The sequence below is a fragment of the Mesoplodon bidens genome (assembly GCF_964165515.1).
Source record: "Mesoplodon bidens genome assembly, chromosome: 2".
In the NCBI taxonomy this organism is placed as follows: Eukaryota; Metazoa; Chordata; class Mammalia; order Artiodactyla; family Ziphiidae; genus Mesoplodon; species Mesoplodon bidens.
Window position 1 is genome coordinate 107587345 of NC_138177.1, and position 72089 is coordinate 107659433.

Sequence of the window (72089 nt, forward strand, 5' to 3'; positions counted from 1 at the left end):
ACAAAAAGCCCCCAAAGTTAGCAGAAGGAAAGAAATCATAAAAATCAGATCAGAAATAAATGAAAAAGAAATGAAGGAAACGATAGCAAAGATCAATAAAACTAAAAGCTGGTTCTTTGAGAAGATAAACAAAATAGACAAACCATTAGCCAGACTCATCAAGAAAAAAAGGGAGAAGACTCAAATCAATAGAATTAGAAATGAAAAAGGAGAAGTAACAACTGACACTGCAGAAATACAAAAGATCACGAGAGATTACTACAAGCAACTCTATGCCAATAAAATGGACAACCTGGAAGAAATGGACAAATTCTTAGAAATGCACAACATGCCAAGACTGAATCAGGAAGAAATAGAAAATATGAATAGACCAATCACAAGCACTGAAATTGAAACTGTGATTAAAAATCTTCCAACAAACAAAAGCCCAGGACCAGATGGCTTCACAGGTGAATTCTATCAAGCATTTAGAGAAGAGCTAACACCCATCCTTCTGAAACTCTTCCAAAATATAGCAGAGGGAGGAACACTCCCAAACTCATTCTACGAGGCCACCATCACCTTGATACCAAAACCAGACAAGGATGTCACAAAGAAAGAAAACTACAGGCCAATATCACTGATGAACATAGATGCAAAAATCCTGAACAAAATACTAGCAAACAGAATCCAACAGCACATTAAAAGGATCATACACCATGAGCAAGTGGGGTTTATTCCAGGAATGCAAGGATTCTTCAATTTACGCAAATCAATCAATGTGATACACCATATTAAAAAGTTGAAGGAGAAAAACCATATGATCATCTCAATAGATGCAGAGAAAGCTTTCCACAAAATTCAACACCCATTTATGATAAAAACCCTCCAGAAAGTAGGCATAGAGGGAACTTTCCTCAACATAATAAAGGCCATATATGACAAACCCACAGCCAACATTGTCCTCAATGGTGAAAAACTGAAACCATTTCCACTAAGATCAGGAACAAGACAAGGCTGCCCACTCTCACCACTCTTATTCAACTTAGTTTTGGAAGTTTTAGCCACAGCAATCAGAGAAGAAAAGGAAATAAAAGGAATCCAAATTGGAAAAGAAGAAGTAAAGCTGTCACTGTTTGCAGATGACATGTTACTATACATCGAGAATCCTAAAGATGCTACCAGAAAACTACGAGAGCTAATCAATGAATTTGGTTAAGTAGCAGGATACAAAATTAATGCACACAAATCCCTGGCATTCCTGTACACTAATGATGAAAAATCTGAAAATGAAATCAAGAAAACACTCCCATTTACCATTGCAACAAAAAGAATAAAATATCTAGGAATAAACCTACCTAAGGAGACAAAAGACCTGTATGCAGAAAATTATAAGACACGGATGAAAGAAATTAAAGATGATACAAATAGATGGAGAGATATACCATGCTCCTGGATTGGAAGAATCAATATTGTGAAAATGACTCTACTACCCAAAGCAATCTACAGATTCAATGCAGTCCCTATCAAACTACCACTGGCATTTTTCACAGAACTAGAACAAAAAATTTCAGAAGTTGTTTGGAGAAACAAAAGGCCCCGAATAGCCAAATCAATCTTGAGAACGAAAAATGGAGCTGGAGGAATCAGGCTCCCTGACTTCAGACTATACTACAAAGCTACAGTAATCAAGACAGTGTGGTACTGGCACAATAACAGAAAGATAGATCAATGGAACAGGATAGAAAGCCCAGAGATAAACCCACGCACATATGGTCAACTTATCTTTGATAAAGGAGGCAGGAATGTACAGTGGAGAAAGGACAGCCTCTTCAATAAGTGGTGCTGGGAAAACTGGACAGGGACATGTGAAAGTATGAGATTAGATCATTCCCTAACACCATACACAAAAATAAGCTCAAAATGGATGGAAGACCTAAATGTAAGGCCAGAAACTATCAAACTCTTAGAGGAAAACATAGGCAGAACACTCTATGACATAAAACACAGCAAGATCCTTTTTGACCCACCTCCTAGAGAAATGGAAATAAAAACAAAGATAAACAAATGGGACCTAATGAAACTTCAAAGCTTTTGCACAGCAAAGGAAACCATAAACAAGACCAAAAGACAACCCTCAGAATGGGAGAAAATATTTGCAAATGAAGCAACTGACAAAGGATTAATCTCCAAAATTTATAAACAGCTCATGCAGCTCAATAGCAAAAAAACCCCCAAAACAACCCAATCCAAAATGGGCAGAAGACTTAAATAGGCATTTCTCCAAAGAAGATATACAGACTGCCAACAAACACATGAAAAAATGCTCAACATCATTAATCATTAGAGAAATGCAAATCAAAACTACAATGAGATATCATCTCACACCAGTCAGAATGGCCATCATCAAAAAATCTAGAAACAATAAATGCTGGAGAGGGTGTGGAGAAAAGGGAACACTCTTGCACTGCTGGTGGGAATGTGAATTGGTACAGCCACTATGGAGAACAGTATGGAGAGTCCTTAAAAAACTAAAAATAGAACTACCATATGATCCAGCAATCCCACTACTAGGCATATACCCTGAGAAAACCATAATTCAAAAAGAGACATGTACCAAAATGTTCATTGCAGCTCTATTCACAATAGCCCGGAGCTGGAAACAACCTAAGTGTTCATCATCGGATGAATGGATAAAGAAGATGTGGCACATATATACAATGGAATATTACTCAGCCATAAAAAGAAACGAAACTGAGCTATTTGTAATGAGGTGGATAGACCTAGAGTCTGTCATACAGAGTGAAGTAAGTCAGAAAGAGAAAGACAAATACCATATGCTAACACATATATATGGAATTAAAAAAAATGTCATGAAGAACCTAGGGGTAAAACGGGAATGAAGACACAGACCTACTTGAGAATGGACTTGAGGATATGGGGAGGGGGAAGGGTAAGCTGTGACAAAGCGAAAGAGAGGCATGGACATATATACACTACCAAACGTAAGGTAGATAGATAGTGGGAAGCAGCCGCATAGCACAGGGAGATCAGCTCGGTGCTTTGTGACCGCCTGGAGGGGTGGGATGGGGAGGGTGGGAGGGAGGGAGAAGCATGAGGGAAGGGATGTGGGAACAGATGTATATGTATGACTGATTCACTTTGTTATAAAGCAGAAACTAATAAAAAAAATAAAAATAAAAAAAATAAATAAATTCTTCCTGGAGCTGAAGAGTGGGCCAGAGGAGAGGCAGGTGAGAGGGAAAAGGAGCCTCTTAAACAAAAGGTTAAAGAATTGCAGCCAAAGATGGAGGACCAAGAAAGAGACTTCAGGGGATTTTGAGTCAAAATGACAGAGATGAGAGAAAGAGACAACCTTCTGAGAAAGATGAACGAAAGGATTCAGATGCTGGAGGTAACCTGGTCTGGTCAGGGCAGTGACTGTGGAACAAAGCCCTGGAACCTCAGGACGGGGTGGGTGAAAATTAAAGCAAAGTCATAGAGAGAAGAACCATTGTCTTTTATTGCTTTTGATTCACTAGAAGCCCTGAGATTTTAATGGCTTCTATCCAAGAACTTGAATTCAGTTCACAGTTTTTGAAGAGCCCAGGAGGACCTTGGACCTCTAAGCATTTATAGAACATAAATAACTTTCCCAGGGCTTGTACTGCTGTTCTGAGAGATTCATGAATGGTCTCAAGGAATCAATATTAATTGAGGTTCTCAGTTTAACAAGTAGATATTCTGAGTATATTTAATATAAGCAGGAGAAGTTACTGAAGCAGTACATGGTAATTTGTCTTAATAGTTGATTCTTCATGTTTCCCTCACTACCTAAAATCCATCTTATTGGCCACAGATTTACTGCTATTCATAGTAGAAGGATCCTGATTTCTCTGAGTAAGAGAGTTCTAATAGACTATATTACTCAATTCCAAACTGAAGCACTTTTCTGGATATATGTCTGACCTCTGAAGCAACGTCAGTACAGACACTCAAATGTCCTCCTTGACTGAACACTTGCAAAATTTCCTTATGTGCTTGGAACAGACTTTAAGTTATTTTGAGATGGTTATTTTTCCTGTGTGCTCTTTCCCATTCATAGCAGCTCAAGTTCCTCTGTGGAGCTTCTCTTACCAGATCTTTCATTATCTTTATTATTCTTTTAGTTGTATTACTGTTAATCATACACTTTAGATAGAATATGAGGAAGCTACAGCTGTGAGGAACTATAGACATTATAAAAAGCAAACCCTACATTTCACCTGGAAGGCTCAGGGGATAAAGACACTTACTATTAGTCTTTTTTTTTTTTCTTTTTTGCAGTATGCGGGTCTCTCACTGTTGTGGCCTCTCCCATTGCGGAGCACAGGCTCCGGACGCGCAGGCTCAGCAGCCATGGCTCATGGGCCCAGCCACTCCACGGCATGTGGGATCTTCCTGGACCGGGGCACGAACCCGTGTCCCCTGCATCGGCAGGCGGACTCTCAACCACTGCGCCACCAGGGAAGCCCTACTAGTAGCCTTAAAGAGAGTATTTCAGCACTTTTCTCTGAGATCTAGTAATTCAAGTTTATTTAAAGAGTTTTATTGAGATGTAATTCACAAGCCATAAATTTCATACATTTAAGTGTACAACTGATACAAATTTATGAATGTAAATGTACAGTGATTTCACATGGAGAAGGTGGTTTAGTGAATCTTCCTGGAAGAGGTGTGATGTAAATTTTGAAAATTTTGTACATATTATCCATGGTGGGATGTTGCCTGAAGAGCCAGAAGCAGAAAAAACAACATATGAAAAATATGAAATTGCCCAAGGTTACGTATTTGTAAAACTGCACATTATTCTGACTGGTGGAACCTCCATGGCTGGTGGAAGCAACACTGGAAGAGGAGGCTGGAGGGGTAGCAAAGTAGGCAGGATCTTGGAAACTTTATTGTAGGCAGTTGGACACAACCAAGGAGTGTTATTCTGAATAGTTCTTTTCTCAGAATATATCAATGGAAGTTCAGGTTTGACCTGCCTGACATGTCTTTGCCACTTTGTGTCTCCAGAGAATAGGGTTGATAAAGGAGGAACTAGAAGAATGCTGCATGAAGACAGATGGGCTCCTTCGTGATGCAGCAAAGACCTTAGCAGGTACAGGGGAGGGGTCAGCTCACAGTGGGGTGGGTAAGTTCCTGCAATGCCCTCTGAGAACTCTGACAGGAGGAACTTCCAGAAGCAGGGACTTCTCCTTCTATGAACACACTCTGCTTCATCTGAAAATAACAAGGCCAGTTGTGGTTTTAGGTCCAGCCAGCCAGTCAGTGTCTTTCCTAGCACATTCCCAAACCTGCCCTTGATATGTGATCACAGGTGAATACAGCCTCAGCCATCTCCTTTTTCACAACAGTTTGATCACTGAGAAAGTAGAGGTTTAGTGGATGCAGGAGGTTGTACCTCTCAGGGCTGACTGTGTTTTCTTCCCTTTCTAAAATCTTCTTGGACAAGCAGAATGGACTGAAAGAGAGCCATCAGAGAGGGAAAAGGAGCTTCTAAAGCAAAAGTATAAAGAGATGTGGCAGAAGGTGGAGGACCAAGAAAAAGACTTTGAAGGATTCATAGGCAAAATGACAGAGAAAATAAGAAAAAGAGAAAAGACCTCAGCAGGTACATGGACGGGCTCAGCACACAAGGCACTGGGTAGTTTCCTGCAATGCCCTTTGAGAAGTCTGATGGGAGAAACTTCCAGAAGCAGGGAGCTTCCTCTCATCTGTGAACACATTCTATTTCATTGGGAAAGAACACTGCAAGGTGTGGTTGTAGGTCCAGCCTGCTAGTCAGGGATCTTCCCAGGAGATTCTCCACCCTGCCCTTGGTGTGTGGACACTGGTGAATTCAGACATTTCCATCTGTTTTTTCACAACAGTATGGTCACAAAGAAGTTAGAGGATGGGGAGCGGTGAAGGGTTACAGCCCTCAGATCTGACTATTGTTTCCTTCCTTCTCTAACATCTTCCTCAAACAGAAGAGCGTGCCAAGAGGGAGGCAGCTGAGAGGGCAAATGAGCTTCTCGAGCAAAAGGTTAAAGAGCTGCAGGAAAAGCTGGAGGACCAAGAAAGAGTCTCTGAAGAATTAAGAGTCAAAATGACAGAGGAGATAAGAGAAAGAGAAAAGACTTCACCAGGTACAGGTGAGGGCTCAGCTCACAGTGGGGTATGTAGGTTCCTGCAGTGCCCTCTGAGACTCTGACAGGAGGAAGTTCCTGAAAGAGGGACCTTCTCCTCCTTCTGTGAACACACTCTGCTACATCTGAAAATAACAAGGAGAGTTGTGGTTGTACCTCCAGGTAGCTAGTCATACCCTTTCTTGGCACATTCTCACACCTGTCCCTGTGTGTGGTCACAGGTGAATTTAGACATGTCCATCTGTTTTTCCCAGATGCTTAGGTGACTCAGAAAGCAAGGGTTGTTGGTTGGGGAGTTGTAGCTCTCAGGGTTGACTGTTGTTTTCTTTTCTCTCTAAAATATCCTGGGAGCAGAAGATCTGGCCAAAAGAGATGTCGCTAAATGGGAAAAGGAGCTTCTTGAGCAAAAAGTTAAAGAATTGCAGCAAAAGTTGGAGGACCATGAAAGAGCCTTCGAGAGATTTAGAGTCAAAATCACAGATGAGATGAGAGAAAGAGACAACCGTTTGAGAAAGGTGAATGAAAGGATTCAGATGCTGGAGGTAACCTGGTCTGGGTCAGGGCAGTGACTGTGGCACAAAACCTGGAACCACAGGAAGGGATGGGTGAAAATTAGATCAAAGTCATAGAGAGAAGCACTATTGTCCTTTACTGCTTTTGATTCACTAGGAGCCCTGAGTTTTTAGTGGCTTATATCCAGGCACTTTAGTTTGGTAAACAGTGAGCTTATGAACAGTCCATAAGAACCTTGGTATCTCCAAGCATTTACAGAATATAAATAATTTTCCCAGGACTTGTGCTGCTGTTTTTTTTTTTTAACATCTTTATTGGAGTATAATTGCTTTACAATGGTGTGTTAGTTTCTGCTTTATAACAAAGTGAATCAGTTATATATATACATATGTTCCCATATCTCTTCCCTCTTGCATCTAGCTCCCTCCCACCCTCCCTATCCCACCCCTCTAGGTGGTCACAAAGCACCGAGCTGATCTCCCTGTGCTATGCGGCTGCTTCCCACTAGCTATCTATTTTACGTTTGGTAGTGTATATATGTCCATGCCACTCTCTCACTTTGTCACAACTTACCCTTCCCCCTCCCCATATCCTCAAGTCCTTTCTCTAGTAGGTCTGTGTCTTTATTCCCATCTTGGCCCTAGGTTCTTCAGGACCTTTTCTTTTTTTTTCCTTCTTAGACTCCATATATATATGTGTTAGCATACAGTATTTGTTTTTCTCTTTCTGACTTACTTCATTCTGTATGACAGACTGTAGGTCCATCCACCTCACCACAAATAACTCAGTTTCGTTTCTTTTTATGGTTGAGTAATATTCCATTGTATATATGTGCCACATCTTCTTTATCCATTCATCTGTTGTTGGACACTTAGGTTGCTTCTATGTCCTGCCTATTGTAAATAGAGCTGCAATGAATATTTTGGTACATGACTCTTTTTGAATTATGGTTTTCTCAGGGTATATGCCCAGTAGGGGGATTGCTGGGTCGTATGGTAGTTCTATTTTTAGTTTTTTAAGGAACCTCCATACTGTTCTCCATAGTGGCTGTATCAATTTACATTCCCACCAACAGTGCAAGAGTGTTCCCTTTTCTCCACACCCTCTCCAGCATTTATTGTTTGTAGATTTTTTGATGATGGCCATTCTGACTGGTGTGAGATGATATCTCACTGTAGTTTTGATTTGCATTTCTCTAATGATTAGTGATGTTGAGCATTCTATCATGTGTTTGTTGGCAATCTGTATATCTTCTTTGGGGCATGTCTACTTAGGTCTTCTTCCCATTTTTGGATTGGGTTGTTTGTTTTTTTGATATTGAGCTGCATGAGCTGCTTGCAAATATTTTCTCCCATGCTGAGGGTTGTCTTTTGGTCTTCTTTATGGTTTCCTTTGCTGTGCAAAAGCTTTTAAGTTTCATTAGGTCCCATTTGTTTATTTTTGTTTTTATTTCCATTTCTCTAGGAGGTGGGTCTAAAAGGATCTTGCTGTGATATGTGTCATAGAGTGTTCTGCCTATGTTTTCCTCTAAGAGTTTGATAGTGTCTGGCCTTACATTTAGGTCTTTAACCCATTTTGAGTTTATTTTTGTGTATGGTGTTAGGGAGTGTTCCAGTTTCATACTTTTACATGTACCTGTCTAGTTTTCCCAGCACCACTTATTGAAGAGGCTGTCTTTTCTCCACTGTATATTCTTGCCTCCTTTATCAAAGATAAGGGAACCATATGTGCATGGGTTTATCTCTGGGCTTTCTATCCTCTTCCATTGATCTATATTTCTGTTTTTGTGCCAGTACCATACTCTCTTGATTACTGTAGCTTTGTAGTATAGTCTGAAGTCTGGGAGCCTGATTCCTCCAGCTCCGTTTTTCTTTATCAAGATTACTTTGGCTATTCGGGGTCTTTTGCGTTTCCATACAAATTTTGAAATTTTTTGTTCTAGTTCTGTGAAAAATGCCATTGGTAGTTTGATAGGGATTGCATTGAAACTGTAGATTGCTTTGTGTAGTAGAGTCATTTTCACTGTGTTGATTCTTGCAATCCAAGAACATGGTATATCTCTCTATCTATTTGTATCATCTTTAATTTCTTTCATCAGTGTCTTATAATGTTCTGCATACAGGTCTTTTGTCTCCTTAGGTAGGTTTATTCCTAGATATTTTATTCTTTTTGTTGCAATGGTAAATGGGAGTGTTTCCTTAATTTCATTTTCAGATTTTTCATCATTAGTGTATAGGAATGCTAGAGATTTCTGTGCATTAATTTTGTATCCTGCTACTTAACCAAATTCATTGATTAGCTCTCGTAGTTTTCTGGTAGCATCTTTAGGATACTCTATGTATAGTATCATGTCATCTGCAACCAGTGAGAGCTTTACTTCTTCTTTTCCAATTTGGATTCCTTTTATTTCTTTTTCTTCTCTGATTGCTGTGGCTAATACCTCCAAAAGTATGTTGAATAATAGTGGTGAGAGTGGACAACCTTGACTTGTTCCTGATCTTAGTGGACGATTTTTCACCATTGAGGACAATGCTGGCTGTGGGTTTGTCATATATGGCCTTTATTATGTTGAGGAAAGTTCCCTCTATGCCTACTTTCTGGAGGGTTTTTATCATAAATGGGTGTTGAATTTTGTTGAAAGCTTTCTCTGCATCGATTGAGATGATCATACAGCTTTTCTCCTTCAATTTGTTAATATGGTGTTTCACACTGATTGATTTGCGTATAGTGAAGAATCCTTGCATTCCTGGGATAAACCCCACTTGATCATGTTGTATGATCCTTTTAATGTGCTGTTGGATTCTGTTTGCTAGTATTTTGTTGGGGATTTTTGCATCTATGTTCATCAGTGATATTGGCCTGTAGTTTTCTTTCGTTGTGACATCTTTGTCTAGTTTTGGTATCAGGGTGATGGTGGCCTTGTAGAATGAGTTTAGGAGTGTTCCTCCCTCTGCTATATTTTGGAAGAGTTTGAGAAGGATAGGTGTTAGCTCTTCTCTAAATGTTTGATAGAATTCACCTGTGAAGCCATCTGGTCCTGGGCTTTTGTTTGTTGGATGATTTTTAATCACAGTTTCAATTTCATCACTTGTGATTGGTCTGTTCATGTTTTCTATTTCTTCCTGGTTCAGGCTTGGAAGGTTGTGCATTTCTAAGAATTTGTCCATTTCTTCCAGGCTGTCCATTTTATTGGCATAGAGTTCCTTGTAGTTATCTCTCATATCCTTTGTATTTCTGCAGTGTCAGTTGTTACTTCTCCTTTTTCATTTCTAATTCTATTGATTTGAGTCTTCTCCCTTTTTTTCTTGATGAGTCTGGCTAATGGTTTATGTGCTGCTGTTTTGAGGGATCCTTGAATGATCTCATGGAGCAAACATTCAATGGGGTTCCCAGGGTTATCAGGTGGATATTCTAATGGAGTGTATCTAATAGAAGCAGGAGAAGTTACTGAAGCACTACATGTAATTTGTCTTAATAGTTAATTCTTCATGTTACCCTCTCTCCCTCAAGGCCACTTTATTGGCCACAGATTTATTGCCATTCATGGTAGAAAGATCCTGATTCCTCTGAGTAAGAGAGTTCTAATAGATGATATTACTCTATTTTATCTCCTTCTTTTCCAAACTCAGGCACTTCTTCTGGAAATCTCTCTGACCTCTGAAGCAAAGTCAGTATAGTACAGGCACTCAGATGTCCTCCTTGACTGAACACTTGCAAAGTTCCCATATGTCCTTGGAACACACTTAAGTTATTTCGAGCTTGTTGTTTTTCTGTGCGCTCTGTCTCATTCATAGCAATCCAAGTTCCTCTTGGAAGATTCTCTTACCAGGTCTTTCTTTATACTTACTTTGCTTTTAGTTGTATTACTGTTAATCATACCCTGTAGATAGAAACTCAGGATGCTAGAGCTGAGGAAGCACAAAGATTATATAATGTAAACCCAATATTTCACAAGGAAAGCTGAGGGACTTAAGCCACTTACTAGTAGCCATAATAGAGTATTTCGGGCTTCCCTGGTGTGCAGTGGTTGAGAGTCCACTTTCCGATGCAGGGGACACGGGTTCATGCCCCGGTCCGGGAAGATCCCTCATGCCACGGAGCAGCTAGGCCCATGAGCCACAACTACTGAGCCTGTGAGTCTGGAGCTTGTGCTCCGCAAGAAGAGAGGCTGTGACACTGAGAGGCCTGCGCACCACAATGAAGAGTGCCCCCTGCTTGCCGCAACTAGAGAAAGCCCTCGCACAGAAACGAAGACCCAACACAGCCAAAAATAAATAAATTAATTAAAAGACAAAAAATTTTTAAAATTAATAATTCACAAACCATAAATTTCATACATTTAAAATGTATAATTGATACAAATTTACCAAAGTATATACAATGATTTCACTTGGGGAAGGTGCTTTAAGGAACCTTCCTGGAGGAAGAGTGTCGTGTAAAATTTTGCTTTTTTTAACAAGGTCCTACTGTATAGTGCGGGGAACTATATTCAATATCCTGGGATAAACCATAATGGAATAGAACATTTGAAATTTTGACTCTTGTCTTAACTATCTCTCTGATCCAGAGTTTCTTTTTTTTACCTTTTTATTTTATATTGGAGTTTAGCCAATTAACAATGTTGTGGTAGTTTCAGGTGCACAGCAAAGCGACTCAGCCTTACATATACATGTATCCATTCTCCCCCAGACTCCCCTCCCATCCAGGCTGCCACAAAAGACTGAGCAGAGTTCCCTGTGCTATACAGTAGGTCCTTGTTTGTTATCCTTTTTAAATATAGAGTGTGTACATGTCAATCCTAAACTCCTTAACTATCCTTTCCCTCTACCCTTCCCCACCTGGTAACCATAAGTTCATTTTCTAAGTCTGTGAGTCCATTTCTGTTTTGTAAATACATTCATTTGTATAATTTATTTTTAGATTCCCTATATAAGCAGTATCATACGATATTTCTCTTTCTCTGTCTGACTTACTTCACTCAGTATGACAATCTCTAGGTCAATCCATGTTGCTGCAAATGGCATTATTTCATTCTTTTTTATGGCTGAGTAATATTCCATTGTATATATGTACCACATCTTCTTTATCCATTCCTCTGTCAATGGACATTTAGGTTGCTTCCATGTCTTGGCTATTGTAAACAATGCTGCAATGAATATTGGGATGCATGTATCCTTTAAGACCATGTTTTTCTCTGGATATATGCCCAGGAGTGGGATTTCAGGGTCATATGGTAGCTCTATTTTTTGATTTTAAGGAACCTCCATGCTGTTCTCCAGTGTCTGTACCAATTTACATTCCCACCAACAGTGTAGGGGGTTGCCTTCTTACCACACCCTCTCCAGCATTTATTGTTTGTGGATTTTTTGATGATAGCCATTTTGACTGGTGTGAGGTGATATCTCATTGTATTTTTGATCTGCATTTCTCTAATCATTAGTGATGTTGAATATCTCTTCATGTGCCTCTTGGCCATCTGTATGTCTTCCTTGGAAAAATGTCTATTTAGGTCTTCTGCCCATTTATTTATTGGGTTGTTTGTTTTGATGATATTAAGCCACATGAGCTGTTTGTAGATTTTGGAGACTAATCCATTGCTGGTCACATCATTTGCAAATATTTTCTCCCAATCTGTGGGTTGTCTTTTCATTTTGTTTATGGTTTCCTTTGCTTTTGAGTTTAATTAGGTCCCATTTGTTTATTTTTGCTTTTATTTCCATTACTCTGGGAGCCAGATCGGAAAAGATATTGCTGCAATTTGTGTCACAGAGTGTTCTGCCTATGTTTTCCTCTAGGAGTTTTATAGTGTCTGGTCTCACATTTAGGTCTTTAATCCATTTTGAGCTTATTTTTGTGTATGGTGTTAAAGAATGATCTAATTTCATTTTTTTACATGTAGCTATCCAGTTTTCCCAGCACCATTTATTGACGAGACTGTCTTTCTACCATTGTACAGTCTTGCCTCCTTTGTCTTAGATTAATTGACCATAGGTGTGTGGGATTATTCCTGGGCTTTCTATTCTGTTCCTTTGATCTATAGTTTTATTTTTGTGCCAGTACCATACTGGTTTGATGACTATAGCTTTGTAGTATAGTCTGAAGTCAGGGAGCCTGGTTCCTCCAGCTCTTTTTTTCTTTCTCAAGATTGCTTTGGCTATTTGGAGTCCTTTTTGTCTCCATAAAAATTTTAAGATTTTTTGTTCTAGTTCTGTGAAAAATGCCATTGGTAATTTGATAGGAATTTCATTGAATCTGTAGATTGCCTTGGGTAGTATAATTATTTTGACAATATTTATTCTTTCAATCCAAGAACATGGTATATCTTTCCATCTGTTTGTGTCTGATTTCTTTCATAAGTGTCTTATAGTTTTTGGAGTACAGGTCTTTTGTCTCCTTAGGTAAGTTTATTCCTAGGTATTTTATTCTTTTTGATGCAATGGTAAATGGGATTGTTTCTTGAGTTTCTCTTTCTGATCTTTCATTGTTAATGTATAGAAATGCAAGAGATTTCTGTGTATTAATTTTGCAGCCTGCAACTTTACCAAATTCATTGATGAATGCTAGTAGTTTTCTGGAAGTGTCTTTAGGATTTCCTATGTATAGTATCATGTCATCTGCAAACAGTGACAGTTTTACTTCTTCTTTTCCAATTTGGATTCCTTTTTCTTCTCTGATTGCCATAGATAGGACTTCCAAATCTATGTTGAATAAAAGTGGTGAGAGTGGGCATCCTTGTCTTTTTCCTAATCTTAGAGGGAATGCTTTCAGCTCTTCAATGTTGTGTATGATTCTAGCTGTAGGTTTGTCGTATATGGCTGTTATTATGTTGAGGTAGATTCCCTCTATGCCCACTTTCTGGAGAGTTTTTAATCATAAATGGGTGTTGGATTTTGTCAAAAGTTTTTTCTGCGTCTATTGAGATAATCATATGATTTTTATTCTTCAATTAGTTAATGTGGTGCAGAGTGTGATGTAAATTTTGAAAATTTGTACATATTATCCAAGGTGGGATGTTACCAGAAGAGTCACAAGCAGTAAAATACAGCATATGAAAAAAATATGAAAGCAACCAAGGTTACCGATTTGTAAAACTGCACATTCTTCTGACTGGTGGAACTTAGCATGGGTGGTAGAAGCAAAACTGGCAAGGAGGCTAGAGAGGTAGGTAGTGAGGCAGGCAGGATCTGGTAAATTTACTTGAAGAGTGGGAAGCAACCAGGGAATGTTATTCAGAACAGTTCATTTCTCAGAACATTTCAGTGGAAGTTCAGGTCAGACCTACCTGACATGTCTTTGCCTCTTTCTTGTCTCCAGTGCCTACTGAGGATACCAGAAATACTAGAGGAACACTACATGAAGAAAGGTGAGCTCCTTTATGATGCAGAAATGAACGTAGCATGTACAGGGGAGACCTCAGCTCACAGTGGGGTGGGTAGATTCCTGCAATGCCCTCTGAGACTCTGACAGGAGGAACTTCCAGAAACAGGCACCTTCTCTTTCTGTGAACACACTCTGCTACATCTGCAAAAACAAGGCTAATTGTGGTTGTAGGTCCAGCCAGTCAGTCAGGGCCTTTCCTAGAAGGTTCCCAAACCTGCCCTTGTGTGTGGTCACAGGTGTATTTAGACATGTCCATCTCCTTTTTCACAACAGCGTGGTCACTGACAGAGTGGAAGTTTGGGGTATGGTGGGCTCTACCTCTCAGGGCTAACTGTTGTTTTCTTCCCTATCTAAAATCTTCCAGAAGAAGAAAAGCAGGCCAAAAGAGAGGCAGCTGAGAGGGAAAAGGAGCCTCTTGGACAAAAGGTTGAAGAATTGCAGCAAAAGTTGGAGGACCAAGAAAGAGTCTTCGAGATACTAAGAGTTAAAATGACAGAGGAGTTGAATGAAAGGAAAAAGGCCTCAGCAGGTACACAGGAGTGCTCAGCTCACAGTGGGGTGGGTAGGTTCCTGCAATGCCCTCTGAGAACTCTGACAGGAGGAGCTTCCAGAAGCTCCACTCCTCCTGTGAACTCACTCTGCTTCATCTGAAAATAAGAAGAAAAGTTGTGGTTGTAACTCCATCTAGCCAGTCAGGGCCTTTCCTAGCGCATTCCCAAACCTGCCCTTGATATGTGGTCACAGGTAAATTTAGACGTGTCCACATGCTTCTTCACGACAGTTTGGTCATGGAGAACGTGGAGGGTTGGGAATTGGGAGAGTTGTAGCTCTCAGATCTGACTGTTGGTTCCTTCCCTTTCAAACATTGCCCTTGAGCAGAAGAGCAGGCCAAAGGGGAGGCAGCTGAAAGGGAAAAGGAGTCTCTTGAACAAAAGGTTAAAGAGCTTCAGAAAAATCTGGAAGACCGAGAAAGAGCCTTCAAGGGATTAAGAGCCAAAATGACAGAGGAGATAAGAGAAAGTGAAAAGACCTCAGCAGGTACTGGGAGGGCCCAGCTCAAGTAGGGTAGGAAGTTTCCTGCAATGCCATCTGAGAATTATGACAGGAGGAACTTCCAGAAGCAGAGACCTTCTTCTCCTTCCCTGAACACGCTCTGCTACATGTGAAAACAAGCCCAGTTATGGTTGTACATCTATCCGGCTAGTCAGTGCCTTTCCTAGCACACTCTCACACCTGCCCTTGATATGTGATCACAGGTGAATTCAGACATGTCCATTTGCGTTTTTCAAGACAGTTTGGTCACTGAGAAAGTGGAGGGGTGGGGGATGAGGGTTGTAGCTCTCAGGGCTGACTACTGTTTTCTTCCCTGTGTATAATCTTCCTGGAGCAGAAGAACAAGCCAAAAGAGAGGCCACTGAGAGGGGAAAGGAGCTTTTTGAGCAAAAGTTTAATGAATTGCAGCAAAAGTTTGAGGACCAAGGAAGAGCCTTTGAGGCATTTAGAGTCAAAATGACAGAGGAGATGAGAGAAAGAGACAATCTTCTGAGAAGGATGAATGAATGGATTCAGATGCTGGAGGTAACCTGGTCTGGGTCTGGGCAGTGACTGTGGAACAAAGCCCTGGAACCTCAGGAAGGGATGAGTGAAAATTAAAGCAGTCATAAAGCAAAGCGTCACGGTCTCTTACTGCTTTAGATTCACTAGAAACCCTGAGATTTTAATGGCTTGTATCCAGGCACTTGAGTTCTTTTCACCGTGAGTTTCTGAAGAGTCCCTGAGTATCTTGGTACCTCCAAGCATTTACAGAATATAAATAATTTTCCCAGGGCTTGTGCTGCTGTTTTGAGGTATTCCTGCATGATCTCATGGGGCCAGTATTAAATGGGGTTCCCAGGGTTTTCAAGTGGATTTCTGACCAATTGTATCTAATATCAATAAAAGCAGGAATTGGTTCACTTTACCAAGCTTCCTGCCAATTTTCAGGAATCCTACTACCCGCAAAGACCCTAAGACAGATCCTTGCCAACCTAAAACTGTCAAATATGCACAGACTTAGAAATGTTGGCAACTGACAGCTCCTAATCTGGCTGCAGTTGTCTGCAAGTGAGGATAACCTGCAGAACAGCCTGCAGTAAAGGGGCAGTTCTCTCTTCTTCCATCTGGAACTTAGCTTAGGAGTTCTGGGTATTTTTAATATGTGGGTGAGAATTCGTATGATTCACAGGGAGGGCTCCCACCCCAATAGCATAAATTTGGCTGGAATATCTTATAACAATTGTCCTTATGCCTGGTTAGCACTCTAGGAAAACCCTAGTGATGAGTGAGTATGAGTAAGGTTGTGCTATGCTTCATCTCATCTTCCAAGCCTTAACCAGGAGATATTCTTGATGAAAATAATATCTTCTCATGATCTATTAAGAAGGAGCTCTTTAAAAGAAATCACAGATGATTTTATAAATTGTTAATGGAAAACCTTGTTTTTGAAATATTGAAACTTTGAAAAGTTTTCAGTTTACTAACACATCATACATTTTTAGGTCACAGTGAGCAATGATAATGACAAGGATTATGTGCAAAATACTGAAAATGACTGCACTTCATAGACACAGGAAGACAGTGACAAAGAAAATACTTCACGGCTTTTTGTTTTGGTCTCAGATTTGGGAGAAGATAAAACATGTGTGGTCACTAATTACCGGTTATTTTTCTTGTTTAAATTCTGGTAATATTAAAAGTTTTTATAACAGCTTTGTGATCTGGATTATTTTCATTTATGTATGCAATTTTTCTTTTTCATCAAAATTTTAATATAAAAATAGAAAAATTATCTACTATAAGACATCAATGCCTGGCACACAAACTATAGAATTAATGTTGCTGGGTAGTTAATTTAAATGGAAATGGAAACAACTGAGTAGAAGACAAAGAGAAGGTCAAATTTGTAATATCTTGAAAAAAAGCAACATTCTAATGTTAAATAATGCTTCTGAAAGTCACATATAAATAATTATACAAATGAATATGTATACTGATTTCTTTAGAGGAAAGGACTAATTTCTTATATAAAACAATTATCTTTTACTTCACCTGTAAATTTTATGTGTTTTGAGTTAAAATTTCACAAAGGCTGATTGTAAATTTTAAATGGAGCTGATCAAACAAATTAAAAAGCCATGACAATTCAGAAGGGGTGCAATGAAGTTTATAGAACTGCAATAAATAGAACAATGTATCATTGAGGCAGCAATATGAAAACAAAGAGTAAGAACATGCTACATAGTCTAAAAATAGAACCCAAAATATACCTGATCAACTGTATGTGTACAGTGTTATTTCAGATCAGTTGGAAAATATAAACTGTATATAAAGTGTTGTCAGCCAACTGGACAGTCATATAGAATAAGAGGGTGACTAGATCACTTACAAATCTTGCACAAAGAAAATTCCAGCTTGATTTTAGACTTAAATGTTTAAAAATCTTGATAAAAACAGTAAATGTCAGATAATTGTAAAATAAACTTGGAACATCAAATTTATTTTTAAGTGACATAAAACTCAGACACACATTTTATGATTTTGATGTCCTCTTTTACATCCTCATGTTTATCATTTTGCTGTTCATTGTGTTTATCACTGTTTTCACAGAAATTTTTTGATTTTTAAAACATCTGTGTACTGACTTATTTAAGGGATTTACTTTCCAATTGTGATGTTCTTTTTCCTATAGATACTTCTTTTCTATTTAGAGGAGACCTTTCAATTTCTTTTAGGATAGGTTTAGTATTTCTGTATTCTTTTAGTTTTCACTTGTCTGAGAAATTATCTTTCCTTCTGTTCTAAATGATAATCTTTCTGGGTAGAGTATCCTAGGTTGCAGGTTTTTCCCCTTCAGGACTTTGAATATATCTTTCAACTCCCTTCTGGCCTGCAAGGTTTCTGTAGAGAAATCAGCTAATAGACTTACTGGAGTTCCCTTGCAATTAACTCTTTGTTTTTCCCTTGCTGCCTTTAGAATCCTCTCTTTAACTTTTTGCCATCTTAATTATAATATGTCTTTGTGTAGGTCTGTTTGGGTTCATCTTGTCTGGGACCCTCTGTGGTTCCTGTACCTGGATATCTGTTTCCTTCTTTAGATTTGGGAAGTTTTCAGCTATAATTTCTTCACATACATTTTTGATGCCCTTCTCTCTTCTCCTCTGAGATCTCTATTATGTGTAGTTTGGGACCCTTTATATTATCTTATAATTGCTTTCATTTTTCCTCATTTGTCTTTCTGTCTGCTGTTCTGATCTGGTTAATTTCCATTATTCTGTCTTCCAGATCACTTATTCATTCTTCCGCATTACGCAGTTTGCTATTTATTTTCTTTAGCTCAGGTTTTGTCTCTGCAAATGAGTCTTCTAATTTCAGTTGGCTCCTCTTTATAGTTCCTAGTTCCTTTTTACAGTAATCTGCATTTCTATGTAAAGCCTTTCTTCATTCCTTCAGTATTTTCATTACCTCCTTTTTGAACTTGTGATCTGGTAGACTGAATGAGACTCTCCTTCATTTTACTTATATTTCTCTGACTCTATGAGTTCAGGAGAAATGGTTACCTACTGTGGTCTTGAAGTGCTGTTTTTATGTGGGAGTGTCCCTGTGTAGTCTGTGTGAGTCTAATATTTTAGGTGTGAGGGCTATTTTTTTGTATGGATGCCTGCCACATATTTCCTCCGTGTGTGCTGGCTACTATCCCCTTGATAGGGGCTATGATTGTTGTTGTGATGACCAGAGCCTGCACTGGTTGTTGAGTGGGGACTCCTCTTTGCTCTGTGGTTGTCACAGCCCTGTTGGGTGCAGGGTCAGCTCCACAGTTGTTGCAATAGATGCCTCCAGATCCATTTCTGAACTGTAGTGTGAGGTAGGTGGGACTGGAGTGGTCCTGCTGGGAGAGGAGCCACTGAGTATTATACTGCAGGAACTGCCCATCGAGAAGTGTGCTTCTGTGTGGTGTTGCCTGTCACCCATTGCTCGGATTCACAAAGCACACTGTTTTGGCCACCATCCTTGCCTGCACCTCAACCGTGGATATTCAAACAATCAGCCTGGGTGTTCCTCAGGTGCTATGCTCACAAAGCCAGTAGAGCAGATCTGTTGGTGCAGAACTGCTGAGGTCAGGCATGGGACTGCTGTAGTCTTGCACCTGGACCTGCCATGAGTCAGCCCAGTTCCTGGCCCAACCTCCATGTGCACACATCCTCAGAGCCTTCAGCCAGAACCGCTACAGCCAGGGAAGTACCAACAGCAACTTGGATGTCCCAAAGGCACTTATTTTACAAAGCTGCAGGTGGTACACAAATTCATGGGTTGCACAGCCCCGGGGAGAGTGCTCAGATTTTAGCCCTGCCTCCTGTGTATGGTGAGAATGAGGTAGCTGCTGTGGCAGGAAACGCCCTCCCTTCAAGCACACATGTTAACAATGGGGTTTCAGTGGTGGACCCAGGCTCCTCACGTTGCCCCCTGGAACACACTCCAGCCCCTTTAGGCTGTCTCCGAAAAGTCAACTGTAGTCCTCTCTTGGGTTTGTCCTCTGAAGCTCAAGTTTCAGCATCCAGCTCCAGCAAGTACCCACAGATGCACATCTGGGCTGAGGAACGCAGTGAGGTGGCATGGACACTCTGTGCTGGTCTCTATCTATTCTGCCTGCCACAAACTGGCTGCTACACTCTCTTCTGAGTCTCTGAAACTCCCTTTCTGTCCCGGTTGATCTCCGTGTTGGTGAGGAGGCTTCCAAAGGTGAGGGAATCTTTCTTCTTTCACAGCTCCCTCTCAGGGGTACATGTCCTGTGTCCATTCCTTTTTTCCTTTTTATCCCACCTGGTTACATGGTGATCTTTTTTGCAATTTTGGTTTTATGAGATATTCTGCCAGCATTCAGCAGGTATTCTGTGAGAATTGTTCCACATGTAGATATGTTTATGATGTAAATATTTGTGGGAGGAGATAATCTCTTGTCCTTCTGTTCCGTTGTTTTGATTCAGCCCCGCATATATCCGTTGTTGTTTTTTTTTAATTTTATTGGAGTACAGTTGATTTACAATGCTGTGTTAGTTTCAGGTGTACAGTAAAATGATTCAGTTATACATATGCATATATTCATTTTTTTCAGATTCTTTTCGCTTATGGGTTATCATAGAATATTGAGTAGAGTTCCCTGTAAAATACAGTAGGTCTTTGTTGGTTATCTACCTTAGGTATTGTAGTGTGTGTATGTTAACCACAAGCTCCTGACTTATCCCTCTCCCCAACGTTTCCCCTTTGGTAAACATAAGTTTGTTTTTTGATATCTGTAAGTCTGTTTCTGTTTTGTAACTAAGTTCATTTGTATCATTTTTTAAAATTAGATTCCCCGTATGAGTGATATTTGTCTTTCTCTGACTGATTTACTTCACTTTGTGTGATAATCTCAAGATCCACCCATGTTGCTGAAAATGACATTATTTAGATCTTTGTTATGGCTGAGTAATATTTGATTGTATACATGTATTACATCTTCTTTATCCATTCCTCTGTAGATGGACATTTAGGTTGCTTCCATGTCTTGGCTATTGTAAATAGTGCTGTAATGAATATTGGGATGCATGTATCTATTTGAATTATGGTTTTCTGTGGATATATGCCCAGGAGTGGAATTGCTGGATCATGTGGTAGTTCTATTTTTAGTTTGTTAAAGAACCTCCATACTGTTCTCCACAATGGTTGTACAAATTTACATTCCCACCAACAGTGTAGGAGGGTTCCCTTTTCTCCACACCCTCTCCAGCATTTACTGTTTGTTTTTGATGATGGCCATTCTGACTGGTGTGAGGTGATACCTCATTGTAGTTTTGATTTGCATTTCTCTAATAATTAGTGATGTTGAGCATCTTTTTCATGTGATTTTTGGCCACTTGTATGTCTTCTTTGGAGAACTGTCTGTTTAGATCTCCTGCCCATTTTTTTTTTTTGATTTGGTTGTTTGTTTTTTTGACATAGAGCTGCATGAGCTATTTTGGAAATTAATCTCGGAATATTTTGGAAATTAATTCCTTATGAGTCACTTCATTAGCAAATATTTTCTCCCATTCTATGGGTTGTCTTTTCATTTTGTTTTTGGTTTCCTTTGCTGTGTAAAAGCTTTTAAGTTTAATTAGGTCTCATTTGTTTATTTTTGTTTTTATTTTTATTACTCTTGGAGGTGGATCCAAAAAGATATTGCTGTGATTTATGTCAAAGAGTGTTCTGCCTATGTTTTCCTCTAAGAGCTTTATAGTGTCCAGCTTTACATTTAGGTCTTTGATACATTTTGAGTTTATTTTTGTGTATGGTGTTAGAAAATGTTCTAATTTCATTCTTTTACATGTAGCTGTTCAGTTTTCCCAGCACCACTTATTGAAGAGACTGTCTTTCTCTATTGTATGTTCTGTCCTCTCCTGTCATAGATTAATTAACCATGGGTGTGTGAGTTTATTTCTGGGCTTTCTATCCTGTTCCATTGGTCTATGTTTCTGTTTTTGCACCAGTACCATACTGTTTTGATTATTGTAGCTTCGTAGTATAGTCTGAAGTCAGGGAGCCCAATTCTTCCAGCTCTGTTCTTCTTTCTCAAGATTGCTCTGGCTATTCGGTGTCTTTTGTATCTCCATACAAATCAAAATTTTTTTTGTTCTAGTTCTGTGAAAAATGCAATTGGTAATTTGATAGGGATTGCACTGAATCTGTAGACTGCCTTGGGAAGTATACTCATTTTGACAATATTGATTCTTCCAATCCAAGGACATGTTATATCTTTCCATCTGCTTATGTCATCTTTAATTTCTTTTATTAGCGTCTTATAGTTTTCAGAGTACAGGTCTTTTGTCACCTTAGGTAGGTTTATTCCTGGGTATTTTATTCTGTTTGATGCATTGGTAAATGGGATTGTTTCTGTAATTTCTCTTTCTGATTTTTCATTGTTAGTGTACAGGAATGCAAGAGATTTCTGTGTATTAATTTTGTAGCCTGCAACTTTACCAAATTCATTGATGAACTCTAGTAGTCTTCTGGTAGCCTCTTTAGGATTTTCTATGTATAGTATCATGTCATTTACAAACAGTGACAATTTTACTTCTTTTTTTCCAATTTGGATTCCTTTTGTTTCTTTTTCTTCTCTGATTGCCATGGCTAGGACTTCCAAAACCATGTCAAATAAAAATAGCAAGAGTGGACATCTTTGCCTTGTTTCTGATCTTAGAGGGAATGCTTTCAGCTTTTCATCCTTGAGAATGTTAGCTATGTGTGTTTGTCATATATGGTCTTTGTTATGATGAGGTAATTTCCCTCTATGCCTGCTTTCTGGAGAGATTTTTATCATAAGTTGGTGTTGAATTTTCTCAAAAGTTTTTCTTCATTTATTGAGATGGTCATGTAGTTTTTATTCTCCAGTTTGTTAATGTGATGTATCACACTGATTGATTTGTGGATATTGAAGAATACTTGCAACCCTGGGATAAATCCCACTTGGTGAGTGATCATGATGGATCATGGTGGATGATCCTTTTAATGTACTGTTGGATTCAGTTGCTAATATTTTGTTGAGGATTCATACATCTATGTTCATCAGTGATATTGGCTTGTAGTTTTCTTTTTTTGTGATATATTTGGTTTTGGTATCAGAGTGATGGTGACCTCACAGAACAAGTTTGGGAGTGTTTCTTCCTCTGCAATTTTTTGGAAGAACTTCAGAAGAATAGGTGTTAACTCTTTTCTAAATGTTTGATAGAATTCTCCCGTGAAGCCATCTGGTCCTGGACTTTTGTTTGTTGGAAGTTTTTAAATCACAGCTTCAATTTCAGTACTTGATTAGTCTCTTCATATTTTCTATGTCTTCCACAGGTTCAGTCTTGGAAGGTTGTGCCTTTCTAAGAATTTGTCCATTTCTTCCAGGTTGTCCATTTTATTGGCATAGAGTTTTTTGTAGTAGTCGCTTATGATCCTTTGTATTTCTGTAGTGTCCATTGTAACTTCTCCTTTCTCATTTCTAATTTTTTTGGTTTGAGTACTCTCCTTTTTTTTCTTGATGAGTCTGGCTAAATGTTTATCAATTTTGTTTATCTTCTCAAAGAACCAGCTTTTAGTTTCATTGATCTTTTCTATTGTTTTCTTCATCTCTATTTCATTTATTTCTGCTCTGATCTTTATGATTTCTTTCTACTAACTTTGGGCTTTTTTTTCCTTCTTTCTCTAATTGCATTAGGTTGTTTATTTGAGATATTTTTGTTTCCTGAGGTAAGATTGTACAGTAAGTCCCCTACATATGAAACTTCAACTTGCGAACTTCCAAAGATGTCCAATCACATAAGTTAGTTCATGTGTCTGGTGTACACTGTCACTTGTGTGCATCCTCTACAAGTGGTTGTGCTTTTGTGTACTTTATTGTACAGTCCTGTATAGAGTACAGTAGTACAGTATCTTTATTTCAAGCCCAGAATGTCCAGAAGCAAGTGTAAAAGCATCAGTGATGTAGCTGGTACTGCTAAGAAGTGCCAAGCAATAACAATGGAAACAAAAGTGAAAATAATAGAGTGAGTCGAAAAGATGGTAGATATTGTTTGTTCTTATAACATGAATCATTCAATCATCAGCACAATTCTAAAGAAGAAGGAGAAGATCACAGAACATGTGAAGTCTGCTGTGCCGATGATGTCAACAATATTGAAGAAAAGTGGAAAAGTGTTGGAGGATATAGAGAAACTTCTCAGTGTGTGGATGGAGGATCAGCATCAGTGTAGAGTCCCACTCAACTTAGTGCTGATTCAAGAGAAAGCTAAAAGCCTTTATGAAGACTTGAAGAAGAAACACAGTGAAGAATGAGAGGGCACAAATTTTAATGCCAGCTACAGCTGGTTTCATTGGTTCAAGGCTAGAGCCAACCTTCACAACTTAAAAGTTAGTGGCGAGGGGCTTCCCTCGTGGCACAATGGTTGAGAGTCCGCCTGCTGATGCAGGGGATACGGGTTCGTGCCCTGGTCCGGGAGGATCCCAAATGGCACGGAGCGGCTGTGCCCGTGAGCCATGGCCACTGAGCCTGTGCATCCGGAGCCTGTGCTCCGCAGCAGGAGAGGCCACAGTGGTGAGAGGCCTGTGTACCGCCAAAAATAAATAAATAAATAAAAAGTTAATGGCGAGGTAGCAAGTGCAGATATGGTAGCTACCTGGGTATTTCCTGAAACACTTCGAGAAATTATTGATGAAGGTGTGTATTTACCCGAACAGGTTTTTAATGTGTATGAGACAGGACTGACTGAACTGGAAGATGCCAGACCAAAGTTACATCAGTAAGGAGGAAAAGTTGATGCCAGGCTATAAAGCAGCAAAGGATAGGCTAACTCTGTTGTTTGGTGGCAATGCTTCTTCTGGTGATATGAAACTGAAGCCTCTTTTAGCTTATCATTCAGAGAACCCAAGAGCCCTTAAGACCAGCCAAGGGCTCTCTTTCTGTTGTGTGGACGAGTAACCCCAAAGCCTGGGTTACACAGGCCATTTTCCAGGACTGGTTTTTCCACCACTTTATCTTGGAGGTAGAGAAATATTGCTTGGAGAAGGAAGTCCCATTCAATATTCTTTTGCCACTCGGCAATGTTCTGGGTTACCCCCCATTCATGGATGACTTTCATCCCAATGTCAAAGTAGTGCATCTGCCACTGAATACCTGTACTACATTGCTCATCCAATGTATGGACCAGGGAGTTATAGCGACTTTCAAGAAATATTTACATCACATTTTCGTCAGGCAGTAAAGGCAAGTGACTAATAGGGACAACATTGTGACAATTTTGGAAGTACTATAATTTCTACAAGACCATAAAAAACATTGACTTTTCTTAGCATGAGGTTACGGCCATCACCATGAATGGGGTTTGGAAGAAACCTTGCCTGCAATTTTTTCATGATATTTGTGGATTTGAAAATGTGGATGAGGAGTCCAAAGAGGTCTTCTGTAACTCGGTAACCCTCAGAGAGAAACCAGAGCTGGATCTGCAAGAGGATGACTTCATTGAACTCCTTACTGTGCAACACAAGGAGCTTAGTAACAAAGACCTGATGGATCTGGAGGCCCAGAGAAAGGATGAAGAGAGACAAGAGGAAGAAGAAATAACTGAAGAACTGAAGAGATTCACGATGCAGGAAATGGCAAGGGGATTTTCTTTATTTGAGGAGGCACTGTTAATTTTTGAGGAACAGGACCTGAAATAAAACAATACATGAAGGCTGCAGTAGCTGTTCAAAATGCAATCTAGGGATACCATGTCATCTATGATGAGAAGAAAAGAGCTACTACCCAGACATCAATGGATCATTTTTTCAAGAGGGTTTATAGAATTGAATCCAGCAAGGAACTAGAACGTGTGCCATCAATGTCAGGCATGAGTGAAATTGCAGCTTGCCCTCCTTGCATTCCTGAGATAAACTCCACTTGATCATGGTGTATGATCCTTTTAATGTGCTGATGGATTCTGTTTGCTAGTATTTTGTTGAGAATTTTTGCATCTATGTTCATCAGTAATATTGGCCTGTAGTCTTCTTTCTTTGTGACATCCTTGTCTGGTTTTGGGATCAGGGTGATGGTGGCCTCATAGAATGAGTTTGGGAGTGTTCCTCCCTCTGCTATATTTTGGAAGAGTTTGAGAAGGATAGGTGTTAGCTCTTCTCTAAATGTTTGATAGAATTCGCCTGTGAAGCCATCTGGTCCTGGGCTTTTGTTTGTTGGAAGATTTTTAATCACAGTTCCAATTTCAGTGCTTGTGATTGGTCTGTTCATATTTTCTATTTCTTCCTGATTCAGTCTTGGCAGGTGGTGCATTTCTAAGAATTTGTCCATTTCTTCCAGGTTGTCCATTTTATTGGCATAGAGTGACTTGTAGTAATCTCTCATGATCTTTTGTATTTCTGCAGTGTCAGTTGTTACTTCTCCTTTTTCATTTCTAATTCTATTGATTTGAGTCTTCTCCCCTTTTTTCTTGATGAGTCTGGCTAATGGTCTTATCAATTTTGTTTATCTTCTCAAAGAACCAGCTTTTAGTTTTATTGATCTTTGTTATCGTTTCCTTCATTTCTTTTTCATTTATTTTTGATCTGATTTTTATGATTTCTTTCCTTCTGCTAACTTTGGGGTTTTTCTTTTGTTCTTCTTTCTCTAATTGCTTTAGGTGCAAGGTTAGGTTGTTTATTCGAGATGTTTCCTGTTTCTTAAGGTAGGATTGTATTGCCATAAACTTCCCTCTTAGAACTGCTTTTGCTGCATCCCATAGGTTTTGGGCCATTGTGTCTCCATTGTCATTTGTTTGTAGGTTTTTTTATTTCCTCTTTGAGTTCTTCAGTGATCGATTCCTTATTAAGTAGTGTATTGTTTAGCATCCATGTGTTTGTATTTTTTACAGCTCTTTTCCTGTAATTGATATCTAGTCTCATAGTGTTGTGGTCAGAAAAGATACTTGATACAATTTCAATTTTCTTAAATTTACCAAGGCTTGATTTTTGACCCAAGATATGATCTATCCTGGAGAATGTTCCATGAGTATTTGAGAAAAATGTGTATTCTGTTGTTTTTGGATGGAATGTAATATAAATATCAATTAAGTCCATCTTGTTTAATGTATCATTTAAAGCTTGTGTTTCCTTATTTATTTTCATTTTGGATGATCTGTCCATTGGTGAAAGTGGGGTGTTAAAGTCCCCTACTATGTATGTGCTATCATCGATTTCCCCTTTTATGGCTGTTAGTATTTGCCTTATGTATTGAGGTGCTCCTATGTTGGGTGAATAAATATTTACAATTGTTATATCTTCTTCTTGGATTGATCCCTTGATCATTATGTAGTATCCTTCTTTGTCTCCTAATAGTCTTTATTTTAAAGTCTATTTTCTCTGATATGAGAATTGTTACTCCAGCTATCTTTTGGTTTCCATTTGCATGGAATATATTTTTCCATCCCCTTACTGTCAGTCTGTATGTGTCTCTAGGTCTGAAGTGGGTCTCTTGTAGACAGCATATATATGGGTCTTGTTTTTGTAACCATTCAGCCAATCTGTGTCTTTTGGTGGGAGCATTTAGTCCATTTACATTTAAGGTAATTATCGATATGTATGTTCCTATTCCCATTTTCTTCATTGTTTTGGGTTCGTTATTGTAGGTCTTTTCCTTCTCTTGTGTTTCTTGCCTAGAGACGTTCCTTTAGCATTTGTTGTAAAGCTGGTTTGGTGGTGCTGAACTCTCTCAGCTTTGGCTTGTCTGTAAAGGTTTTAATTTCTCCATCAAATCTGAATGAGATCTTTGCTGGTAGAGTAATCTTGGTTGCAGGTTTTTCTCCTTCATCACTTTAAATATTTCCTGCCAGTCCCTTCTGGCTTGCAGTTTCTGCTGAAAGATCAGCTGTTAACCTTATGGGGTTTCCCTTGTGTGTTATTTGTTGTTTTTCCCTTGCTGCTTTTAATATTTTCTTTGTATTTAATTTTTGACATTTTGATTAATATGTGCCTTGGCATATTTCTCCTTGGATTTATGCTGTATGGGACTCTCTGTGCTTCGTGGACTTGATTAACTATTTCCTTTCCCATATTAGGGAAGTTTTCAACTATATTCTCTTCAAATATTTTCTCAGCCCCTTTCTTTTTCTCTTCTTCTTCTGGAACCCCTATAATTCAAATGTTGGTGCATTTAATGTTGTCCCAGAGGTCTCTGAGACTGTCCTCAGATCTTTTCATTCTTTTCTCTTTATTCTGCTCTGAAGTAGTTATTTCCACTCTTTTATCTTCCAAGTCACTTATCCATTCTTCTGCCTCAGTTATTCTGCTATTGATCCCATATAGAATGTTTTTAGTTTCATTTATTGTGTTGTTCACCATTGCTTGTTTCATCTTTAGTTCTTCTAGGTCCTTGTTAAATGTTTCTTGCATTTTTCCTATTCTATTTCCAAGATTTTGGATCATCTTTACTATCATTATTCTGAATTCTTTTTCAGGTAGACTGCCTATTTCCTCTTCATTTGTTAGGTCTGGTGGGTTTTTAATCTTGCTCCTTCACCTGCTGTGTGTTTTTCTGTCTTCTCATTTTGCTTATCTTACTGTGTTTGGGGTCTCCTTTTTGCAGGCTGCAGGTTTGTAGTTCCTGTTGTTTTTGGTGTCTGTCCCCAGTGGCTAAGGTTGGTTCAGTGGGTTGTGTAGGCTTCCTGGTGGAGGGGACTAGTGCCTGTGTTCTGGTGGTCAAGGCTGGATCTTGTCTTTCTGGTGAGCAGGTCCACGTCTGGTGGTGTGTTTTGGGGTGTCTGTGGACTTATTATGATTTTATGCAGCCTCTCTGCTAATGAGTGGGGTTGTATTCCTGTCTTGCTAGGTGCTTGGCATAGGGTGTCCAGCACTGTAGCTTGCTGGTCGTTGAGTGAAGCTGGGTGTTGGTGTTGAGATGGAGATCTCTGGGAGATTTTCACTGTTTGATATTATGTGGAGCTGGGAGGTCTCTTCTGGACCAGTGTCCTGAAGTTGGCTCTCCCACCTTAGAGGCACAGCACTGACTCCTGGCTGCAGCACCAAGAACCTTTCTTCCACACATCTCAGAAGAAAAGGGAGAGAAAGTAGAAAGAAAGAATTAGTAGAAGTAGAAAGAAAGAAAGAAAAAGGGAAAGGAGGGAGGGAGGGAGGAAGGAAGGAAGGAAGGAAGGAGGGAAGGAAGGAAAGAAAGAAAGAAGATAAAGTAAAATAAAATAAAGTAATATAAAATAAAATAAAGTTATTCAAATAAAAAATAATTATTAAGGAAAAAATTAAAAAACGAACAAAAAACGGACGGATAGAACCTTAGAACAAATGGTGGAAGCAAAGCTATACAGACGAAATCTCACACAGAAGCATACACATACACACTCACAAAAAGAGGAAAAGGGAAAAAAATCATAAATCTTGCTCCCAAAGTCCACCTTCTCAATTTGGGATGGTTCGTTGTCTATTCATGTATTCCACAGATGCAGGGTACATCAAGTTGATTGTGGAGCTTTAATCCGCTGCTTCTGAGGCTGTTGGGAGAGATTTCCCTTTCTCTTCTTTGTTCTCACAGCTCCCGGGGCTCAGATTTGGATTTGGCTCTGCCTCTGCGTGTAGGTCGCCGGAGGGCATCTGTTCTTCACTCAGGCAGGACGGGGTTAAAGGAGCATCTGCTTCGGGGACTCTGGCTCACTGAGGCTGGGGGGAATGTGGGGCGAGACTGCGGCAGCAGAGGCCGGTGTGACGGTGCAGCAGCCTGAGGCGCGCTGTGCGTTCTCCCGGGGAAGTTGTCCCTGCATCCCGGGACCCTGGCAGTGGCGGGCTGCACAGGCTCCCCGGAAGGGCGTTGTGGATAGTGACCTGCACTCTCACACAGGCTTCTTGGTAGCGGCAGCAGCAGCCTTAGTGTCTCATGCCCATCTCTGGTGTCCGCGCTTTTAGCCGCGGCTCGTGTCTGTCTTTGGAGCTCCTTTAAGCAGCGCTCTTAATCCCCTCTCCTCGCGCACCAGGAAACAAAGAGGGAAGAAAAAGTCTCCTGCCTCTTCGGCAGGTCCAGACATTTCCCCGGACTCCCTCCCGGCTAGCCGTGGTGCACTAGCCCCCTGCAGGCTGTGTTCACGCCGCCAACCCCAGTCCTCTCCCTGTGCTCCGACCGAAGCCCGACGCTCAGCCCCCAGCCCCGCCCGCCCCAGCGAGTGAGCAGACAAGCCTCTCGGCCTGGTGAGTGCCGGACAGTACTGATCCTCTGTGCGGGAATCTCTCCACTTTGCCCTCCGCACCCCTGTTGCTGTGCTCTCCTCCGCGGCTCCTAAGCTTTCCCCCTCCACCACCCGCAGTCTCCACCAGCGAAGGAGCTTCCTAGTGTGTGGAAACATTTCCTCCTTCACAGCTTCCTCCCACTGGTGCAGGTCCCGTTCCTATTCTTTTGTCTCTGCTTTTTCTTTTTTCTTTTGCCCTACCCAGGTACGTGGGGACTTTCTTGCCTTTTGGGAGGTCTGAGGTCTTCTGCCAGCGTTCAGTAGGTGTTCTGTAGTTTTTCCACGTATAGATGTATTTCTGGTGTATCTGCTAGTGTTGGAGGGTCTCCTGCAGAGTCAGAGGGTGGCTGTGTCTCTCCGTGAGGACAAGGACACTGGCAGCAGAAGTTCTGGGGAGTACTCTTTGGTGTGAGCCCTCCCAGAGTCTTCCACTAGCCTCAACAAAGAGCCCGGGTAGGCTCCAGTGTTGGGTTGCCTCAGGCCAAACAACCTTAGGGCCCTTCTATGCACTTTTTCTTCATGGAGGAAGCACCAGTGAAATAAATAAAGATCTAATTAAAGGTAAATACATGGCCAAGTATAAAAGCTAGTATTAATATAACAACATTTTGCAACTATACTTTTTGTTTTCAATTATATTTACGAGATCAATTCATTACAAAATTAGCCTAAAAGCTAGTATTATTTTATTTGAGTCTCTTTTCAAATTAATTTTTATTGCATTATAGGTGCTTTACAATGTTCTGTTAGTATCTGCTGTACAGCAATGTGAATCAGCTATACATATACATATATCCCATCTTTTTTGGATTTCCTTCCCATTTAGGTCACCACAGAGCACTAAGTAGAGTTCCCTGTGCTATACAGTAGGTACTCATTAGTTATCTATTTTATCCATAGTAGTGTATATATGTCGATTCCAGTCTCCCAAATCATCCCACCAACCCCCTTTCCCACTTGGTATCCATATGATTTTTCTTTATGTCTTTGTTTCTATTTCTACTTTGCAAATAAGATCATCTATACCATTTTTCTAGATTCCACATATATATGTTAATATATGATACTTGTTTTTCTCTTTCTTTGTTACTCCTATAATATTTCATTTATATGTTTTTCTCTTTCTGACTTACTTCACTCTCTATGACAGACTCTAGGTCTATCCACATCTCTGCAAATAACACAGTTTTGTTCCTTTTTAAGGCTGAGTAATATTCCATCATATATATATACCACATTTTTTTAAACAACTTTATTGGAGTATAATTGCTTTACAATAGTGTGTTAGTTTCTGCTGTATAACAAAGTGAATCAGCTATACATATACATACATCCCCATATCTCCTCCCTCTTGTTTCTCCCTCCCAACCTCCCTATCCCACCCCTCTAGGTGGACACAAAGCACCGAGCTCATCTCCCTGTGCTATGCAGCTTCTTCCCACTAGCTATCTATTATAAATTTGGTAGTGAATATATGTCCTTGCCACTCTCTCACTTCATTCCAGCTTACCCTTCCCCATCCCCATGTCCTCAAGTCCATTCGCTACGTCTGTGTCTTTATTCCTGTCCTGCCCCTAGGTTCGTCAGAACCATTATTTTTTTTTAGATGCCATATATATGTGTTAGTATACATTATTTGTTTTTCTCTTTCTGAGTTACTTCATTCTGTATGACAGTCTCTAGTTCCATCCACCTCACTACAAATAATTCAATTTCATTTCTTTTTAAGGCTGAGTAATATTCCACTGTATATATGTGCCACATCTTCTTTATCCATTCATTTGTCGATGGACACTTAGGTTGCTTCCATGTCCTGGCTATTGTAAATAGAGCTGCAATGAACGTTGTGGTACATGATGCTTTTTGAATGATGGTTTCTCAGGGTATATGCCCAGTAGTGGGATTGCTGAGTCATATGTTAGTTCTATTTTTAGTTTTTTAAGGAACTGCCATACTATTCTCCATAGTGGCTGTATCAATTAACATTCCCACCAATAGTGCAAGAGGGTTCCCTTTTCTCCACACTCTCTCCAGCATTTGTTGTTTGTAGATTTTCTAATGATGCCCTTTCTAACTGGTGTGAGGTGATACATGCATGGAGGCTAAACATTATGCTACTAAATAACTAAGAGATCACTGAAGAAATCAAAGAGGGAATCAAAAAATACCTAGAAACAAATGACAATGAAAACACAGCAACCCAAAACCTATGGGATGCAGCAAAAGCAGTTCTAAGAGGAAGGTTTATAGCATTACAATGCTACCTCAAGGAACAAGAAAAATCTCAAATAAATAAATTAACCTTACGCCTAAAGCAATTAGAGGAAGAAGAACAAACAACACCCAAAGTTAACAGAAGGAAACAAATCATGAAGATTAGATCAGAAATAAATGAAAAAGAAATGAAGGAAACAATAACAAATATCAATAAAACTGAAAGCTGGCTCTTTGAGAAGACAAACCAAATTGATAAACCATTAGCCAGGTGCATCAAGAAAAAAAGGGAGAAGACTCAACCCAACAGAATTAGAAATGAAAAAGGAAAAGTAACAACTGACACTGCAGAAACACAAAGTATCATGAGAGATTACTACAAGCAACTATATGCCAATTAAATAGAGAATCTGGAAGAAATGGACAAATTCTTAGAAAAGCACAACCTTCCAAGACTGAACCAGGAAGAAATAGAAAATATAAACAGACAAATCACAAGCACTGAAATTGAAACTGTGATTAAAAATCTTCCAATAAACCAAAGCCCAGGACCAGATGGATTCACAGACAATTTCTATCAAACATTTAGAGAAGAGCTAAAGCATATCCTTCTCAAACTCTTCCAAAATATAGCAGAGGGAGGAACACTCCCAAACTCATTCTATGAGGCCACCATCACCCTGATACCAAAACCAGACAAAGATACTACAAAAAAAGAAAACTACAGGCCAATATCACTGTTGAACATAGATGCAAAAATCCTCAACAAAATACTAGCAAACAGAATCCAGTAGCACATTAAAAGGATCATACACCATGATCAAGTGGAGTTTATCCCAGGAATGCAAGGATTCTTCAATATACACAAATCAATCAACGTGATACACCATATTAACAAATTGAAGGAAAAAAACCATATAATCATCTCAATAGATGCAGAAAAAGCTATTGACAATATTCAACACCTATTTATGATAAAAACTCTTCAGAAAGTAGGTGTAGAGGAAATTACCTCAACTTAACAAACGCCATATATGACATATCTACAGCCAACATCATTCTCAATGGTGAAAAACAGAAAACATTTCCACTAAGATCAGGAACAAGACAAGGTTGCCCACTCTCACCACTCTTATTCAACATAGTTTTGGAAGTTTTAGCCACAGCAATCAGAGAAGAAAAAGAAATAAAAGGAATCCAAATTGGAAAAGAAGAAGTGAATCTGTCACTGTTCACTGATGACATGATACTATACATAGAGAATCCTGAAGATGCTACCAGAAAACTACGAGAGCTAATCAATGAATTTGGTAAAGTAGCAGGATACAAAATTAATGCACAGAAACCTCTTGCATTCCTATACACTAATGATGAAAAATCTGAAAGAGAAATTAAGGAAACACTTCCATTTACCATTGAAACAAAAAGAATAAAATACCTAGGAATAAACCTACATAAGGAGACAAAAACCTGTATGCAGAAAAGTATAAGACACTGATGAAAGAAATTAAAGAGGATACAAACAGATAAAGAGATGTACCATGTTCTTGGATTGGAAGAATCAACATTGTGAAAATGACTATATTACCCAAAGCAATCTACAGATTCAATGCAATCTTTATCAAACTACCAATGGCATTTTTCATAGAACAAGAACCAAAAAATTTCACAATTTGTATGGAAACACAAAAGACCCTGAATAGCCAAAGAAGTCTTGAGAAAGAAAAATGGAGGTGGAGGAAACAGGCTCCGTGACTTCAGACTATACTACAAAGCTACAGTAATCAAGACTGTATAGTACTGGTGCAAAAACAGGAATATAGATCAACAGAACAGGATAGAAAGCCCAGAGGTAAAGCCACACACGTATGGTCACCTTATCTTTGATAAAAGAGGCAAGAATATACAATGGAGAAAAGACAGCCTCTTCAATAAGTGGTACTAGGAAAACTGGACCGCTACATGTAAAAGAATGAAATTAGAACACTCCCTAACACCATATAAAAAAATAAACTCAAAATGGATTAAAGATCTAATGTAAGGCCAGACACTATCAAACTCTTAGAGGAAAACATAGGCAGAACACTCTACAACATAAATCACAGCAAGATCCTTTTTGACCCACCTCCTAGAAAAATGGAAATAAAAACAAAAATAAGCAAATGAAACCTAATGAAACTTAAAAGCTTTTGCGTAGCAAAGGAAACCATAAACAAGATGAAAAGACAACCCTCCGAATGGGAGAAAATATTTGCAAACAAGGCTGCTGACAAAGGATTAATCTCCAAAATGTGCAAGCAATTCATGCAGCTCAATATCAAAAAACAAACAACCCAATCCAAAAATGGGCAGAAGACCTAAATAGATATTTCTCCAAAGAAGATACACAGATTGCCAACAAACACATGAAAGTATGCTCAACCTCACTAATCATTAGAGAAATGCAAATCAAAACTACAATGAGTCAGAATGGCCACACCAGTCAGAATGGCCATCATCAAAAAATCTACAAATAATAAATGCTGGACAGGGTGTGGAGAAAAGGGAACCCTTTTGCACTGTTAGTGGGAATGTAACTTGATACAGCCATTATGGAGAACAGTATGGAGGTTTCTTAAAAAACTAAAAATAGAACTACCATATGATCCAGCAATCCCACTACTGGGCATATACCCTGAGAAAACCATCATTCAAAAAGCCTCATGGGGCTTCCCTGGTGGCGCAGTGGTTGAGAGTCCGCCTGCTGATGCAGGGGACGTGGGTTCGTGCCCTGGTCCGGGAAGACCCCACATGCCGCGGAGCGGCTTGGCCCATGAGCCATGGCCGCTGGGCCTGCACGTCCGGAGCCTGTGCTCCACAACGGGAGAGGCCACAACAGTGAGAGGCCTGCATACCGAAAAACAAACAAACAAACAAAAAGCATCATGTACCGCAATGTTCATTGCAGCACTATTTACAATAGCCTGGACATAGAAGCAACCTAAGTGTCCATTGATAGATGAATGGATAAAGATGTGGCTCATATATACAATGGAATATTACTCAGCCATAAAAATACATGAAATTAAGTTATTTGTAGTGAGGTGGATGGACCTAGAGTCTGTCATACAGAGTGAAGTAAGTCAGAAAGAGAAAAACAAATACCATATGCTAGCACCTATATATGGAATCATAAAAAAAAGTGGTTCTGAAGAACCTAGGGGTAGGACAGGTATAAAGATGTAGACATAGAGAAGGGACTTGAAGACACATTGAGGAGGAAGTGTAAGCTGAGACGAAGTGAGAGAGTGTCATTGACGTATGTACATTACCAAATGTAAAATAGATAGCTAGTGGTAAGTAGCTGCATAGCATAGGGAGATCAGCTCATGCTTTGTGACAACCTAGTTGGCTGGGATAGGGAGGGTGGGAGGGAGGCACAGGAGGCAGAGTATATAGGGATATATGTATACATATAGTTGATTCACTTTGTTTTTCAGCAGCAACAAACACAAGAGTATAAGGCAAGTATGCTCCAATAAAGATGTTAAAAAAAATACCTGCCCCCCAAAACAAAACAAACAAAAGAAACCAAATGAAATTCTGACATATAGTACAACACGAGTGAATCTTGGAGACATTATGCTAAGTGAAATAAGCCAGTCACAGAAAGACAGATACTGTATTACTCCAGTTATATAAAGTACTTTGAGTAGTAAAAATCCTAGAGAGAGAAAATAGAATAGTGTTTACCAGGGACTGGGAAAATGGGGCTTGGGGAGTTATTGTTTAATGACTATAGACTTTCAGTTTTATAAGATGACAACTATTCTGGGGATGGATGGTGGTGATGGTTGCATGCAACGTGATTGTACTTAATACCATTGGGCTATGTACTTTAAAATGGTTAAGATAGTAAATATTACATTATGCGTATTTTACCACAATTAAAGAAATTGAAAAAAAAGTGCTTCTGTACCCATTTTCAAACCAATTTTCAGAATGGGGGTTCAATTCTCTTTGTGGACCTCCTTGATCAAATACCATCCCCTTACAGAAATGGTGGTCTGTAGATGCAGAGAACAAAGATAGTTTCCATCCAGGAGCCTACAAACAATTATCATTGGAAGAGATTATTTCATATTTATACAACCCTACAGTAAGGGCGTTAAAAATCAGCAGGTAGGAGTGAATTTAGTCCCACAGCACAGGTCTTTATCAGATAAAAATAACTATAGTCAAAACTGAGATTTTTGTGTAGACATGTTTCCCTTAGAAACATCAGAATCACTGGCAGCTTTTGGTACACTTATAGACTCGGGCTTGGGAATCTGGGTTTTGCAACCACTCCAGATGTTTCTCGTGTATGTCAAATTTTGAAGATCACTTCTGAACAAGAGTTAACAACACTACTTTGTTTATGTGAAGCTAAAATCTGTGATTCTTTCACAGCTGAGACAATGCAGACTAGTTTAAAAAATTTTTTTCAATTAAAATTCACATCTTTTTGGAGTTTCCCTTAATCTTGTCCCTGAAAAGTGGAGTGCAAATCCAGTGATTATAATGTAGCTATTAGGGGTTATGTTTTCCCACCATATGACTTATTTTTCAGAGCCTGAAGAATCCAGTAAAGGAGGAGTGAACAGAAATTGTGTGATTTCAGCAGATTATTGTTTAGTTCTGATGAAAAATTTATTTCCACACCTCATGTCTTTGTAATTTACAGTTCATAGAATCCATTGAAATATATTAATGGATTAAATTGTCATTGTGTCATTCATCTAATTACTGAAAGCATATTTTGTGCTGGGCACTCTGCTAAGATGAAAGCTAATAGCATCTCATTAAAACCTGAAAACAAGCCTTGAGGTGGGATTTATTATTTTACCTATAACACTCATACAATAACTTAAAATGTGAGTTAGCCAGGTTAAGCTCCTTGCAAAGGTCACATAGGTAGTCAATTGCAGAGCTGGAAAAATTTGAAAGTAAAGATGTGTCTTAAATGTTTAATATATAAAATATAAAAATATTTTAGACACTTTGACTAAATGCTTTTCCATATTCTTATAATAAAAAAATTAGAGATATCATAGAGAAGCATTTTAACATAAGAATAATCAAGTATTTGCCTGGAGGCTCATGCAATAATGATACATTTAATATTTAATTATTTATTGAACTTTTATTTTGAAAAAATAATCTGAATTACAGAGAAAGTTTGATTTCAATGAAATATCATGTACCTTTCACTTAGACTTACTCCTGGAGGTATTTTGAGACATTTGCTTTCCCTTCTTATAAATAGATGTATAAGTTTTTTATTTACATTCTAATTCTGATTATTATTTGGTGGCGTAGCTAGCAGAGGCCATGACCTTCAGCACGAAACACATCAGCACGTATCTTGCGATCCAGACACCTTCCTACCTTTCCTTCTTGGAAGGGAGCTGCCTTCCCTAGATCTCCCTCATTCCCATGACTGCTCCTTCCTCCAGCTCTGGCTCCTGGTCCATCACTCTACTAAATCTGGGCTGGATTTACCCCAGATTTAGTAGAGATAATTGTAAGTGTGATAAACAGTGAATTGTGATCAGTATGGGTATCATCTGTTGTCTTCCTAGTTTGAGGTGGTTACTGGGAAACACTTGTAGCTTCCCCTCATATCCATTTTTCCCTTCTCCCATAGTCATAGAACCTTTGCTTGTCTGCTGTGTACATGTTTTCCCAGAATACTCATGGTAATTCCAGCTTCTCCTATGGCTGTATATGGTAATTTAATAACTTAAGTGTTATTGTTTTTTAAGTAGAAGTGATGAGTTCTTAAAGGAAAGGCCTAGACTTCTTGCCCTTCTCTAATTTGCTCTTATTACAATGAATGATGGCACACCATCTTGGACCTTGGGCTGCTCCTTATATTTGGCTGAGCTTATGATGGAAGGGTTCTGAGTTACAGTTCTTTTTTTAAGGGAATACTTTATTTTATTTATTTTTGAAGTATATTCATTTACAATACTATATTAGTTTCAGGTGTACAGCACAGTGATTCCATATTTTTATAGATTATACTCCATTTAAAGTTACTATAAAAGAATGGCTATATATGCTGTACAATATATTGGGCTACAATATTTTATGAAACAAATCTCTACCCTACTAGTTGTGGACTACTAATCCTAGAATTTATGTAAGAGATTAATTTAAATTGTCTATGCATCTTTTTTCCCTATTTCTCACAGCTAAACCTAATCCTAACTGATATAGTTAATCTAGTATTACTTTGAGAGCAGGAGCCATAGTTTATAAATAATTTTATCCCAGGAAACAAACACAATTTCAGGTACATAATAGATGCTCATCCAATGCATTTAAATAAATAAAAGACAGTATTAACAGAAGGAAAACATGAAATCCTACCATTCAAAAAATACTAGGTTACCAGGAGCCCTTGATGGAACACTGCTTATGCAAGAAAAGAGCCTGGTATCAAAACTACTGAGTGGTTTGTGGAGTGAGAGCCTTACCCTGCAGAAATAACAGGAACCAATGTTGTCACACTAATACATTAGAGAAGGTATTGTTGCTATAGGAGAGTCAATAGAAAGCCCCTTTACATTATTGATTGAAGAATATACAGGGTAATCAATGTTGTTGAGAAAGATTATCCTGCCTGATAAGTGGTTGCAAAGCATGGCATAGTGAAACAGACTTCCCTGGTTCACATCCTGGATCTACCACTTACTCATATATGAATGTGAGCAATCCCCCAGTCTTCCTAAACTTCGCCTTCCATATGTGCAAAAAATGGGTATTATAAGCCCAAACTTGCAAGGTTCTTATGAAAAAACAGTTAGGTCAGGTATGTAATGCATGTTTCACAGTGCTCAGCATAATGTAGACTCTCAGTGTATGATAAACATTGCTTGAATTTTATTTTTATGGAAATAAAATTTTGGAGGCTGGTGATATCTGTTGTTTCTGCAGTACCATCATAAAAGATTATGGTGGAGGAAGCCCTCTGTGGTCCACTAAACCCTAGAAGTACAGAAGTCCCATCAGCCTTCTGCTAATGACATATGCTTCCATTAACCCTGAGGCAGAAAATGAATTTGTGATCTTATTTCTACAGAGAGACTCTTTCTGGTTTGCAGGTTGCCATGACATCTGGACCCATCATGTTCGTTCCCGTGTGTTTGGTGGAAAACAAGAAAGAGCAACTGTCTGTGAACCAGGAAGACTTAAAGATTCTTTACAAGATTTCTCAACCTGTAGTGGTTGTGGCTATTGTTGGGCTATATAGTACAGGGAAATCCTACTTGATGAACTGTCTTGCAAGGGAAAAGCTTGGTGAGTGAAGTCCTGTGACAGAGGCTATTTGTGTGACTCCAGCTGAATCTCAGCTTCTCACCACTCCTCTAGGGGCACATGAAGAGAGACTCCCAATTTCTTATTAAATACACCATCTAATTCTAATTCTCACCAGCAAAATTGCAACCTGAACTTTTTCAGTCACCAATCCTTACTCCCATGTTTCTGCTTCCTATAAAAGGAAAATCTCCTGTACTAGAGCTCTCAAAGCTATCTTTTCTAACCTTCCAGGCATTGAGCACTTGCAGTTATGTCTCCCACATCGTATTTTGCTTTCTTTACTGGAGTAACATGCTTGAATATCTATCACTTTAAAAAAAATTCTCCCTGGACTCCATTCTCATCATGACCACCACCCCATTTTTATCTTTTTACTTTTCTTCAAGCAAAAATATATAGTCTCAATTTGTTTTTCCCACTTCTTCTCTCATCTCTCTCTTCAACTGACTCCCTTCTGGTTTTAACCCCAACAGTTCACTGAATGTTCTTGTTATATTTACCAGTGACCACCATTTTATCTGATTAGTCCCCTGTTTGGCATCATACCTCATAGTTGACTTACCTCCTGCTCCTAGAAATTCTTTCCTTCCTTGGCTTACGAGGCACTATGCTCTTCTGGGTTTCTTCCTAGCTCTGTGTTTAATTTTCTTCAGTCTCTTTACCAACCTCTGACTTTTCTTCTAGCTGTCTGAATTGTAGGTCCTTCCAGGACTTGGCCCTGGGATCTTTTCTCTGTTCTATTTATACTCTCAAAATTATCTCATTCAATCTCTGGACTTTAAATGTCACTTTTATTCTGACACCTCTCAAATAGATATTCCTTGCTTTAATATCTCTTCTGAAATTCGGACACATAAATAGAAAAATCACCTGATTTTTTCTTTTGGAAAGTTATCCACTTAAAGCTGCCATTTTCACCATAAAAGTCTTGATCAATCTCTCCTCCTAAACACACTTTCTGCTTTCTTACTCCTCTTCTTCTCAATAGTGTACCACCAACCTCCCAGTCTCAAGTCCCAAACCTTACATCCCTCCCTTGTTTATTTCCCATATCCAATTTGTATACCAGTCCTCTTGTTACTCTTGCTAAATATATCTTGAATCTGTCTCTTTCTCTCAATTTTTATTTTACTATCCTAGACTGTCACCCTCATCTTTTGCCTGAAACTTCTTTTATCTGAAGTGTCCTCTTTGCTTCTACTTTGACCCTCTCTAACAACAATTAAAGAGCAACAATCTTTAATCTGGTTGCTTTTAATACTTCCTTAAGCTTGCATTATATCTTTATGAAATCCATACTCCTCAGAAGCCCACCCTGACCCTAATCTTTCCTATTTCTCCTAACTTATCTTTTTTTACATTTATTTTTTATTGAAGTATAGTTAATTTACAATGTTGTATTAGTTTCTGTTGTACAGCAAAGTGATTCAGTTTTATATATACATTCTTTTTCATATTCTTTTCCATTATGGTTTATTACAGGATATTGAATATATTTCCCTGTGCTATACAGTAAGACCTTGTTTTTTATCCATTCTACATATAATAGTTTGCATCTGCTAACCCCAAACTCCCAATCCATCCTTCCCCACCCCTTTCCCTCTTGGTATCTATGTCTGTATCTATGTCTATGAGTCTGTTACTATTTTATAGATAAGTTCATAAGTTCATTTGTGTCATATTGTAGATTCTACATATAAGTGATATATGGTATTTGTCTTTCTTTTTCTGACTTCTTTCACTTAATATGATAATCTCTCAGGCAATTCATGTTGCTGCAAATGCATTATTTCATTCTTTTTTATGGCTGAGTAGTATTTCATTTTATATATGTATATACATACACACACATTATATATATACATACACTTTATGATGTATATACATTATACATCATTATATATATACATACATATATATGTATGTATGTGTGTATGTGTGTGTGTGTGTGTGTATATATATATATATATATGACCCTAAGAATGACTTATGGATCTTTGCCCTGGCCGTGCTTCTGAGCAGCACTTTAGTCTTCAACAGCATGAGCACCATCAATAATGATGCATTGGAGAAATTGCAGTATCCTTACCAGTTTTACTGAGAAACTGATGAGAATGGAGACCAAACTGGATTTCCCTTCCCTGTGGCCAAGTTGCCTTTGGTGGAGCAGTGGGGACCCATGGCAAAAAATAGTATTTACAATAATTTTTATGAGGAAAATGTGGGAATTGTGGGTAGAAAGTTCCATTTCCTTAACCAAGTCCTAGTTATGTGACAGAGTTCACAGAACTCATCAGGGCCAAATCCTCTCCCAAAACGGGTGGAGTAGAAGATTCCACAGAGTTTGTGAGTTTCTTTCCAGACTTTATCTGGACTGTATGGGATTTTACCCTGGAGCTGAACTTACATGGTCACCCTATCACAGAAGATGAGTACCTGGAGAATGCCTTGAAACTGATTCCAGGTATCCGAGCATGACCTTGGTAGTGGGTGGTCCAATAGAGGGTGGGATCTAGGAAACACTGTCCATCATCTCTGGGGTTGCATTTATATTTGAGACTAGGTCAAGGCCCATAGAAATGGTGACTGAGACCTAGGTTGTTATTCCTTGATAAGTTCTAGTGACTACAGTTAAACTCACCCAAGAAGAATAGGGCTTAACAGAATGAAATTATTCAAAACTAATTTGCAATTAATTTGTACCTTAACATTTGGATACAATGGGTACTAAAACTTTTCAAAGACCAGATGCTTGCTTTCCTTATTATGCTTCTCCCTTTTTCAGTTGAGGAAAACAATGAATTATATAATTGTTAGGCATAAAATCACAATGAAGAATATATTTCCATTAGTTTGTACACTTCTCAAGGAGAGATATAACTTTCTAGAGTATGGATAATTGTATCTTCTACAAAAAGTGACTTTAAACCCTAAAAAAACTGACGATCTACTTTCAGTCTATACTTTTCATTATTTCTGTTAACAGCCAGATCCTTCATTTTACTTTCCTCATCATATCATTCTTTTTTTTTATTCTAACATACTTATTCACTCGGTCACTATTTTAAATTAATACATTATTTTAATGAATTGTATTTAGGTGGGTGAGTACTTGACAAAAGCAGAGTGTTTATGGAGTAGTGCTAAGTTCTTCAAATTACATTTAGGTTCCTTTTAGTCTTCAGAGTTTGTACCCAAAATAGCTAGTCTTATTTGTATTATGTGAATTCAGTCAATGAAGTTTTCCTTAACTGAACAAGGTATCTATTTCCTATGTTAATCATTACTCCATTACTTTTTCTTTTCTTTTTTCTTTCTTTTATTTTTTTTTGTGGTACGTGGGACTCTCACTGTTGTGGCCTCTCCCGTTGCAGAGCACAGGCTCTGGATGCACAGGCTCAGCGGCCATGGCTCACGGGCGTAGGCGCTCCGTGGCATGTGGGATCTTCCCAGACCGGGGCACGAACCCGTGTCCCCTGCATCGGCAGGTGGACTCTCAACCACTGTGCCACCAGGGAAGCCCTACTCCATTATCTTTGTTTGTAGTTCTTCATTTTGTTCCTATAGTTTACTTCCAAGGTGGGCTGGAGTAGACCGGAAATTGATATTTGGTCATCATTCATTAAATCACTTATTCGATAAAAATCTAATGAACTGGGTACCATGTTTGTTTCTGTGCAAACAAGCCTTAAGTTTCTTTACTTGGAGAGACTGTTTCCTAAAATTTCTTTCCAGTGATATGTCATTCATGTGAATCTCATTTTCAATTTATATGAATATGTTAGAGGAGTTCTATGAGCATAGAAGATTCCAAACATCAAAAATCCATAGTCATAAAAATCTTTAGCTGCATTATCCCAAGACTGTGCTGTTTTCTCCCTTCCTCAGGTCAGAATCCCAAAGTTAAAAATTCCAACATATCTAAGGAGTGTATCAGGCAATTTTTTCCAAAATGGAAGTGTTTTTTCTCTGACCGGCCAATACATGAAAAGGAATTCCTAGCCCATATTGAGGAGGTTTTGGAAAACCAACTGGATCCTAAATTCAAGGAACAATTGAATAATTTCTGTTCTTATATCTTCACCCATGCAAGGCCCAAGACCCTCAGGGAAGGGGTGAAGGTCACTGGGAATCATGAGTCTCCTTTTCTAAAATTGTATTTCTGATGGCCTGATATGTGTTGACTATTTATTTATAGTATGTGTTCTTCAGTAGTTTTGTTTCATTGTGTATAGAAGTGTGTATTTATAAAAAAATAGTAATGCCCCAGAGAGAGATGTGTATGTGTTTTAGAAATTCTCTCTCATCATCGGATTAACAAATTCCTTTCCAAAACCCCTTGTCACTGCTATCTGGGGTTCCTGAATTTAAGAAGAATCCTACTGTTGATGATAAAATCACTAACTGGGTATACAAACAGAGTACATTATCTTCTCGGGTTAGTCCTATACGTCTTTTTCTTGAGGAGACTTCTTAAGAGTTTAAACCAGTCCAAAATAACTATTAGTTTCTGAGTTCCTGAAAATCCATGAGAAGTTTAGGAATTAGGAATAAATATTATTTTAATTATCCTGCCGAATCTATCTGTGCAGTCTGTATTTTTCTTTTAATTTGTGTTAAAGTGAAATAAATTTTCTCAGACAATTATGTTAGATGAAGATAGATATTTAACATTTTTTAATGTTATGGCTTGGAGAATAATAAAGAATAAATGTGAAAATGAAGGTGATGATAGTAGAAATAAGTAGGTGTGTGTGAGTGTGTGTGTGTGGTTTTAGAATCGTAATTTCAGAATCTTGGATCTCATTGAGAAAGAAATTGGTATTTATCAATATTTCCTGCTTTATTCAGGGCTGGGGATTCTGGTGGTAACCTATGTGGATGCCATTAATACTGGAACAGTTCCTTGTTTGGAGAATACAGTGACACCTCTGGCCCAGCTGGAGAACCCAGCAGCCGTGCAGAAGGCAGCCAACCACTGCAGTGAGCAGATGACCCAGAGACTGAGCTTCCCCACAGACACGCTCCAGAAGCTGCTGGAGGTGCACACAGCTTGTGAGAGGGAAATCATTGCAGTCTTCATGGGGCGCTCCTTCAAGGATTACTGACAGAAGTTCCAGAAGAAGCTCATGGTACTTTGTCTTAGCATGTGTCCTTCTTGATTCTTGCCCTTCTGGAATGATGTCTGGAGTTTATCTGCTATTCAGGGAAAAACAGTCTGGATTCTCATGAGAGAGAGAATGTTAGAGGACTATATTTCCTTCTTTTTCTTTAAAGCTAGGGAAAATTTTCAGGACCTGTCTGATCTCTCAAGCAGCAGCAACATTGATTTCTCCTTTAGTGAATTGTGGCATGGTTCCAGAACTCCCCTAAGTCATTCCTGATCTGGATATAATCACTCCTATCCCTAGATACTTGATTTCCTTGGTCAAACTCTCTTAACAAAGATCCTTCTTTATATTTACTTTCTTCTTTAGTTGTCTTATTGTTTTAATGAAGATAGAGCCACAGGATGCTACAGTTACTAAGAACGATAGAGAATAGATAATTCAACCTCAGCATTTCACACATGAAGAACCTGAGGCCCAGGGACGTTAAGAAAGTTTTCCATAGTCTTTCAGAGATTTCAGAGTTGGGAGTAAATCTCTGTATTCTGGCTACATTGCTTGTGTTTCTCCACTAGAATGCTTTTCTCACAAGGACCGCAGTTGGACCAATCTTTCTACCAGGTTCCTTGGAAATCTATCTCCTCTGTTCCTTGCTTCTGGTGACATCCCTCTACGTTTCCCTGCAGGAAATCATAAAGAACAAGAAGGAGGGTTTCTTGCCGCAGAATGAAGAGGCATCTGTCAAATACTGCCAGGCTAAACTTGATCAGTTTTCAAAGGCCCTAATGGAAAGTATTTCAGCAGGAACTTTCTCTGTTCCTGGAGGGTACAAACTCTACAGGAAAGCAAAGGAAAGGTTTGAATGGGATTATTGCCAAGTACCCAGGAAAGAAGTGAAGGTGAGGGATAAGGGGAGCATGGGGAGCCTACATAATAGAGTCAAGGGGGTTTCCTGAGAATCTGAGAGCACAGCACCAGGTGTGGGTAATGAGAGAACATGGGCATATCATGACAGCTTTAGCTCTCAAGGCCCATTACATGCTATTTATCCCTGAGGAGGAATGTTCGGTCCCCAAAAACAAGTATGGATTTCTAAAATCCACCAGAGACAGAACAGAAGTTATTCATTTTCTTTATCCAAAAACATGACATTTAATGTGCCACATGCTGAGGATTTATGATGCAAAGTCAGAATCTTTGTACTCAAGGCTAATTAAAGTGAGAGAGGAAGCCAAATAAATAGACAATTGTATACGGAGGAATAACGCTTATGAAACTGTGATCCTGGACTGCCCTGGTGGTGGTAATAAACATCATAATAACAATACAAAGAACATATATCGAACTGTTATTGCCTATAGGTATAATGTTAAGCTCTTTCTCTAGAGATTTAAATTTAATCCTCCAAAAGATGTTCTGAAGCATCTACTCTTATTACCCACATTTTATATATGTGAACTAGGAGGCACAGGATGGTTAAATAACTTGCCTAAATTTACACACTAGCAAGTGGTAGGAGAGAACGGCTGCATAGATTAGAGTCTGACATTCACATTGGCACATAGTCTAGGAAAATTTCCTGAAAAAGAGGGGGATGTAAGTTGAAATATTTGTACATGTTGTTCAGGTTGAGATGTTATCCAAAGGGAAGATCCCCAGGTAAACATGCAAATATATGAGACTGTGGGTTTGTACAACTGTGTTTAGTTCTGACTGCTTGATATCTGGAGCAGATGGAAGGAAGTAGCACTGGGCAGGGAACTGGAGAGAGATAGGGAGAGTCTCTGGTGACACTCGGGAGCTTGAATGCTTTGTAGGAGGATCCTGGAGCATTTTAAGCAGAAAGTAAAAATGACATGGATGGACTTGTTTGTACAGAACAAGTCTCCTCAGTAGGAATCTAAAGTGCTTTGGTCCTTCTTAATTCCTCAGGCATATGAGGTGCTCCAGAGCTTCCTGCAGTCTCAGGTGGCAACTGAGAAATCCATTCTGCAAGCAGATGAAGCCCTGACCTATAGGGAGAAGGCCATAGCAGGTATGGGGCAGGGCTTAACTCTTAGCAGGGTTGGGATGTTCCTGCAATGCCCTCTGACAGATTGAATGAAGATCTTTCCAAAATAACGAGCTTCCAATTCTTTTGTGGAATACACTCTTGCTAAATCTGAAAATAACAGAGTTGTGGTTGGACATCAGCCAGACGGTCAAGGCCCTTCCCATCATATTCTCAAACCTGCTCTTGATGGTGTGGCACCAGGTGAATTCAGAGATTTCTCACCCTCTTTTTCAAATTTGATTTGATCTCTGATCCCAAGAAGGTAGAATTTGAGCCTGATCAGCTACTTTCTTCTTTTTCTGAAACCTTAATGGGGCAGAGGAGTGAGCCAGGAAGGAGGCAGCTGAGAAGGAAGAGGAATTGCTAAGACAGAAACACTGGGAGCAGCAACAGCAGATGGAGGCTCAAGAGAGAAGCCTCAGGGAAACATAATCTGACTGAGAGAGAAGTTGGAGAGGGAAAGAGAAAACCTTCTGAGAGAGCAGGAAAGGATCCTGGAGCACAGGCTGAAGGTAAGTCTGGCATGGCCTCACTAGTTCCTGACAGTCATTGACCTGGCACATCAGGAAGGAATGGGTGAAAGTTAAAGCAAAATTAAAAAAAAAAAAAAGCACTACTGCCATTTACTGCATTTGATTCACTCAAAGTTTTGAATCCTGGCTTTTCAAAAGATCTTTGAAATCTGCTCCACACTGAGACCCTGGAGAGTCCAGGATGACCTTGGCCCCTCCAAGTCCTTGAAGAAAATAAATAACCTCACCAAGATTTTAGATTCTCTATAGCTGAGATTCTAGGAAGATCCCATGGAGCCCAAATTATTCAGGGTTTCATGGATTATCAAGTAGCTATTCCATCTAGGTGTTTTTAATATTAGCGGCAATTGGGTGTTTTGCTAAGATCATTGTCAATTGTCAGGAACCCTACTAGCACCAAAGACCCTGATTTGGGTCTGTGCTGACCTAAAACTATCTGATATGTCCAGACATAGAAGTGTGGGGAACTGACACCTTATAAACTTGCTGTAGTTTTCTCCAGGCATGGATAGCTTGCCTGTGTTACCACATAGAATTGGGGGAATTCTCTTTCCCATCTACAAGTGTTTATATGGAATTTCTTGATCAGCTTATAAGTTCCCATTATTTCCACGATATGGGTGACCATGCCATCCCAAATGGGACTGATAATTTGTGCAAGTGAACTAATAGCTCTCTCCCAACCCTAAGTTTTGGTTGGAACATATGATTGCATTTGTCCTCATGCCTGACTTAGAACCCAGCAAAACCCTAATTGTGTATGAATATCAGTAAGGTTGGGAACTATCCTTCCTCTCACTGTCCAGGTCTAAACCAGAAGATATTCTTTGCTTCATATATTGTCCTTTGATGATCTAATAAGAGAGAATAATTATATGTGTCAAACAGAGACAATTTAACACAGTTCTTAAATATAAAATCTGACTCTTGAAAAAATGGGGATTTTCAAAGGTTCGCTTTTTCCTCTGCCCACAATCCTTTGTTTTAGGTTCAAAACGATCTGCTTACTGAAGGATTTAGTAATGAATCTGAGCAGATGAAAGAAGAGATGAATCGTCTAAGAAAAATAATTGAGAATAATAAAAAGCATAAGACTCCCTGGATTGCACGGACCTTGGACACACTTTTCACTAAAGCAACTGCAATTCTGTCTGTTCCTGCTAAACTAATTGGTCAGGGTCTGAAGGGCCTGAGCTCACTGTTTAAATAGGATTAGCTTTTATTTTAAGGAAATTATAGAATGTGGATATATGCTCTGCCCTATTTTTGGCATGTATGTTTTTTAGTTTCACTCAGAAATCTTTAAACATAAAAAGTGCCTACTAGGGCTTCCCTGGTGGTGCAGTGGTTGAGAGTCCGCCTGCCAATGCAGGAGACACGGGTTCGTGCCCCGGTCCGGGAAGATCCCACATGCCGTGGAGTGGCTGGGCCTGTGAGCCATGGCCGCTGAGTCTGCAGGTCTGGAGCCTGTGCTCCGCAATGGGAGAGGCCACAACAGTGAGAGGCCCGCGTACCGCAAAAAAAAAAAAAAAAAAAAAAAAGTGCCTACTAGAGGATATCACTGCCTGATACACTTTAGATAGATTAAATGTTGGTTTTATTAGTTAGTTTAAAGGGAAAAACAAATAACTTTATAACAAGGCCAATAACTTTGGACTATAGACCAAATCTGCCCTGCTATTTTTGTAAGTAAAATTTTATTGGCACAATACCACACTCATTCATTTGCATATTGTCTCTGGCTGCTTTCATGGCACAACATCTGCAGTGTTGAATAGTTGCAACAAACACTGTTTGACCCATAAAATAGAAAGTATTTCTTCTTGGGTCCTTTACAGAAAAAGTTTGCCACTTGCTGTTTTAGGAGAAAGAGACTAAATTTGCAATAGAGGTAAAAATTACCTTGAAAAAACATGTCAAGAATAACACTGAAAGTCACAAAAGAATTATATAATTTATACATATTAAAGTCAATTCTCCTCTAATTCACTTATAACTTTAATGTGTTCTGTGGTAAATCTATGTTTTTATAAAGAGAGGTAGGCTACTACCTTTCTACATGTTTAAATGGAAATGCTTAACATACTTTTAAAAATTGTCAGGATAATACAGAAGAAAAGTAAAGAAGAGGAGCCATATCTGCTCCATATGAAAACCTGTTCTAGAGCTGTGTTCATCAGACCAGTGCAGCTCTGGGTTCTAACAATACAGACAAAGTTATAGAACAATTTACCTAGTCTAGAGATAGAGACAAACACTTCCAGAAACTATTTATCTTAAATGTTTTATTTGATATCAGTGGGAAATAATGAACTGTTGAATAAATTGTCTAAGGCAACTTGACAGACACCTAGAGAAAACAGAGATTAGATATCATATATATATATGTATATATTATGGCAACATATATATATATATATATATATATATATATTATGGTAAAGAAATTCCAGATTTCCTATAGATTTAAACATGAAGATTGAAATCATAAAATTTGGAAATTGCAAATAATTTTTAAAAATCTTGGAATGTGGTAGTCCTTTCTAAGCAAGACACCAAGCCCAGAAGATATAAGATACATACAAAAGCACATAAAACGGAAATAAATCCTTTATGTCAAGAAAACAAAGTCAAAGGACAAACAGCTGTCTGAAAATATATTCCCAGCTTTTATCATAGGAAAAGCTAGCTTATTTAAGTAATATGAAAGAGATATGTGAGTAGAAGTTCACAGAAAATAAATAAAACATATTCCAACTTATTCATGATTAGTGAAATGAAACTGAAGCTACCAGATATAATCTTTCACTTCTCAGATTGACAAAGGTCAAAAAATCTGATAGCAAGTTATGTTAGAAAGGTATGGAAAGAAGAGCTATCTCATATGGGAGTATAAATTGTACAATTTCTATTGAGAATTTGTCTTAATATTTCTTACATTTTAATGTATTTATGACTTGATATAGCATGTTCACTTTTAGGAAAATACATGTGCACAATTATACACATATACACACACATACAAAAATGAGATCCATTGTGGTATTGCTTTTAATAAAAAGTAGTAATATAAATACAAAGTTAGCAATACATGTAGTTAATTCTAGGTCGCCATTAAATAATTTGACAATGGAGTTTACATATACTACTATAGAACAATCTTCAAGATATATCTTAAGGTTAAAAAATGAGGTGTCAAACCATGTGTATAGTGTAATTTTTGTGGAAAAAGAGAGGAAGTCATGAAAACTAGTAACATTCTTTCTGGGGAAAACTGGGTGGGATCAGGAGGAGGAAGGATACATAGCTTGTATTATATATCCTATATTTGAAATTTTGTAAAGAAAGCTTAATACTCATAAATAAAAAAGAAATTATAAAATAATACTAATAATCAATACTAATCTGATGTGAAACTGACCACTAGATGATAAATTGCTCCTTGCTCCAAGAAATGACATCAGCCAGTTCAGTGAAGGGTTTAAGACAGAATCAGAGGACTGGAAAGCACAAAATTTGCACCCTAATCTTCTTTTCATTTTGACCTTGGTTCTTTAATCCCTATATTCATTTCAAAACTAAGGTAAAAAGTTTCTGGTGATCTTTGAACTCTCACTTAGAGTGGCCTCCATTTTCTATCTCTGAAGTGGAACTTTAAAGTGTTAGAATGAAAACTAGCCAAAATCAAGAAAGTGCACTGGTGAGAGGGATCCTGTCATCCTTGAACTATTCCATGCTGACCTCTCTGCAGTATGTCAGGGCAGGTGGGATGACATGACACTGAAGAACAGTACTCCTGGTGGTGTTGACCAAGAGAGATGAGAGATGAGAGACCATGTCACATGGAGGTCACGTGTTGGTTCCTACACATCAGAAGCCAAGTGGAAGCAGTGATAGTTGAGTAGCAAGGTTGGAGTGACAGCCTGCTAGGCCTGATCATAGAGAACTCAGAAGACGATGAATAGAACATGGTCAAGTGAGACAGGGAGGAAAAAATCAATGGAGTCAAGGATGGTTTAGGAGGAGGTTATGGATTTATATAGCCCTAGTTAAGTTTTCCAATACCTAGCCTTGATCTGAGCCAGTTTCAGACCAGGAACCCATCATCTGGAGGAGATCCGGGTCCTCGGGAAGAAGGATCCTGAGATTCCAGGACAAGAAAAATGAAAACAAGTCTTTCTGCCCTCCCTCTGGGGGACCACTGACCATTTACTCAAGTACATATGCACTCGGAAAATGGAACTACCCACACATTTAAGGACTCTTGGCTCAGGATCCAATTTGGCATTGATACCCAATACCAGAAAGATTTACACACCCCCTGTTAAAGTAGGGGCATATGGATTTAGGTAATAACCAGAGTCCTTGTCCAGGCACAATTAAATTGTGTCTAGTAATTATTTTCAGGTAGATAGTAAAGTTCATCTGAGGGCAGAGACCATTTTTCTGCTCATCTTCTCAAAGTATGTTTAGGCATAGGATGTGCTAAATAAGACGAAGATGGTATTTTACATGATTTTTTTTCAATTGTAAGAATTCCATGAACCCTTCCAGTATCAGAGGAGGTAATAGTAGTTTGCAGTTTAGACACCAGATTCATGTCTCTAGAGTGATTTAAAGGCTAACAGAACAAAAGAAACTTCTGTAGAGAGGTCTCCTCCTCTGTAACCTTGACATCACAGTATCTGTGGTTCTGTGTAGAAGTTAACACATCTGTACCAGGGATTTTAATCAGGTCTATCCAGCTGAGACTTAAGTGTTCAGAAGGAAGAGTGGCTTTACATTTTAAAGAGAGAAACCATGCAATAATGAATGTGTCCATAAATTGAAGAGTTTAATAGAAAACCAAGCTACTCTATAGAAATATCTGTTCCCATCGAGAGCTCAAATTAAACAGATGTTCTGATTCCTTCAACTAAAGAGATGCTATGCGGTAGGCTGAATAATCTTCAAAGAGGTTCCCCTATAATTGCCAAAACCTATGAATATGTTCCCATACATGGTAAAAGGACTTTGCAGATGTGATTTAGTTAAGGCTCTGGAGATGGGTGCATGATTCTGGTGAATCCAATGTAATCACAAGGATCCTTGTAAGAGGGAGGTAGGAAGGTAAAGGCAGAAAACAGTGAGGAGACTACAGAAAGGGCAAGAGAGTTTGGAAGATGTACCGTGTCGTCTTTGAAGATACCAGATGGGCCAAAGAATAGACTTTGCCCTCAGAAGCTAGAAAAAGTAAGGAGAAGATTCTCCCCTTTTCCAGAAGGATAGCATCCCTGCCAACCCACTTTTGACTCTGATTTCCAGAACTGTGAAAGAAAACATTTGGGTTATTTTAAACCACTAAGTTTGTGGTAATTTGTTATAGCAACAACAGGGAACTAAAACACCGTGAATTAAAGAACAAAAAGAAAAACAATGCTTTTATCTAATTAATAATTTGTACACATCTGTATTTCATATACATTAAGTTTTAGATTCATTTATTTGACTGCACAATTCTCATTCTGTACCTATCATTGTCTGAGCTCTATGAAGAAAGGGACAAGACAGATAAAGCTCTTCTCTTCATGGAGCTTATGCTATATAGGGATATTAAAAATAAGTAACATTTTATAGGGAATAAAAATAGAAAAATTTACCTTTCTGGCTAGAGATTGAGCTCTATTAGAATAAGAAAGAACAGTCTTTCCTTAAGTTTAGCTTCACTCTAATTTATATTTCCTGGAAATAAAATTACATGCTTCTTTTGAATCCCTAGGATCCAATACATTAACATTAGCATAGTATAACCCAAGGAGGGTGGTGATTGAAAAACTGAATGAATAAGTGTAACATTTTAAAAAATATTTTGAGAGATAGTAAATATCTCTCCTGTAACTCATAGTCAAAAATTAAAGACTTTTACTGAGGATGTTGTGTTCTTAGATCCAGCAGAACCAAGACACAGACAAGATCTCAAATAGAAGGATTACATTAATGTACTGATACAAGGCTCTTGATAGCTAGATTTATGTTTTCTCCACTTTTCTCGACCATTTTAAGTGGTCACCAATTTTATAAATATTTTAAAATAAGAAAATTTTAAATTATTTAAATTTTGGTTTTTGCCTGCAAGTTTTCTATTTTATAACTTTTTTGGTTTGTATTCCATTTAATTTTTTTCTTATTTCTTAAGACATAAGCTAGGATCAGTATTTAAACCTTTTCTATTTTAAGAAGTTTTAAAATTATAAATTTCACTATAATTATTGCATACATTCCTAAAATATTGATACTGTATTTTTACAATGTTTACCAAATTACCCTTGTGATCTCACCTTTACTTCTGGAGTTACATAGGTGTGCATAATTAACTTACAAATATTGGGCATTTTTACAGTTTAAAAAAAATAACAATATAATTTTCTCTTTGTTGGAGAACATATTCTGGAAGATTTTAATCCTCTGAAAGTTACTGAGAGTGGTCTGATGTGCCAAATATGGTTTATCTTTATGAATACATGTCTATTCTTCAATTTGACCAATGGAATTTTAACTAATACAACTTAAATACAGATAAAAACTAATATATTTGGAGCAGGTACCATGGTGCCTCTTTCTTGCTTGACACTCAGAGGGTATCGAAGCACTTTTCTGTGAAGGAGGTATTGGGGAATGGGTATAAGAGGGAAATTACTTCCTATTACCATGTTTATAAATTCTCTTTGTTTCTTATTCTATATCCTCCTGTCCAAGATACTCTAATCCAGACTTTAAAGAACAGAATGACTTTAGTGTTCCTCTTTCAGTAATAAGTACCAATGCAAGCCAAGATATAATATTTTTGTATCATTTGTGATTTTATTGAACACCTCCAGAAGACATGGTATACGTCTGCACACAGTTGCTTCTACTCCATGAATTTATTTCTCTTGTGTTGTAAGAATTGGGAAAGGGAGAAGAAGAGATACATGTTAAAAGTTTCTTTAATATTCTGTCTGTTGGTCTCTAAGCTCTCCCTAGAAATGAGTTGAGACCCATCAGGCCCTAAGGACAAGGGTTCCACCTCAACCCCTGGAAAACTTCACCTAGCTACATCTTATAGATTCTGCTTTTTGGTGGCCTCTTGGTGAGTCCTTTGGGGATACTGTCGTGGTTCCTGCAAAATGATGGAGAAGAAGGATAGAGAGAAGTGGTTCCAATTGTACTAAAAAGGCCATTCTCAGAGGGCTAGGAGGAGGGAGGTGGCTGATGGCAAGATCTGAGCATTTCAACTAAAAATGGCAAATATTTACCCACCTTTATTTTTAGCTATAGGCTTGAGAAGCCATTTCCTATAAAGCAGGAAAAGATCTTTCTCTGTCCTTTATACTATTACACTATTAAACTAAAATGTTTTAAAAGTGGAATTCAACTTCTGGAATGGCAGCGTTAGGAATTTTACAGACTTACTCCCCAGCAGAAGAACTGTTGTAAATTATTTAAACAGCAACCATTTAATGTCTCTGGAAATTGCCCTAGGACATACAGCAAATAGATAGGCACTTATTCAAGAAAATAAATTACTAAATTTTGGAAATAACAGTGCAAGTCTATCGTACTTGAGCCACTATCTTCTCCCTCTCCACACTCCCAGCTCATCATGACAGAATCTTCACTTTGGGCTGGTGTGGCCATGATAACAGAGATCTCTCTACCATCAGCTCCAGTCAAGGGACACTACTACACTAAGAGGAGCAGTCACTAGCATTTTTCATCATTCCCAGCTCTGAGTTGCAGAGGCTAAACTCCTGGTGAGTGCAGTCAAGAAGTGAGATCCTGTCTTCCTCCACCCATCCTCCATTCACCTGGTTGGGGATCTCTGGCAGGTGCTTTCAGGCTTAGAATGCTGGAGTCCTGATCACACTTGCAATGCTCACTCCTAGGGAAGATATTCTGGTTCAGGAGATGCAAACTGAGGAAAAAAAGAGGCTACTGCCTTTGCCCAGCAACTTGCGTTTAAACAGAGGTGTTAGACAGAAATGGGCCAATGTCTCACCCCTAGCTCTGGAGCAGGAACTCAGAGATTTTGCCCAGGGTCAGGGAAATCCATAGATAAGAGACTCTGAAACTGTCTTCAAAGGAACTGACTTTATTTGTAACAAAGTGTAGAGGAGTCCAAACCTGAGGCCTCTGTCAAGACCAACTGATATTTGAGTGGTAATCAAGAAAGAAATTTGGGTGGTAAGCAGTTTAGACATTTCATTGGTAAGCAATTATATACTCTTCTTAATTAAGAACAATAAGCTAAACAGCAGGCCAGCTAGTTTATGAGAGAGAACCAGAAAAAGAAACCCTTAAGAGTCCTCCTGTGATCAGAACCCCCCAAACTGCCTGTAATATCTACCCTTCTCCAAGTTTAATTGAATTCTACTGGAGCAATTTATTCCCTAAGGCATTGTCAAAAACTATAGAGCATTCAGCTGGAAGTTAGTTGACCCTACAAATGGTTGGAATTCCATTAGTGGAAGACAGTTTGACAGAGGAATTAGGGAAAGAGACCAAGAAAAAACTGATAAAAACACTGCTATCCCAGGTGATTATCTGCCTGCCCAAGGCTGTTCCCTCTGAGGATTGACATCAGATGCTTCACACTATGGGGGAAATAAACTTTACTAGACAGTCTAGCCAAGTTAAGAAAATAATAAATTTAGTTAAACATGTTTTATTCCTAGAATGTAGTCTATCTTGGGAAATGTTCTATGTGCATTTGAAGAGTATATGCATTCTGCTAGTGTTGGGTGGAATGTTCCATAAAATCAATTAGGACAAGTAAGTTGATAAGGTTGTCCAGGTCTTCTGTATACTGGTTTCCTATCTACTTGTTCTGTCAATTATGGAGATAGAGGCATAGAAATTCCTAGCTACAATTGTGAATTTGTCTATTTCCCCTTGCAGTTATATCATAATTTGATTCATGAATTTTGAAGCTCTATAATTTGAGGTATAAACATTTATGATTATTATGTCCTCCTGATAAACAGAGGCCTTTTCATTGTGAAAGGGTTTTCTCTTTCTTAGTGATATTAATTGCTGTGAAATCTACTTTGTCATATTAATTTGGCCTCTCTGGCTTTCTTTTCCTTGGGGCAAACACGGTACATCTTTTTCCATTCTTTTACTTTTAACTTCTATTTGTCTTTACAGTTAAAGAGGGTTTTCTGCAAGCAGCATGTAGAGGTGTGGTAGACTGAATAATGGATGGGTCTCCAGAAGATGTCCACATCCTAATCCTTGGAATCAGTGAATATTTTGCATTACATGACAAAAGGGACTTTGCAAATGTGACCAAGTTAAAGATCTTGAGAGGGGGAGATTATTTAGATCCTCTGTGGGGACCCAATGTAATCACAAGAGTGTTTTTAAGAGAGAGGCAGATGGGTCAGAGTCAGGAAAGGTAATGTGATGATGAAAGCGCAGAAAACAAGATTCATAAATGCTACTGTGCTGGCTTTGAAGATGGAGGATGGGACCATGAGCCAAGAAATGAAGGAAGTCTCAAGAAGATAGAAAAGGCAAAGAAATGGATTCTCCCTTAGAGCTTCCAGAAGGAATGCAGCTGGCCAATCCATTTTTGAGTCTGACATGCAGAACTATAAGAGAAGACACTGTGGTTGTTTTAAACCACTAACTTCGTGGCAGTCTGTTACAGTCACAATAGGAAGGTAACACAGAGAGGTCACTGTTCCATGTTTTTTCAATTGTATATAATAATATCTGTCTTTCAGTTGGGTTGTTTAACACTTTTACATGTAATGCACTTATTTGTTGTGCTTAAATTTACCTTCTTGTTATTTTTTCTATTTGTTCCACAGGTTTTTTGTTCCCCTTTCCCTCTCTTTTTGACTTGTGTTGAATTTATTGAGTGCTTTTTTATGATTTATGATTTCACTTTCTCCCTTTGATTGACTTATTAGCTTTAGTCCTTTGCCTTTTTTTCTGTTTGAGGTAGGATTTATAGTATACATCTTTAAATTACCACTGTCCATTCTTAAGTGATATTATAACATATCATTTGTAGTACAAATGCCTTACAATTACCTTCTTTTCCATCTACTGGATTTGTACTATTATTGTCACATATGTTAGTACTACATATGCTATAACTGTATAATCTATGCTTACTACTTTTGGTTTACATAGTCACTTAGACAAATGATATTAATAAAAAGAAGACAAGTCTTTGTACCCTTGTAGGTAACATATCAGGTGCTCTACATTCTAAATCCAGATTTCCACCTGATATTATTTTCTTCTGCTTGAAGGTCTTCCTTTAACATTTTTGTAGTATAGGTTTAATGCCAATGCATTTCAAGTTCTATGCGTTTGGAAAAGACATTACCTTCATTTTTGAAAATTATTTTCACTGGGTGGCGACAGTGGTACTTTTTACACATACAGGTTCTGGGCAGTGAGAATCTGTTTTGTTTTTTTAACAATCACCCCAAGGGGATTTATTCATAGTATTATATAATTACCATGTGAAAATTGTGATTTATTAAGGTTATTCCCTTGCTCAGATCACATAAGAAGTCAATTATAGTGGGAATATTTTGAATTTTAAATATTTAACGTAAATTATGATATTTATGTTATTTATGACATTTGATACTTTTGTATATAATGCTGTTTGTATAAAGTTATAAAAATAAAGTGATAGTTTAGAGAACCATTTTATTAAAGCCAATCAAATATTTGCCTGAACACAAGCAATATTTCAAATTAAACCTATTTGAAAAAATAAAATCCTCAGTTACAGAGAAAAATAAGATTATGGTGAAATCATACGCTATTTAGATAGGTTCATCCTGTTGTGATATTTTGTGACATTTGCATTCACTTTTTCTAAATAGATGTAAAAATTTTTCTATTTACATTCTTATTCTGATTATTATTTTAGAGAATAAATAGCAGAGGCTATGACCCTTCATCACTACACAACTCAGCATATATCTCTTGAGATCCAGACAACTTCTTACCTTTCCTTCTTGGAAGGGAGCTGCTTTCCCTGGATCTCCCTCATTTCCATGGCTGCTCCTTCCTCCAGCTCTGGCTCCTGGTCCATCACTCTAGTAAACCTGTGCTCAGGAAGGTCATCCTTGGCCTTCATGCTGACAACTGTGGTGAACTCTCCGGGTGTTTACCATCGCTGGCTTCTCCCCTCTCCTCGATGCTCACTCTGTCTCCTTGCCTCTGAAACTCCATGCTCCCTCAGGACTGTCACCCCTTAGATTTCCCAAATCCCTTCTTCATTTGTACTATTAGACTGAATTAAGTCATATCAACACACGATTTGATTGCCTGTATCACTCACATAGACCCCTTTCCTCAGGATTGATTATTTCAATTTAACAAATCTACTGTCCCCAGCCTGGAGACTGAGCAGAGAACAAGAGAGACATGGTACCTGCCCGATGTCCTTTCCCCACATCTCCAAGCTTAGGCTTTAGTGGAGATAAATTACTAGTGTGATAAGCAGTGGACCGTGATCAGTGTTGTATTGTCTCCAAAATACTAGCAACCTGAATCCAACAACACATTAAAAGGATCATACACTATGATCAAGTGGGATTTATCCCAGGGATGGAAGGATTTTTCAATATCCATTAAGTCAGTCAGTGTGATACACCACATCAACAAATTCAAGAATAAAAACCATATGATCATCTCACTAGATGCAGAAAAAGCTTTTGACAGAATACAGTACCCATTTATGATAAAAACTCTCCAGAAAGTGGGCATAGAGAGAACATACCTCAATATAATAAAGGCCATATATGACAAACCCACAGTTAACATCATATTCAATGATGAAAAGCTGAAAGCATTTCCTCTAGGATCAGAAAAAGGACAAGGATGTCCACTCTTGTCACTTTTATTCAACACAGTTTTAGAAAACAAACTTATGGTTACCAAAGGGAAAATGTGGGGGAGGGATAAATTAGCAGTTTGGGATTAACATATACACACTACAATAAACAAAATAGATGATCAACAATGACCTACTGTATAGCACAGGAAACTCTACTCAATATTCCTTAGTGACCTATATGGGAAAAGAAACTGAAAAGAATAGATATGTGTATATGTATAACTGAATCCCTTTGCTGTACATCTGAAACTAACACAACATTGTAAATCAACTATACCCTAATATAAAATAAAAATTAATAAAAAAAGAAAAAAATGTTGCCAGAATCAGAAGCCTCTTGTAATTCTCCTTTTTATTTCTACTCAGAATAATATTAAGTAAAGAACTTAGAATAAAATCCAACACCATCACTAAAATTATAAGACAAATCTAAGTAAAACCCCTAAGGTTACTGCCTCTTGTACAACATACGTATTTCACAGAGACAAGGGTTTCTTTTCGGTCATAGAGCCATGAAGCTAAATCTAACATGAGAAGATGATAATGATGATGATGACAACAATGACGGTAACAAGTACAATAGTAAAGGAGGTCATATTCATGAAGTTATGTTTGAGCATCTTGAGGTAGATTTCCCACATTATGTCCTATCAGGTCAAACACCCAGGATGCTGTGAGCCAAACTCAGATGTAGACCTGACTGACATAGGGCATGTGTTTTTAAACATGATTGCATTTATTTATTCAATAAATAGTTATCGACCACTGACCATGTGCTGGACACTGTGGAAGGCATTGGGGAAAACAGCAGGAATACCGTGGTTAGTAAAACAGCCATGGTCCCCATGCTCATGCAGTTTTTTAGTTCACAAGTAAGACATCAATAAATTGTCATACCAATAAGTGTAATATTTCAACTTCTGAAAAACACTGTAAGGGACTAGTCCAGGATGCATGAAGAAGTGTAGAGGGGTAACCCAATGTAGATGAGTTGGTCAGAAATGCCTCCCTGAGAAAATGAGAGTTAAGATGAATTATTTTTATTGGAGTATAGTTGATTTACAATGTTGTGTTAGTTACTGGTGTACAGCAAAGTGATTCAATTATATATATATATTTTTTTTTTCTTTTTCAGATTCTTTTCCATTATATCAATAGTTTATTACAAAATACTGAATATAGTTCCCTGTGCTATACAATAGGATGTTGTTTATTTCATATACAGTTATTTATATCTGCTAATCCCGAACTCCTAATTTATCCTTCTTTCCCGCTTTCCCCTTTGATAACCATAAGTTTGTTTTCTATGTCTGTGAGTCTGTTTCTGTTTTGTAAATAAGTTAATTGTATCATTTTTTAGATTCCACATATAAGTGGTATCACATGATACTTGTCTTTGTCTGACTTTCTTCACTTAGTATGACAATCTCTAGGTCCATCCGTTTTGCTGCAAATGGCATTATTTCATTCTTTTTTATGGCTGAGTAGTATTCCATGGAATATATATATATACCACATCTTCTTTATGCATTCATCTGTGGATGGACATTTAGGTTGCTTCCATGTAAGATGAATTTTTATTAGGAGAAAATTGAGTCAGGAAAGGAAGGAGGGAATACAGTTCCAAGTAGAAGGAGACCTTGTTCAAAACTCTTCACTGAGGAACAGCTTGGTGTGTTTGGTTCTGAATGAAGGCCCGTGTGTAAAGTAGAGATAGCTTGGGTTTAGAGCGGGGATAGGCAGGAGCCAGATTATGTCGATTCTTGCAAGTCACAGAGGAGACTGGATGTTATACTCACTGCAACTGGAAACTTTTAACTTTTTAAAACTTTTGGGCATAAACACAACAGGATTCGTTGTGGGGTTTTTTTTTTTTTTAAATCACTGCCTACTGAGTGGAGAATGAATTGAAAATAATCAAAAATAATGATTATAAGTCATGACATCAACCCTGTCAATTGTTCCCCCTGCAGCTTCCTGTAATGACCAGCCTGTTTGTAGAAAGATTTAAAAGATCTAAATGCCACACACTTGCTCCTGAAAAGCAAAAATAAAAAGGGAAGTGCTGGAACTCCCTCCTTAGCCTCCAAAAGTTACAGGCATTTCCAGATATTATGCTGTTAATGACCTACTGTAAAGGTTTTCCTACTCTAAATGCTTTCCAGCCAGGAAAACAAGCCCTTAGGTCAATTCAAGGTTACTCAAAACAGCATGTTCTGGGATAGAATTCAGATTGAAACTGAAAGCAATAAACAGTTACTTGTATAACAGGCTCAATTCTAGGAAATCAGCTGCTCTTCTGTTCTAGCAAAACATGACTCTTAAAATATTTAAACTTGTACCAGACTGCATAAAAACTGTTCAAAGGACAATGAAGTCACTGTTCCTGAGGATGACTTTGAAGATGGTTACTAGATACCTCCTTTTTCCACTGTGGCCCCCTGTGTTTCCCTGGCTAGAAAAATTTCACATGCAGCTGCTGCTTGTCTGGAAACATCACCAAAGGCTCAGAGCTCACAAAATGTATAATTCATTTTAAGCCGCATGCCTCTGGACTCCTGTAGGACAGTTTTTCACATGGTTTCCAGAGCACGGGTGTCTGTGCACAATTTACAATGGCCCACATTTTTAAATTCAGCCCCCTACTCTCTAGCAGTGGAAGAGCTACTGGGATAACATATTATAAAAAGGTAAAGCATATGTTTAGTATCGAACGGTTCACACCAAAATTCTTGCTGGAAGGGGAAATGTGCATGTTTGTAAAAAGTTATTGACATGCCTGTTGGAGCAGAGGTAGCAAATACAAGGATGTAAGTCCCAGTAGAAACCTGTTTGTTCCAAAAAGCAAGGTAGTGAGTAGAGGAAAGCAGACAGAATGGAGTCATCAAGGTAGAAAGAGAATGAGTTTTGGTGGAACAGAAGGCTTGTATCAAAGGTGTGATGAGAAAAGAAGTCTTAGGAAAAGAAATGCCCCCTACTGTACACCTTTAATGGAATCTACTACACTTAATGCATGATTTTTATATAGCCTGCATTTGAGAGTAGGGTTTATAAGAGCTGCTGTTTCCAACTCTACCTCAGATCAATTCCAATCCAAAAACAGTGTTCACCTTTACCATGACTGAAAATTCATGCTACAATAGATCAGACAATGACTCAGTATGGTCTCAGCCAGCCCTGGAGAACCACCTAAATGTCATATCATAGGAATAAAATGGAGTCATTCTTTGATCTGATTTTCCCTTTAGGGGATGTATTAGTTAGGGTCTCTAGAGAAGCAGACCCAATAGGAGATGGATCTATCTATCTATCTATCTATCTATCTATCTATTTATCCATCTATCTATCTACTATCTACCTACCTACCTATCTAGAGGTAGGCGTGTGTGTGTGTATAGATAGATATAAAAATAAAAAGATAATATGTCTATCTATCTATGTATCTAACTGTACACACACACACACATACACACATATATACATTAAGGATTTGGCTCTTGTAATTAATTGAGAAGTCCCATGACCTGCCATCTGCATGCTGGAGATCCAGGAAAGCTGGTCGTGTGTAATTCAGTTTGAGTCCCAAGGCCTGAGAACCAGGGAAGCCATTAGTGTAAATTCCATTCCAAGGGCAGGAGAAGATGAAATGTTCTAGCTCAAGAGTGAAGGAGCAGGGGAAAAAAAGGAATGAATTCCTCCTTCCAATACTTTTTGTTCTATTCCTGTCCTCAGTGGATTGGATTTTGCCCACCATGTTAGAGGACAATCTGCTGAGTCCACTGATTCAAATGCTAATCACATCTGGAAACACCCTCTTAGACACACTCAGAAATAACGTTTAATCTGGGCAGTCCAAAGCCAGTCAAGTTGAAACATAAGATTAACCATCACAAGTTCACCTTTTGTCAATTTGACACCCATACACAGCTCCTTAAATCATAGTTATTCTCCAAATAAAGACAATAACAAGGTCATAGTTCCATATAACATGATACTGCTATACTACACGCATTCAAAAGTGCACTAATCCCTTCCCCAGAAAAGGAGGTAAAGTCCTTGAGTAATGTTTACTCTTCTCCTTGATATCCCATAACTTAAATACTGTGATGTAAAGTTAACAGTGCTTAAAACTATGATGTAAAATCAGTAAGTCTTATGTTACTTGAAAGACTAAGAGAGGAAAGAAAACAAAAATTTGTATATATACACATACATGCAAACATATTATAGCAAAATAAGGAGGAAATACTCATGACAATTACAGTCTGTGTTTCTGTAACTAGTCATGTGGTATGTATAACTACCTTTTGCTACTACCCACTTCATATTCTCTTTGCCTTTAACAAGCATCTCAGCTGGTCATGGTTCTTTATATGATATGGGGTGACCCGAACTTTCATTTCTGAAGAGTCTGGACCATTAGTAGTCCTGCCTGGATTGTGTTGTTTTAGTGTTCTGTTGACCTTAATCATTATGAAACGGATCAGGGCCTATGGTCCTTCCCCACCATGTCCTCTGCCTGCCTTTTGTCTGTAGGAAAACTTTATCCAAAGAATAAGTTTAATTAGAGAAGTGAGAAAATATAGAAGCAAAGAAAAACAGTCAAACAAGACCAAATAATATTAGTTTAGACATTAAACAAAGACAAGGACATTTAGTTCCCTCTTCAAGGGCTATAGATAATATTCTGAGCCATATCGTGTGAGCTGTCTTCTAGGTACTGAGACCTCCACCAGGTGAAAGAAGTTAACTACATGATGACCAGACTGTAGCCATGACATAGGCTGCCACAATTCTGAGAACTGGCCTCAGGGAAATGGGAAAAAACCAACCCTGGAACTGAAGATTCACTGTACTTAAAACAATCGAGATGATGCTGAGACCATTGCACAACCAATTTCAAGATGACTGTCAGAGTTGACTGTGCTACTTCTGCATGTAGCCCCCTCCTCCTGCCTATACATCCCTGAAACTTCCCTTTAAAAGCTCTTTCCCACTGACTATCAGTGGGGGGAGTTGGCCTTTGGACACGAGTCCACCTCTCCCCAGTTGCTGGCTTCCAAAATAAAGCAAACTGTCCTTTCCACCAACCTTGCCTCTTTATTGGCTTTCAAGTGGAGAGCAGCCGGACCCCAATTTTGCTAACAACTATGCATGGTAATATTAAGAGATGCCCTAAGGATCCTCTATATTCCAGACACACTCTTCCTCACTTCCATTATGGAGTAGTAGTCCAATTTCCCCTTGGTAATCAGGGTCAATCATTCCAGCCAACACTGTCACTCCCTTCTTTGCCTGTTGATTCAGAGGCACAAGGACACCAAAGTGGCCAGATGGCAGTCTTAACTTCTAGTTCATTGGAATCTTTATTGTGTCTCCTGGTAGAAGCATTCCTACCTCTGGAATTAAGACCTCTAAACTAGCAGAGCATAGAGTTGTGAAAAGAGGAGGCAAAACTTTTCCTAGGGAGTCCCTAGTGGTAATAGTGAGTGGTGCCACTCCCATTTCTATCCCTTGATTCCTGGACGCAAGAATCTTAATTGTCAAAGAATCAGCAACATATATTGGACACTGAGTCAGAGCATATACAGTATTTTGAAGAAACCTGCCCCAGCCTTGCCAGGTTTGTGGACACCTAGCTGGCACTGTAATTGAGTTTTAAAAAGGTTATTTCACAGTTCTATCAAGCCAGCTGCTTCAAGATGGTGGGGAACAGTAAGGTCAATGAATTCAATGAGCATGGGCCTATTGTCACAGTTCATTTGCTGTGAAGTGAGTTCCTTTATCAGAAGCAATGTTGGGTGATATACCAGTGTGGTGGATAAGGCATGCTGCAAGTCCACGGATAGTAATCTTGACAAAAGCATTACATGCAGTGGAGGCACCATCATGGGCCATGTCAGTGATTGGTGTAGATCTCTGCTACTGGCTAGACACTCAGCAGTGGTGGTAGTCAGAGCAGCCTTGGTGAGCAAAAGTCCATGTTGCTGAGCCCATGTATGACTTCCATCCCTGCCACCTTTCTTCTTGATTACTAAAATCCTTCTCTGCTGAGGGTCACACTTAGGTGAGAATTCACCTAAGGATGCAAATATCTTCATGTTTTTTACCCATTCAGAGAGAACAGTAGACATACATTTTCTCCAAATTCTTTCCCACCAATTTTCCAATCATGTTCCTTTTAAGTCCCTGATCATCCAGCCAAACCATTGTCCATTAGGCCATGAATCAGTATATAATCTATGTCTGATCATTTCTCCTTTTAAGCCAGGTGAACATCCAGGAGGTGCACTGCTCAGTACTAGCTGGCATTAAAAATAATCAATTCCAGGTGGACTGTAGATCAAAATATGAAAGAAAAAATAATTTTTTTTGAAAATAGCAAAGACATTATTTTTACATCCTCTGGGTTGAGAAATAGGATGTAGAACATTAAACAGAAATAAAGAATTGATGAGTTTAGATCTATACACACAGACACACATACACACAGCTCAAATTCAGAAGATATAAAGCAATCTTTATATCAAGAAATAAAAAAGACAACCTACTAGAAAAATAAGCAAGAGTTTTGAATAGGTGTGACAAAAGGGATATACAAATAAGCGATAGATATGAAAAGATCCTTAATCTCTCTGATTATCAAAGAAAAGCAAATTAAACCTGCATTTACTACACTCACCACACCCTCACCAAGATGATTACATTCTAAAAGTCTGACATATCTAACCAGTGGTTAGTATGTGGAACGTTGGAAATTCTTATACATTGATGGTGAGAGTATAAATTGAGACAACCACATTGAAAACTATTCATTAATATATGAAGTAATATGTTTTTACTGAACTCAACAACCTGAACGACTATAAAAACATAATGTTAAGCAAAAGAAGTGAAATACAAAAACAAAACATCCTGTATAATTTAATTCGGATTAAGATGAAAGACACTAGTAATTTATGGTGTTAGAAGTCAGATTAAAGTTTCTGAATTAGTTATCTGTTACAAAACAAATTTCCCCCAAATTTAGTGCTTGACAAAACAACATTTATTATCTCACAGACTATGAATGTCAAGAATCTAGGTGGGTCCTCTGTTTCAAGGTCTCTCCCTGCTGCAAAGTGCCATTTGGGACTGCAGTCATCTCAAGGCTTGACCAGGGAAGGATTCACATCCCAACCTTACTCTTGTGGTTGTTGGCAGCATTAATCATTATGAATTTGGGGCTAAAGTCTTCAATTCCTCACTGGCTGTTGCCTAGAGACCACTCTCAATGTCTTGCCATGTGAATGTCTCTACCATGGCAACTGGCTGCACCAGTGTCACCAAACCAAGAAGGGGGGGGAGGGAGGGAGGGAGAGAGAGAGAGAGAGAGATCAGTCTTTTATAGCCTAGTCATGGAAGTAAAACCTCACAACTTTCACCTTATTTTTAGAAGAAATTCACTAGACTCAGCCCACTGTCAGAGGGAAGAGGATTGCACAGGGGTGTGAATACTAGGAAGTGGAATAGTGTAATGAAGCTAGGATCATTTGGAACCATGTCAGAGGCTATCTACCAGTTTCCCTGTGGGAGGAGGGAGTTGAAATTGCAAGGTTCTATGACTGAGTTTCTGGAAGTATTTGTAAAAATCTATTCCTTTACTGACATGAATGCACAAGAACATATCTACTTTCAGAAAAGTATCTAATGTCTATATTAATTAGATCCTTTTTATCTAATTAGATACTAATACTAAAAGTATCTAATTAGATACTAAAAGTATCTAATGTAGATGTGTAATTTGGTCACTTCTCTTTATGTGTATGGTTTTCCAATAAATATTTTTAAAGTAAACACTGTGGAGTGACATCAACATCAGGGCAGAGACAGATGCTTTCTTTGTCTCCCCCCTACAACCTACGACCATTAAACATCCACAATTCAGCATAGATACCTCTGCCCAACACACCAGGAAACCGGAGAATTCCATAAACCTGTACATCTAAATGTGGGTGAACTGTAACACACAGAGGACACAGAACTGGGGAAACAGTAGAGGCAGTGCCTGCAGTACTTGTCCCCCAGCTGCAGCAGTTGAGCTGGCAGCCACAGAGAACCCAGGAGCAGCAAGGGAGGTGGCACACACGACTCTGACCTTCTGGCCATAGCAATGCTTGTGGAGACAGATATCTAGGCAGTGGCAGCGGTGGGACCTGTGACACCATCCCTCCAGCTACAGAGGCACCCACAACTCCAGTCCGCTCATCCATCACCACCCACAGCAGCGTTGCCAGTGAACCTCGCAACCCTGGATATGGCAGAAGTGCCCATGATCCCAGCTCCCCCTCCCCCTTCTCCTCCCCCAGCAGAGGTGGAGCCTGTGACTCAGGAGATCTTGGATGCGGTGGAAGCACCTGCTATTTTGGTGCCCCGGACGGCAACACCAGGGACACAAGCAGTAGCAAGGCCCTAACAACCCTAGAGACACAAGCAGGGACAAGAAGGCACCAAACTACACCTCTGACAGAGGCAGTGGAGGGTGGAAAGTGCCAACTCTCTAACAACTCATCACAACATGAAGAACAACAGTAACACTGTATCACAAAAAGAAAGTGACAATTCACCAGAACCTCAGAAAGGCAGTACAGTGAGCTCAGGAATAAATGAACAGAAGGAATACTTTGCTAAAGGGATTGAAACTCTAAGAAAAAGTCAAATAGAAATTCTGGAGCTGAAGTACTCAATAAACAAGATGAAGAATGCATTAGAAAGTGTTGGAAATAGAGCAGACCACATGGTAGAGAGAATTAGTCAGTTTGAAGATAGAAATCTAGAAATAATACAGGCAGAAGAGGAAAGAATTACAATCTTTAAAAAATGAGGAAATTCTATAAGAACTATCTGACTCTTTTAGGAAGGGCAACATTAGGTTAATGGGTTTCCCAGAAGAAGAGCAGATGAAGGGAGCAGAGAATTTATTTAAAGAAATAATAGCTGAGAATTTCCCAAGCCTGGGGAAGGAACTTGATATTCAAGTCCATGAAGATAAGAAAGAGAACACCTAGTTACTTCAATGTAAAAAGACCTTCTCCAAAATACATTATATTAAAACTGTCAAAAGTCAATGGCAAAGAAAGAATTCTAAGGCAGCCAGAGAAAAAAACATTTTAACGTACAGAAGAATCCCCAATAGGCTATCAGCAGGTTGCTCAGAATAAACTCTATGGACCAGAAAAGAGTGGAATGACATTCTCAAAATACTGAAAGGTAAAAACTTTCAGCCAAGAATACTCTATCCAGCAAAGTTTTTTCATATAAAAGAATCCTAAAATTCGTATAGAATCTCAAAAAGGCCTGAATAGTCAAAGCAATCTTGTGAAAGGAGAACAAAACTGAAGCCGTCATGCTTCTAGCTTTTAAACTATATTACAAAGCTATAATAGTCAAAATAGTATGGTACTGGCATAAAAACAGACACAGAGATCAACGGAACAGAATTGAGAGCGTACAGATAAACCCACACATATATGATCAATTATTTCACAACAAAGGAGCCAAGAAGATGCAACAGGGAAAGAATAATCTCTTCAATAAGTAGTGTCAGGAACACTAGACAGCCACATGTAAAAGAAAGAAACTGGATCACTATCTTTCACCACACACAAAGATAAACTCAAAATGGATTAAAGACTTGAATGTTAAGACCTGAAACCAAAAAACTCCTAAAACAAAACATAGGGATAATCTCCTTGACATTGGTCTTGGCAAAGTTTTTAAAATTTAACACCATAAGCAAAGGCAACAAAAGCAAAAAGAAACAAATGTAACTACATCAAATGAAAAATCTTCTGCACAGCAAAGGAAACCATCAACAAAATGAAAAAGCAACCTACAGAATGGGAGAAAATATCTGTAGATCATCTACCTGATGAAGTTAATATCCAAAATATATAAGAACTCATACAACTCAGTAGGAAAAAAATTTCTGATTAAATTTGGGCAGAGGACCTGAATAAACATTTTTCCAAAAGGACATAAAAAGGGTCAACAAGTAACTGAAAAACAATGTTCAACATCACTAATTATTAAGGAAAGGAAAATCAAAACCACAATGAGATATCACCTCACACCTGTCAGAATGGCTATTATCCAAAAGACAATAAATAACAAGTGTTGATAAGGATGTGGAGAAAGCAAACACTTATTCACTGTTGGTGGGAATATAGATTTCATACAGCCACCATGGAAAACAGTATGGAGGTTCCTCAAAAATTAATAATAGAACTATCACATGACCCAGCAATTCCAGTTTTGGGTATATCTCTGAAGGATATGAAAACACTACCTTGAAGAGATATATTCACTTCCATGTTCATTGCAAGATTATTCACAATGGCCAAGATGTGTAAACAACCTAACTATCCATCAATGGATGAGTAGATAAAGAAAATGTGGTATGTATATATGATAGAATATTACTCAACCATAAAAAGGAAGGAAATATTGCCATTTGTGACAACATGGATGGACTTGGAAGGTATTATGCTAAGTGAAGTAAGTCAGACAGAAAGACAAATACTGTATGATCTTACTTATATGTGGAATCTTAAAAAATAACAATACACTGAACTCATAGAACAGATGGGTGGTTGCCAAAGGTGAGGGGAGGGAGGGTGGAATGTGTTAAGGTGGTCAAAAAGTACAAACTTCCAGTTATAAATAAATCCTGGGATATAATGCACAGCGTGGTGACTATAGTTAAGAATACTTTACTGAATATTTGAAAGTTGCTAAAAGAGTATATCGTAAAAGTTCTCATCATAAGAAAAAAATGTAACTGTGTGGTCACAGGTGTTAACTAAACTTTTTGTAGTAATGATTTTTCAATATATACATATGTCAAATCATTGTGTTGCATACCTAAAAGTAATACAATGTTATACATCAGTTATATCTCAGTAATAATAATAAAAAGACATAGAGAACTTTCTATTATTAGTATCTTGGGTGGTTGAAAGATTTAAGTTACAAAGCTCTGAAAAACAATGTGCCAACGCTACCAGACAGTAGTTGAAAATAAGGAAGACAACCAAATAAATATTTGCATGCTTGGGAGGACTGGGTTTGAGGGAGGCAAAGGAGGCTGTAGGTTGCATTCATCTAGAGCGAAATCTCCTCATAGGCATTATGATGCTTCTTGATTGTTGGTTTCTTGCTTCTCTTTGAACACTGCAGTGTGTAGTAGGCATTCAAAGTGTTTGCTTTGAATGTTTGCCTGACAGATGAAAGATGCAGTTACAAAAATCTGTTGACCATTTAATGACTGATTTTTTTTAAGTTCTTTAAAATTGTTTAGCATCTAGTTTGTCTATTGAGGAAGTGGATTTTTCTTCATTGAAATTATACAGTTTATTCTGTGTGTCAAACTCAAGTTTTCTCAGAAAAAGATTCTATCAAAATTCCTAAATGTTTAGCAAGAGATGACCTGAATTGGATAGGAAGGCTGGTTCCTTAAAATCAAACAAACGGGGACTTTGCTGGCGGTCCAGTGGTTAAGACTCTGCGCTTCCACTGTGGGGGGCAAAGGTTGGATCCGCACCGGGAACTAAGATCCCACATGCGGCGCGGTGCAGCCAAGCAAAAACAAAAACAAAAAACAAACAAAAATGGTAAACTCACATAATGTAAACAACCTTGGGGTTATATTTACTGTTACTGTAGACTTATTATGGTTTCTCACAGCCCCGAGGACAGTTTGGAGTAGAAAAAAATGCAAATGATTTCAAAGTTCTCTTCCATGTACAATTTGGCTTGTGGTTTGGCTTGTGGTTTCAGTTTGGCTTGTGGTTTCAGTTTGGCTTGTGGTTTGGCTTGTGGTTTCAGTTTGGCTTGTGGTTTCAGTTTACTGCAGTGACATTTCAAAAACCCCTTCCACTTTCAGTTTTTGTTTCATACTGTAATCCTTGCCCTCTGGTAGAGTGGAGTGGAAAGAAAATAAATCTCCAGGACTGGATAAGAAAAAAGTATATCAGAAACCAACACAGCTAAACTGAGGGACAGATTTAGAACTCTTAGCAATTTCTCATTGAAGCACCTTTCTTACCAGCTCTAAAAGATCTCTGCTACTGATTTCACCGTTAAGGTAAGTCTGGGGCAAGGGTGGAAAGTGTCAGGATGTCTTAAAAAGCCTGTTCACGATACATTGCAGCTGAGCTCGACGTGGACTATCAACTCTTATTAAAGGTAAATTGTGGTGTTGTCAGACAGGCAGCAGAATTCATTAAGTGCCAGTTCTGCTGAATTAGACACGAGCACGTGTGGGGACTGAGAGTTTGAAATGTCTTCATACTGTTTTTCTTCCTTTGCCACCCTATGATCTATGGAGATCATAACTGCCACTTAGGTTACCTTTGGTAAAACCTGACAAAGATCCTTCAAACTGAAGCCTTAACTTTTGAAGAGTTATGACTGTACTATTTTCATGAGAAAGAGCATTGAACGAAATGTAATGTAAAAGGTTTGCTTACCTTGTTAAGGACAAAAAGAAGAAAGAAAAAAAGTTGAAACCCAGAATGAACAATGAAGTTTCATGAAAATGGCTATATATTTTACTCATAGTCCTGCACTTTTTTGAAGATGAATTTCTTCCTTTAGAAAGAACCCTGAATGAATTAGTCTTGATTTATTGACACCCACTCATTCCTTAAGGCCTTTTGTGTCGGACTTTGTTTCTACTCCTCTGATAATTCTACTATTATGAATCACTTTTTGTTTTTTATGTATTTTTCATTGTTATTTTGTTTTGTTTTGGCTGCACCGCATGGCACTTGGGACCTTTAGTCCAGGGACTTAACCCCTGCCCTCTGCAGTGGAAGCGTGGAGCCTTAACCACTGGGCCTCCACGGAAGTCCCAACGAATCACTTAACACTGTCTGGAAATTTTGTTTACTCCTTGAAACATTCTCTTCCTTTGAATTTCTTATCACGGCACATACTTTGCGCATCTCCTTCTTGCTTGATTTCCATTTTTCTCATTAAGAAGAGCTTTTTCCTTTTCCTACCAACTCAAACCAAAAACAACACAAAGCAAAGTGAAGGCAACCAACATAAAAGTAACACAAAACCC

The 72089-nt window shown here is 38.4% G+C and overlaps 1 protein-coding gene and 1 pseudogene across 3 annotated transcripts; both read left to right on the forward strand.

Moving 5' to 3' along the window:
- The first annotated feature begins 4255 nt into the window (after positions 1–4255).
- Positions 4256–16761, forward strand: LOC308612835 (uncharacterized protein). 2 transcript variants are annotated; one of them, XM_081225597.1, is made up of 9 exons: positions 4256–5122; positions 5480–5635; positions 5994–6158; positions 6507–6694; positions 13980–14028; positions 14410–14574; positions 14925–15083; positions 15436–15623; positions 16583–16761. In XM_081225597.1, the coding sequence occupies exons 1-9, from the start codon at positions 5077–5079 to the stop codon at positions 16646–16648; spliced, it is 1182 nt and encodes a 393-aa protein (XP_081081723.1). In that variant the 5' UTR covers positions 4256–5076; the 3' UTR covers positions 16649–16761. The 2 variants fall into 2 exon arrangements, with proteins under 2 accessions (XP_081081723.1, XP_081081724.1); XM_081225598.1 differs by having other exon boundaries at positions 6507–6667.
- Positions 16762–39186: 22425 nt separating this feature from the next.
- On the forward strand, positions 39187–48301 carry LOC308630314 (guanylate-binding protein 6-like; annotated as a pseudogene). The gene is made up of 9 exons: positions 39187–39376; positions 41368–41476; positions 41665–41861; positions 43286–43531; positions 44249–44529; positions 45192–45404; positions 46438–46540; positions 46878–47070; positions 48080–48301. The product of its transcript is annotated as a guanylate-binding protein 6-like (transcript).
- The last annotated feature ends 23788 nt before the right edge of the window (positions 48302–72089 follow it).

Bases quoted from the DNA above. Each gene is read 5' to 3' on its own strand.
- LOC308612835 (XM_081225597.1), top strand. From the start codon at position 5,077: ATGAAGACAGATGGGCTCCTTCGTGATGCAGCAAAGACCTTAGCAG. The intron at 6,159-6,506 runs GTGAGGGCTCAG...TCCTGGGAGCAG, and splicing joins AAAGACTTCACCAGGTACAG to AAGATCTGGCCAAAAGAGAT. The intron at 14,029-14,409 runs GTGAGCTCCTTT...AAAATCTTCCAG, and splicing joins GGAACACTACATGAAGAAAG to AAGAAGAAAAGCAGGCCAAA.